Source organism: Mugil cephalus, chromosome 3 (assembly GCF_022458985.1).
Source record: "Mugil cephalus isolate CIBA_MC_2020 chromosome 3, CIBA_Mcephalus_1.1, whole genome shotgun sequence".
Taxonomy (NCBI): Eukaryota; Metazoa; Chordata; class Actinopteri; order Mugiliformes; family Mugilidae; genus Mugil; species Mugil cephalus.
The window spans coordinates 28,089,023-28,143,227 of record NC_061772.1 but is presented as its reverse complement, the minus strand read 5'-3'; the positions used below and the strand labels follow the sequence as shown (position 1 = coordinate 28,143,227).

At 39.6% G+C, this 54,205-nt stretch overlaps 4 protein-coding genes across 5 annotated transcripts; 2 read left to right on the top strand and 2 right to left on the bottom strand.

Annotated features, from left to right (window-relative positions):
* Window positions 1-3,776: 3,776 nt before the first annotated feature.
* aph1b (APH1B gamma secretase subunit) lies at window positions 3,777-11,714 on the bottom strand. The gene is made up of 6 exons (XM_047581320.1): window positions 11,423-11,714; window positions 9,279-9,449; window positions 7,695-7,768; window positions 7,186-7,308; window positions 6,918-7,045; window positions 3,777-5,286 (listed from the first exon to the last, which is right to left on the bottom strand). The coding sequence occupies exons 1-6, from the start codon at window positions 11,533-11,535 to the stop codon at window positions 5,119-5,121; spliced, it is 777 nt and encodes a 258-aa protein (XP_047437276.1). The 5' UTR covers window positions 11,536-11,714; the 3' UTR covers window positions 3,777-5,118.
* Window positions 11,715-12,352: 638 nt separating this feature from the next.
* LOC125005763 (troponin I, fast skeletal muscle-like) lies at window positions 12,353-15,516 on the bottom strand. Its single transcript, XM_047581321.1, is given in 6 exon segments — window positions 12,353-12,554; window positions 12,660-12,841; window positions 13,266-13,359; window positions 14,591-14,719; window positions 15,296-15,332; window positions 15,506-15,516. Coding segments are annotated over 6 exon segments (537 nt in total). The 5' UTR covers window positions 15,514-15,516; the 3' UTR covers window positions 12,353-12,467.
* A 1,817-nt stretch (window positions 15,517-17,333) lies between these two features.
* LOC125005722 (serine/threonine-protein kinase pim-2-like) lies at window positions 17,334-21,488 on the top strand. The gene is made up of 8 exons (XM_047581258.1): window positions 17,334-17,472; window positions 17,585-17,836; window positions 18,381-18,475; window positions 18,633-18,680; window positions 18,753-18,965; window positions 20,068-20,248; window positions 21,095-21,268; window positions 21,361-21,488. Exons 1-8 carry the CDS (start codon window positions 17,436-17,438, stop codon window positions 21,450-21,452), a joined length of 1,092 nt encoding a protein of 363 aa, XP_047437214.1. The 5' UTR covers window positions 17,334-17,435; the 3' UTR covers window positions 21,453-21,488.
* Window positions 21,489-24,335: 2,847 nt separating this feature from the next.
* Window positions 24,336-51,659, top strand: LOC125005854 (Golgi apparatus protein 1-like). Of its 2 annotated transcripts, XM_047581490.1 has the most exons (27): window positions 24,336-24,694; window positions 30,856-30,885; window positions 31,985-32,071; window positions 32,155-32,370; window positions 32,506-32,709; window positions 33,573-33,644; window positions 33,757-33,943; window positions 35,540-35,757; window positions 36,996-37,117; window positions 38,251-38,352; window positions 39,038-39,191; window positions 39,932-39,949; window positions 41,740-41,877; window positions 42,949-43,035; window positions 43,130-43,192; window positions 44,196-44,309; window positions 44,815-44,903; window positions 45,279-45,396; window positions 45,508-45,600; window positions 45,676-45,813; window positions 45,905-46,028; window positions 46,588-46,730; window positions 46,873-46,974; window positions 47,400-47,507; window positions 47,936-48,056; window positions 48,145-48,251; window positions 48,866-51,659. In XM_047581490.1, exons 1-27 carry the CDS (start codon window positions 24,377-24,379, stop codon window positions 49,031-49,033), a joined length of 3,441 nt encoding a protein of 1,146 aa, XP_047437446.1. In that variant the 5' UTR covers window positions 24,336-24,376; the 3' UTR covers window positions 49,034-51,659. The 2 variants fall into 2 exon arrangements, with proteins under 2 accessions (XP_047437446.1, XP_047437447.1); XM_047581491.1 differs by lacking the exon at window positions 39,932-39,949.
* The last annotated feature ends 2,546 nt before the right edge of the window (window positions 51,660-54,205 follow it).

Here is a 54,205-nt window from a genome sequence, read left to right as displayed (position 1 = left end):
CAACTTACAGATAAATGTTCTTGATTAAACGAATGCACACGTATAATATTTCTGTTTCATTGTGTCCTCTTTGTCCACTTGTTATGAGTCTATTAACACTTCAACAGAAGCAGGACCATGCAGCGTCCTGGAGACATGGAGACATGGAGACATGGAGACATGGAGACCTGGAGACTTGGAGACATGGAGACATGGAGACATGGAGACATGAGACCTGGAGACATGGAGACCTAGAGACATGGAGGCCTGGAGACATGGAGACATGGAGACATGGAGGCCTGGAGACATGGAGACATGGAGACATAGAGACCTGGAGACATGGAGAGAGACCTAGAGACGTGGAGACCAGGAAACCTGGAGACCTAGAGACGTGGAGACATGGAGACATGGAGACGTGGAGACGTGGAAACCTAGAGACGTGGAGACATGGAGACGTGGTGACGTGGAGATGTGGAGACCAGGAGACCTGGAGACCTGGAGACATGGAGACGTGGAGACTTGAAGACCTGAAGGCCTGGAGACCTGAAGGTCTGGAGACCTGGAGACATAGAGACCTGGAGACATGGAGAGTTGGAGACGTGGAGACATGGAAAGAGACCTGGAGACCTAGAGACGTGGAGACATGGAGACATGGAGACATGGAGGCATGGAGGCCTGGAGGCCTGGAGACGTGGAGACCTAGAGACATGGAAGGAGACCTGGAGACCTAGAGACCTAGAGACATAGAGACCTGGAGACCTGGAAACATGGAGACCTGGAGACCTGGAGACCTGGAGACCTGGAGACCTGGAGACATGGAAGGAGACCTGGAGACCTAGAGACATAGAGACCTGGAGACCTGGAAACATGGAGACCTGGAGACCTGGAGACATGGAGACATGGAGACATAGAGACCTGGAGACATGAAGAGAGACCTAGAGACGTGGAGACCAGGAAACCTGGAGACGTGGAGACCAGGAAACCTGGAGACCTAGAGACGTGGAGACATGGAGACGTGGAGACGTGGAAACCTAGAGAAATGGAGACGATGTGAACGTGGTGACGTGGAGATGTGGAGAACAGGAGACCTGGAGACCTGGAGACATGAGAACGTGGAACTTTGAAGACCTGAAAGGCCTGGAGACCTGAAGGTCTGAGACCTGGAGACATAGAGACCTGGAGACATGGAGATTGTGAGACGTGAGACATGGAAAGAGACCTGGAGACCTAGAGACGTGGATGACATGGAGACATGGAGGACATGGAGGCTGGAGGCCATGGAGGCCTGAGACTGGAGACCTAGAGACCATGGAAGGAGACCTGGAACCTAGATGACATAGAGACCTGGAGACCTGGAAACATGAGACCTGGAGACCTGAGAACATGAGACATGGAGACATGGAAGGAACCTGGAGACCTAGAGACATAGAGACACGGACATGGAGACATGGAGACATGGAGGCCTGGGCAACATGGAGACCTGGAGACATGGAGAGAGACCTAGAGACGTGGAGACCAGGAAACCTGGAGACATGGAGACGTGGAGACGTGGAAACCTAGAGACGTGGAGACATGGAGACGTGGTGACGTGGAGATGTGGAGACCAGGAGACCTGGAGACGTGGAGACTTGAAGACCTGAAGGCCTGGAGACCTGAAGGTCTGGAGACCTGGAGACATAGAGACCTGGAGACATGGAGAGTTGGAGACGTGGAGACATGGAAAGAGACCTGGAGACCTAGAGACGTGGAGACATGGAGACATGGAGACATGGAGGCATGGAGACATGGAGGCATGGAGGCCTGGAGGCCTGGAGACGTGGAGACCTAGAGACATGGAAGGAGACCTGGAGACCTAGAGACATGGAAGGAGACCTGGAGACCTGGAAACATGGAGACCTGGAGACCTGGAGACGTGGAGACATGGAGACATGGAAGGAGACCTGGAGACCTGCAGACCTGACTCCTGCTCCGTGTGCTGCAGACTCTTCATTAAAGCTCCCATGAAATGACCTATTGTTTGTAATAAGTCGACGTGATTCCAGCGTCACGCTCTCTGACTTCTACTTCAAGACGAACACGACTGGATTAAGCTCCTGCTCGACGTGTCCATTTCATTCCTTCTTCTCAGAACACAGAAACGTGTGTTCTAGAGGAGGGAGCGTTACCAAAAGAAAATCATCACGTGTGATTTTAATTAAAGAAATATAGATATATTGTGATTGCAACTTCAGTGGTTTTATCTGACGGCCACATTTAACAAGCATTCATCACGATATCGGTAACATTTAATAGTGAACAGCTGTTAAAGGAACTGATGATGGAAATATTAGAATGAGGCAGCTCCCTGGTTAAATAAGATGTATTTATTAGTTAATTAACCAAAAAACATGTACAAAAGATGAAAGAACTTGGTCACAAGGAGCCCAGACCACCAGATGATCTGGATTCATACAAGTTTACTCACCAGTTATGATCACGTCCCTCAGGATGGTTTATGTCTCTACCAGGTCCAGAGTCTGCAGCTGTATGTGTTTAACACGCTAACATGCTAACTAACCTTGGCTAATCAGTGATAAGCACAAATCCTGATGGGAATGTTGTTGTTTTATTAGTTTTAGGGCAAAACAATTTTTTTTCACCCACTGATCAATTTTGAGATTTTTTGCCATTTTGCTTCATTAACATGTCTTCTATCAACTAGTCTAAAATAAGCTGTCAAAATGCACATTCATGTGTTCATTTCACTACACTTTGTGTCTGTGTTGTGTCTCTAATTTACTTCTAAATTGGCTTCGTCTCTATCTGGTATATGAGGAACTGTTGTGAAGCTCTTTATCTCCTGCAGAAGTCTGGTCCAAATATGGTCGTATCCTTTGTCTTAACAACAAATAATGAAAGTAGAAAGGCCGATCGGAAGCTTAACTCTCATTGGTTGGTCAATTGTGTTGTCAATTTCTGACAACATGATTGGTTCAAAAGTGTCATGTGACCAGATATTCTGCCAGTCTGTATTTATCTGTGAGGGACATTTAAAAATGCTGTGAAGTTTTCTCTAAGAAGAAAACTACGTCTCAAATTAGCAACAAAAGTCAAAGAAAAGACAGATGGAGAAGAGAAGTCAGACTCATCTCAGATAAAAGTGGAGACGTCTGGTTTGTAGAACATTTCACTTGGCAAAAATAGTTTTGTTTTTTGGGGGGGAGGGAGGCTGTTGACATTATTTTGTGATTTATGGAGAGATAAAAAGAGATATCCAAAATTATCATCAACTATCGCTGATGGAGCCAACAAACTCAGTGATGTCACAGGCCACGTTATGGCAAAATGGCGGTGTCCATGCTAAAAAAAAAATGTAAAAAAATAAAGCGGCCACAGTATTTTCTCCTTTTATACTTATGTATACAAATACAAATGATGTTTACTTGACTGAGTGCTTCATTTCCCCTTAAAAATAACTGGTTTTAAATTAAATTGAGGTCATGGAGAGTAAACGTGTCCTTCAGTTCCCAATTTACTCATAAATAAACGTATAAATAATATTTATACTGTACATTTCACAGACACAAAGACTTCATCGATTTTATGTTTATGTAACTTTAGCATATTTACCCTTAAGCTAAATTTCATTGTAACTTGTGTGCAATGACGATTAAAGTCCTTGTTCTTGTTCAGCTAACGAGCTAACGAGCTAACGAGCCTCCCTCAGGCCGATGCTCGTTAGCTCGTTAGCTCCAGGTCTGATCAGGTGTGTTCATCCTAGCGTCAGTTAATCAGTAATAACCACAAACCGCAGCAGATTCTGATGGGAATGTCGTTGGTTTATTCGTTTTCGTCATGAACTTAATTGCTGTACAACTTGAAACTGGGACCTGACGAAACAAATCAACAACGTTTTTAAACTTCATCACGAGTGGATGTTTGTGATGCAGCAGAATTGTATAAAATTTAAGTTGAAAACAATCAGTTTGAGATGAAATTGGAGAGTAAATGTTCGTTTCCCCAGAGCGCAACAGCTTCAACAATTATTCTGTTAATGTGGTTTTGAAGAATTATTGTTTAAATTTATTGTTTAAAAACCATATTACACTGACATGTATTTCTACTGTTTTGTTCACTGCTCTTTTTATACTGCAGCACAGTTCACCAGCACCACAAACTACAACCACAAACTGAACATCATAGTCATTTTATTGCAGAGCTGGTTGACTTTTAGCGTCCTAATTAACCGAACCTTGAGCCTGAATCATGTTGTGGAATAAAGTACCAGCACAGAGCAGGACTGGCTAACATCCAGCGCGGCCTGTCGTCTATACAAACTGTACAAGAATTAGGTGCAAAAAGGAAAAACATTCATCGCAAGGACACATCTGACGTCTGCACACGGTAAAAACTAAAACACAATAAAGGCAACGAAGGAAAAAAAAAAAAGATCACTGACTATAAAACATGAGCTAATCCGTGAGGAAGCAGAGAGTCTGTATCACCTCCTACAGCTCGTTATGTTTGTGGCGTTTATCAGTGATTTCTCTACAGTCTGGTTTTACTGTGAGTCCTTCTCAGAGGACGATAAAAACCACAAACATAAAAAAGATTGTTTAATTTAACTCACATGTCCAAGATAACTGGGCTGAAATAAATAAACACCAGCTCTCTGCTCTGCTTCTGTGAATCTGGGTCAGACTGAAGATGGTAAATATCGAGCTAATTAAAAAAAAAAAGAAATCATAATTATATACACTGGTATATTAACCATAAATCAACAGAAAAGCTAAAAATGTGGAAAGGAGGAAGGAGTGCTGCCTCTAGAAATACCTTCTGTATGTTTGTTCATGTGCCTTTAAGAGCATCAGGAAAAACACTATGAGCCAAACAGATATGTTGTTGTTGTTTTTGTTTTAACAGAAACATATTTCTGAGCTGAGATGAATCTAAATAATCTCCATCTTTGTCCCTTCAGTATTTATTTTTTTCCTAAGATGGTGGGACAGCAGATTGACACAAGGCAACGCTCCGTCTTCAGTGTGTGAACTCTGGTGGTCTTTGGATAGAGTCCTGCAGCGCTAAGAGGAGGAGGAGGAGGAGGAGGAGGAGGAGGAGGAGGAGGAGCAGGAGGAGGAGGAGGTGAGGGGCCGTGCTGCGTTATCTGGGCCGGTGGTTGGCCAGCAGGAAGTCCTTGTCTTTGCAGGTGAGGCAGAGTTTGAGGTTCCTGAGCGAGCCGCCGGCCGAGTAGAAGGCCCAGACGCCCATGAGGAAGAGGATGACGTAGGTGGGGACCAGACTGGCAACGTACTCCGGGTTCTGGAACGTCTGCAGGACGAGACGAGACGAGACGAGACGAGACGCACAAGTCAACACAAAAACGATGGCGTCCGTGTGGTTTTGATTCTCTCCTGCCTCATTTCATCTCTGACACTCTGACTGATTGTTAGTCTAACGGTGCATTCCTTGAGTTTCCAAGATGGCCGCCTCATGTGTAAACAAGAATTAGAAGCTCCTGTCATATTCTGTTTATTAGTTCTTCTGATTAATTTTTGTTGCATTAAATTAGTCGTACAGACAATATTTTACCACATATATACGTTGAAATGATGTTACAGTTTAATTTAAGTTTTCCATCTGTTATATGGGAACTACAAGCTCACGTTTTTCTGTTCTATTCTACGTCGCGCTAACAACGGCTAAAAACAATAACCTAATAAAACCAAAACAGAGCCCAACACCACGTGGCAAACTGGGATTAAATGTGTATTTTTTTTCTACAATTAAAACTTTTGAATATTTTTTATACATCTCTGTCTCGTGTGGTCTGTCTTTTAGATTTCACCACCCCTGGTGGTCCGTGGTTTAATTACAAGGGGTCCCTGAAAATAAAACTTTTGAAAAAGATCATACGACATTTATAGAAATAGGATTATTTTACTCAAATGTGACCGAGACCTTTATCTACCTAAACTACAGAGGGTAACAGGACTTTTCTCTAATTACATCTGTTTCATAAGAGTGATTTACTGTATTTTATTAAGAGATCTCGCTCATTATTCAAAGTTTCTGCAGGACGCTGTTAATAATGTATCACGATCTTTCATATTATGAGGCCCGTACCCTTTCAGTGGGCATACATACTTATCCATTTCTTAATAATGCTCTTATTGTGAAACATCTGCAGGAAGGTCATTTCCTGAATCCTCTCATTAGAAGTTTTGCTAAACTAGGTTAGCACAACAAAACTTGTGAGACTGTGCAACGAGATTAATCCACATGCAGTGGAGATCCAATATATGACGTAGGAGCACCGTCACACCTCAACTCCATCTCCAGAAGCCGGGTAGTTACTGATGCAACAGTGCACAACTATAAATGCTGAACGTTCACAATGTATGACGTAGATTCTTTGCAGAGGTTTAACTCTTATATTCTGTTTGGGTCAAATGTGCAAATGTGTAAAAAGTCCATTTTCCTGGTTTTTATGGGGACAAGGCTTCATGATATCCTCATGGACACATATTTTAAACACAACAAAAGAATTTTTCATCATTTTAGTAAATTCTGAAAGTCTCTAAAAAAGAATTATGAATCCATGGATCATAGAAAATGTTTTATGTTGCTCCGTAGATCAAATTTGGATCAATTTATACTCTTACTTTTAGATGAAAATGAGTAGTATATTCAAAGATAAAAGGACTATTGAGCCAAAAAAATAACATTTAATACAGTGCTGACGTGATTATGAATGAATAACAAGTTAGATATGAGGGGAAAACAAAACTAGATGATAAACATAGTTTTTTGTCAAATTTTTGCTGGATTAAGTCAATTCTGAATCTTGAGGATTAAACTACACTTTACTTCTCTCATAAACAGAGATTCCTTCTGTGTTTGGTAACCGTGAGCTTCATCTGTGTAGTTGAATTAGAATTAGATGAAGTAGAAACACTCACCAGACAGGACACGACGAGGTGAGAGGTGACGACGGCGGCCACGGCCCACCAGCGCTTCTTCTCGCAGGCGTCAAAGAAGACGACGCCCCAGAACATGTGCAGCAGGATGATGGCCATCGTCATGAAGGCTGGAAGAAAGATTTACCAGTTCACTACGTTTCCCAGAATGCCTCTGGACGAAACGCCAGCGCCAGGAAATCACGAGTAAAACCGCTAAAAAATGAAAGCCTCGGCTGTTTTGGTGATGAAAACCAGAACCCATGGGTACCTGAAGACAGGAAGTAGTGCTGAGAATCTCCGCGGATCCCCACGGTGCCCGGCCCCACAGAGTCAGCCAGGATGTTGACCACGGAGAAGGCGCCGCTCATGAAGCCAAAGCCGAGGCCGGACACTGAAAAGAGACGGGAACAGAAAACTGGAATCAGTACGAGCTCTGTGAGAAAGTGTCGTGATGTCTGAATGAAGAGATGAAGTAGGGACCCCAAAAACCGTTGGCAAAGACAGAGCTGACTCGTATTATGTAGAAGTGGGTGGAAAAAATAGGTTCTTGAATAGAAAATTCTGATTCAATCGATTTTCTGTCCGGCTTCAGACAGAAAAAAATCTATGAAATTAGTCCATTAGTGAGGAGGATACAAAGCATGAAAGGAGCTACAACTCTGTGATAAAAAGCAGCTAAAAAACAGGTGCTAGTATCAAAGAGAATGAAGAGATAAGTGGTTATTAAGGATCCTGATTTAATCCTGGGTGAACAGTAGTAGTGCGGACTAACTGTACCGTAGGCGAGCTGCCGTATGGAGATGGGCATGGTTTCCTCCTGACTGAGCGCGAGGAGGCCTTCATTGGCTTTCCTGCACAAAAACACAACAAAACAAAACAAAAACACACACACACGGGACAGTTTTAGTTCTTTTAGTTCACCGTGTGCTGGAAACAAGAACATCAACAGGAAATATATGTGTCATTCAGTGGAAGACGATCCGAGCGGCAACAAAAGATGAAAACTGGGACAGACACAGCTTCACAGATCATAACGTCTGATATTCATTACAAGAAGAAGGTCGACAGTGAAACCAGTGAAAGTACCTGTGACCTGTGATTTTAGACATTAAAAAAGTAAAATAGTTATTTTATGAGTCGTTCCTGTAATAATCCACTTACTAAATCCTTACAAATTCCTAAAAAGGTCCTAAAAAATCCTTTTTATTTCCAGATAACACAAATAAACTGTAAAGTTATTGTAAATCTGTGCACCTTCTGATTAGCCGTAATAGAGGGCTCCAATTAAACTATTTAGGTGGAATAACAACAGATAATGACAGAGGCTGATTGACCTGAGCACCATTATTAAATTTATCTGATTAACTCCCATTGTTGTTATTGTGCAGAGTGAAAAACGCCCATGTTCTGAGATCTGCTCTGAGAAAATATCTACTCACACGAGTATTATAATGAAAACAACGTGAGACTCAGCAGTAAAACACACTTAAATAACTAAAGCTGTAACTAAATAACCCAAAGGAATGCTTTGAAAATGGTAATAAAAGGTATGACAACAGCGGCGTGGTCTTATAACCTCCTGAGACCATACGTCCTCATATGGGGACATGAACTTTTCTGCTTCATTTATCCTCATAACTAGACACTAGTTTGTGTAAAAATGTGACACCGAGCATTTCGGCGAATTCATTCTGCAGCCGATCACGTAAGAAAAGTACAAAAATGTGCAAAACCTCATCAGATTTTACAGTTGAAACTTGTTTATTTACAATATGACAAACAAACTTAACAAATTCTATCAATAGTGACGAGATATAACTTCGTTAATTAGCAAATACCCGTTTGAGGAAATTGGAAATTCATTATTTGCATTTCTATCTTTGCACAGCCATGTTCAGTTTTATATTTTGTTACATACTGGTGACTTTATAATAATATACAGTGAAATAATAATCCCTGTGTCCACATATGAGGACATGATTTATTTATTTTTTTTTGTTGTTGCAAAAAACACTTCCTGATCAAAGATGATGCTTAGTTCTTTTAATTAAAAATGCATCCAAGCTTAAGTTCAGGTCTCAGGAGGTTAAAGAAGCATCAGTACAGATACACGCTGTCAGTTTAAACATCAAGGCTTGTAAACTATGTTGTATTTATGTCAAAATCAGACATTATTAAAGGTGAAAACACAACATGATAAGATAATTATTAGTGGATTTATACCCTGAAAAGTAAAACTTTAGCGGCCTCTAGTGGACGGTGACGCTCAGTAACATTAGCAATGATTGTATCTTATATTCCACATGGAAACTTCCCACTGACATTGGGTTAAGCTGCCAAAAGCGTGAGTCAGAGTCTTACTTCAGGAGCTTGTAGTAAGCGAAGCGGAAGGTTTCCTGCAGCAGGACGCACAGCACCACGCCGAAGATGAGCAGACCTTTCTGCTGCGCCTCGCTCTCCTTGTTACTGATCTGCACCGAGATGAACCACACCAGGGAGGACAGCAGCAGAGACACCAGCCAGAAAAACGCCCTGAGAGGATTTAAAAAACGCAAATGAACTACAGCCAATAACCAGCTGGAACATATGGTCTGTGCATGAGAGGAAATAATTCAGGAAATAATCAGCTGACGGCTAAGAAGTAAGTAAGAGTCACAAATCATCACACAGATCTGGCCTCGTCCGCATTGTGCCGATCAGCTGAGGTGAATATGTAAAATGAGACGATCCTTCCATGAGTCCTTTGAATTTCATTGTTTTGTTCCCTTTTAACAGGAAGAAACCGTGAGCAATAGCAGCTCTTATACAGGACCAGAAAACATTTCGTTCCAGAGTCAAGTCAACAATCGGCTGAAAAAGTCCTTCAAAGTCACAAATTACAACTCTGAAGTAGGCAACATCCACAGGTTTTGGAAAGTATGTCTTAAAAAAATGACATAAATGTTTATTTCACAATCTCTGGTGTTGTTTGAAGACATGTCACTGCTTGTAGTTCTGACATAAGCAGATGCCAGATCTGAGGAAAGTAAGACAAGAGTTCATTTGTTTTTATAGTGTAATTATTGACCCATCTATTGGCAAAGTCTAGGAGCCCCATGGTTGGTGTTCAGTTCACCAATCAGAAAACCAACAAAGAGTCAATTGTCATGCAGCGCTGCAACTAATGATGATTTAGGTTTTGTGTAGCCTGCAGATTATCTGCTTTTAATCAAGGATTGCCTCTGTCTATAAAATGGATAAATATAAACAGCTTTGTTAATAACAGTAGTCTAAAAGTCAGACTAAAAATAAATAAAATTTCAGTTCTAAGAAGACGAGTGGGAAGTTGAGATTTAAATAGGAAACTCTGTGGGTAAAATCCTTCAAGAAAATTGCTCAACTTGTTTCTGTAAGAACCTGGTTCAACCTCAACTTCCCTAAGAACTGAAGAAGCTACTCGGACGAGCGGTGAAACATCTTCTCAAAAACTCTAAAAGTCCAGTGGCCTTTTTGGAAATAAACCTTCACACACAACTGAGATTCTGGTCTTTTTTGTTTATTGATAATTCATTCAATAAACCAACGCTGCCCTTTTCTTTAGGGCTTCACTCCACAGTGAATCACTGACTTCTTTAGATGCCATTAATCACGGCGTATAAAAGCAGCCGGCCAGTCAGAAAAGATACACATCAAACCCACCATTATCCCACTGTAAATGTTGTTATTGTTGTATATACAGCCTATATATTTGTTTATGGTGAGTAAGTATATGTTTACGATTGTATTTCATTTCTTTTTATGCAACAAAGATACTTAGCCATAAAGTATTATCTGATTCTGATAATACAACACATGCAGCTAATTAACTGAATGTTTTTTGCCTTTAAAATTACTTTTGAAAGTCCACGTTATGTATCGGTTGCCTTTTCTGATCCGGTTTCAAGTGACTGAGGAACTAAATCCGTGCAGCCCGTTAAGCTATTCGTGCAGACATGACTTGTTCCATTATCGGACACAACAATAACTCAGGGGCTGCTATTGTTAACGTATTTTTCTCTTACGTCGGTTGTGTAACATGATGCCTCCAGAATAAAGTTTTCATCATAAGCATGAGGGAAAACAACTGCAAACAAATCTACTGGGAATTTAAGTTTCCCACCCATCAGTAAGTTAGCAAAGCTAAGCGCTAGCTTGGACTTAAACCAACCGAGCAGGATGTGTCAAGTTGGCCTATATGTGTTTTAAGTTGGTGCATACACCAGAGTTTAAACACCAAATACTCTGCAGCTGAGGGAAAATAAAGAAAAATACACCAGAGCAGGAAGACGTCCAAAAATGGAAGCTAATAGTAGCTTTGCTAACTAGCTAATGAGTCGCTAATAAGGCTAGCTAGCAAGAGAGCTAGCTGTGGTAAATATATAGTGTTTTATCGGATTGAACTCAAAACTACCGGCAATATACCCAAGTTATCATAAATATGAGTCACTTGTCAGCTGATATGACGAATAATAGCTTTATTTTCTCACCCTGCGATGAGGAAAATGACCCTGAGCGGCTCCCTGGCGATGGTAAACAGGAAGAGAGCGATGGCCGGGCCGAAAGCGATGAAGGTGCAGCCGAAAAACACCGCCGCCGTCATTGTGTCTCTTCACTGGGGGAGGAAACCTGTGTCCCGAAGCGGCTCGATACGACGATACGACCCGATAAAAGCTGATACACAGATGTTTTTATTTAAAGTTCCACTAACTGCAGCCTCCTGCTCTGTTGTTCCTGCTCAGGCTCATTCACTTCCACCCATATGGGTCACGTGACGTCACATGACCTCACGTCACCAGACAATAAAAAAAAACTTTATTGCAAAATTAAATAGTTACAATAACGGAAATAAACTTGACCTATATTGTAAAACTTTTTAAAATAGATCATTATAAAAAAATATTACATAGTAAAATAGTGTTTAAATATGTTTACTTTCACGTGCGGAAGCAGAAGCTAAAAGTAGCTCAGCCCTTAGCTACTTAGCTAATAGCTAATAATAATAATAGTCCACTTGGTTATTCATTACTATTTTTGGCAATTGTGTTCCTCTATACCACACTGGTAAAAACTAGGACTGCAAATAGAAATCATTACATAAACAGGCACAAACTTTAATTTAATTTATGCACATAAATATAAAAATGTAATGCTAAATATTTTATAAAACATTTAGATTTACATTCAATGGGGGATGATGGAAGAACAGTAGAATAAGAACTGATTAGAGAATTGTTTTCAAAAGAATTTCAAATCCCATTGTTTTTTAATATCCAAATCCTTCTAAAAATTCAACACAGATTATTAAATATCCATTGACTTTGAGGTAATTTTATCTTTTTAAAGCCTGTTTCTATTTTACAATTAGTTTCCGTCTCTATATTTGTAGTTAATTATATCTCAAATGATATGCCACCAAACACACGAAAACACTATTTATTCTCTTTATCATTTGTACAGATGTAAAACAACGTGGACTCATATAACAGACAGAAACTAATGACGCTGATCAACATCAGAACAACCCGCTGACGTTTAAGATTCTGTCTCGAACATCTTCTTCCTGCCGTCCATCCCGGCCTTGTCTTCGATGTTCTTCCTCCAGTCGCCTGTTTGCTTCTCCTGAGAGAAACAGCAGCAGCAGATTTGTTCAGTTAAAATAAAAACCTCCACGTTTATATTATTGTCGCGCTCTAAACGTCCTGCAGCTTCTAATATAACACCCACCTCCTCTTTCACCTCCTTCTTGACCTGCTTCAGGTTGGCTCTCAGGTCCATGGACACCTTGTGCTTGGAGCCCAGCAGCGCGGCCAACATGGCGTCGGCCGACATCCGCACCTTCTTCAGGGCCGGTTTCTTAAACTTCCCCTTCAGGTCCTGAACCTTCGTCTTCAGTAGTCATAACGTTACTCTTGGACAAGATAACACTAGTTACTAAACTCTGTGTACAGTGTCAATTCAAAATCAAAAACAAATAAATTTCCTGTCTTACTTTGTCTCACATTATATTATAACATTGAGCTGACATTTTCTCTGAAGCTGCAACTCATACACTGTTTAGTAATTTATAAAATTAGAGCACATAATAGAAAAATTGGACAATCAATAAAATAACTTAAAAGTTAAAGAAAGCAGGGAAACAAAATAAATAAATAATGAGAATTAAAATAAAAGATACAAATCAAAGAAAGCAGGGATGGATTATGAATTTGCAATGCACAGTCAGTCCAATAAAAGATGTATTGTTTGTTTCTTGAGTGAATTGACCCTGGTGCAGTTTCTGATGTGAGGTGATGAGGAGTAAAACCCGGGAGAAGAATCGGGACAGAGGACGAACCTCCTTGTTGGACTTTGCCACTTTCGCCTCCATGTCGTATCGCTCCTCGTCCACCAAGTCAATCTGCTTGTGCAGTTTCCGACACAACTCCTGTTAATGAAAAAGAAGGAAAAAATGAGAGTTCAAAATCCATTCTCTGAATATTCTGTGGTGCAAAAGCCAGATTTTCTATCTCCAACTCTGTATTTGAATGTAACGTGTGCTCTAAATTCTTAAAATAGTTGATAATTGTCTGTATGTTGCACATTTCATTTTATTTTATTGTTCATTTTAACTCATATGTCTTCAAAGAAAAAACTTTAAAATTCTTTTTTTTTTTCACCTTACATTGATTTGCTTATTGGGTCATTTTACTTTATGTATTTTTTCAAATATTTTTTTTTTTAAAAAATAACATTTTTTTTTTTTTTTTTTTTTTTTTTTAATGTGCTGTAGTTTTCATGTGCAGTTGAGATGAAATGCCTTCCCTGTTGTTCATAATATTTGTGGTGTAACATCATACTAATCCTTCTTGGCAGTGACAGCTGGACAGTAAGAGGACAAGAATGCAGAGTCTTATCTGAACTAAATTTAGAAGCAGAGAAAACAGTGAAAAGTGTCTCTGGTGGATTTTACTGGACTACGGCTCCTAATAAAAAGAACAACGGCATTTGTCGTAAATTTATATATATATATAATATCATTTGTTGCCTCCTGAGACCCTGCGTCCTCATATGGGGACATTAAAGTTTTAGGTTTAATTGCAGCTTATTCTGCTTCATTTAAACCCAGAGTCTTTATATTTAGTCTGCCAAGGTTAAAACTTATGTATTTATGCTTCTTAATGTTTCTAGTTTGATATGATGTTCACATTTAACAAATCAGCAATTTTTGCTTGTACTTGTTTGAGGACATTGGGTCTGTTCAGGTATTAAAATAAACAGTTTTATATTCTGTCAAACACATTGGTGACTTTGTTATAATATAAATAATTAAATAATCCCAGTGTCCACATTTAGCTTTTAAATGTCTTAGGTCCTACTGGTCCCAAATACTGCAGAGAAATTTAAAAACGCATAGAAAATAAAAGCTCAGCTCTCAGGAGATTAAACACTGGATTTCTATTCTCCAGTTTATTCTTATTAATATTAACAATTAATGACGTGTTCAGACGTTAGAGACGTTAAAAACTTTCCTAATCAGCCATGTTTGTGTAAACTGTGCAGTGAACAAATCCTCCATGTGTAGACGATGTAGATGGTGCAGATGGTGCAGATGGTGTAGATGGTGCAGATGGAGGGTGTAGATGGTGTAGATGGTGTAGATGGTTTAGATGGTTTACCTGGAGCTCCTGCATGCAGCCCGGGATGGAGAGCGCGGGGCAGTTCTCGTTCATGAACTCCATCTTCTCCCTCTCGGCCTCCTGCGCCTCCTCCTCCAGCATCGCCAGCCCGATCTGCAGCAGGAGGCTCTGAGGGGAAGAGGAGGGATTCTAATGTCAGACCAAGGCGTTGGATACCTGTTGCCTCACTGGGTTATTGGACATCGGTATAAGAGTCTTGATCCATAGCTCCTTGGTCTTCTTTCTGGAAGCTGCCTGATCTTAATAAACAGCCAACAACTTGATATATAAAAATAAAACCATCTAGTTTTGTAAATATTAAGACGATAAACTGACCAGAATAAAAAAAAAAGCTGAAGTAGGTCACGAACTGACTAGATGATTACGCGCTTTGTTAAATATTCTAGTGTCAAGATCAAGACCAGTGAATGAATGAATGAATGAATGAATGAATGAATGTATCTGCTGTGATGCTTTAGATATATATATATATATTTATTTATTTATTTTTAAATTAACAGTCTGGACAGGGAGAGAAGAGTGAGTTATTATGGAAACTCTAAATAACATGAAAAAGATGAATTAAACAAAAAAATAAAAAATAAATAAATAAATCTAAGATTCTCCATGTTATTCTTATTTAATAAAATTAGCTGCTTTTGTGAAAGGTGCATTTATGGTGGAAATAGTTCAGTTTAACTCTACCTTGAGATGATTCCTCCGACTCAGCGACATCTTTTTTCTTTACAGAGAAACAAACAAAGAGGAGAATGTGATTATTAAAGTATATATATATATATTTATATATATATATATATATATATATATATATATATATATATATATATATATATAATAATATATATATACATATATTTGTAAGTTCACAAAGTTGCTGCTAGAGTCAGGACTTACTCTGCCATCCTGGCTGCCTGCTGCCGTCAGACGAGGAGGGAGGTGAATGGAGAAGCCTCCTCTCTCCGGTCTCTTTATAGATGTTGGTGCAGTTGTCTTCAGGAGCTTTGGTTCAAACGGAGGCAGCAGGGTCGACGGTGACAGCTGCAGCCGGGAACAAGCACTTCAGGAATTTACTTCTGGAAGCATCTTTGGACAATGTGGAACCACGGAGAGGCCTCTGCACCGTTTTAGTTCAGTTTTTAGTTTTACAGGGTAAAAGAAAATCAACTTCTATATATTTCAATTCCTAGGTATCAACAAACCCATTAAAACAGGAGCTTGGAGGTTTAAGAGTAAAAATAAAAAACTTAAAATACATAATTTATTGACATTTTATGTTTATGTGTTGATGAGCACTGGGTTTATTTTAACCATGTGTAATCCTACTGCACTAGTTCACCAAATGCGTGTTAATCCGCAGCTGAAAATAGTTCCTGGCGCATTCAAAACCAACGTCCTCCTGTCAGAGTTTCTCCAGATGTTTTAGGAAATCATCAAATGATTTCTTTTGTTCTTGTTTGTTAGGAATTAATTGTATTAACTTATTGATGAATACACTTGTTTTGGTTAAGAACTTGTTTGAGTCATTTCAATAAATCCAAAATAATCTAAAGAGGGAACAATTTAGTATTGCACTAATACTGTTTGTTTGAAATGTTTAAGTTGTTGTCCAGCCACCACACAGAAGAAAACTGTATCACCTCTAATGTCGTCCTGTGAAGTCAATAAAAGCTGCTTTTTTTCTGTTTCCTCTGAGTCAGCTCAGCTGTAGAGGAACAGCTGACTGCTCCCTTCATCTGTCTGTGTCTGAGTGAATGGGACCTCAGCAGAGATTAGATGAGATTAGTATATATACACTACCAGTTAAAAGTTATAGAACAGCATCAGTCTCCTCTGGTATAGTTGGTCCAAGCTTCATCCTACATCAAGATAATGACCCAAAACTTTAGTCCAAGCTCTACCAGAACTACCTCAGCATAAAAACTAGATGGAAAGCTTGAAAACATGGAGAGGACCATGGCCCAGTCTCTAGACTTAACCATGACTGTTCATGATGACTGCAGAAGTGAAGCAAACTCCTCAAACAGAAAAATTCTGGAGACTCTGTGAAATTTGATTTCCATTTTAGAAAGAAAGAACAAAGATGGTTACTGTGATGAGTCCAATGTTTAGAATAGATTTTGATCGAATCTGATTGAATCTTTTTTTTTTCTTTTTTAAGAAATTGAAGGGAATTCATAAATAATCCTACATATTTATGAATCTGTTTTTTATTTGTTTATCATGTGACACGATGCTTTGGTTGCCTAATTTCTATTTGTGTGGTTTGTTTAATACAGTGTCACCAGAACCAACGGCATCGTTCCAGCCATGACACAAACATGTGTAAATAAAATAAATAAATAAAGTGACTTTTATGTCATAATCAGCAGCTCATATAATCAACCTCACTATATTTTAATAATTACTTAATTACTAATGCTAGCATAGCAAGCAGAATAGCAACACTAAAGTCATTTCCTGATTATTTGTTTAAATTTTTGTTCATTTTGAAAGTAAAATTAATTTTTTTTTGTATAAACTAGGCCTAATGATGCCAGTGCTCTGGAGAGTTGCATTCACACTCATTTACAACGAGCAGGTCTTTGGACCATGGGAGGAAGCCGGAGAACATGTAAAGGCCCCAATCAGTCCATGGATTCATTGGAACACTCATTTACTTGCTCATTAACATATTTTGGAACTCTCCATTGTGATGTCACTAGGAACATTCCATGTTCCACACCTTCACATCTACACCCTGAGATACTCACGCTGGCTTTACACTCACACATTTCAACATTTCAGCGTTTAATACGCCACGAACAAAAACACCAAACGGGGGAATATGACTCGGAACTCTCCCGCCATGAAAAGAGGTCGAGGTAACTGAGAAATCCAGGCATAATCCGTCTAACTCTTAACAAGAATCTAAATATTAAAAGTTTAGTTTGCACCTTCAGACCTTTTCCCCATCTCATTTGTTCTCATTTGTAGATTCCAGTACAGAACAACAAAGTGCCACCTCCTCAAACGATCTCAAGGGAGCTAAAGGGAAGGCCGTCGGAAAGAAAAGGACGAGGGTGGCCGAGCTCGCCGAACCCCGCACCAGCTCAGAGGACGGCGGCGGCCTGAGAGGACAGAATAGGAAAATCCAAGAGGACGGGGAGGGTCCTCTGAAGAAGACAAAAAAGAGGAAACATCTCGTCCTCGAGGAGTCAATATCTACTTCAGCAGATCCTGTTGCAGGTGGGATGATTGGGTCAGGTTAAGGGCAAGACTTTTGTTATCACCCGAAACAACATTGACAGAGCAATATCTGTTTCTAAAACCAGCTGCATTTGTCCAACACAATCCAGAAAGTTTATTGTGGATTCTTTGGTGGAAGCTAGTTCAAGCAAAACTAGACATCAAGGTCTGTGGATTGTCCAACAGGGACGAAGTCAGGTCAATTCACCTTCGTCATATATCGGTAGACAATGGAGAGTCAGAGAGAGATATTCGAAATTCAGAACAAATAAAACCTAAACTATCTGCAATTGTAGTAGCAGGACTCTCACACCCTGTGAGTCTCAAGAACCCCAAACATTTAAAGAAACTAGCTTTGGTTTCTCTTCTTGCTAATGTCTTCCTTTGAATCAAAATTAACTAAATCCAAGACGGAGAGGATGGCACAAATGTCCGAAGAGGTCAGTGGGAAGCTGATAATCTTCAGGTTTAAAGTGTCAACTGAATATTTATCACACCACGTCCCTCACAGTTGCAGCAAAACCAAGTATTTGTGTCTTTTCAGCTGAATTTGAGGCCAAATACGAGCAGCAGGAACCGCTTGGCAAAGGAGGGTGTGGATGTGTGTTTGCAGGCTTTCGCAGAGCAGATAATCTTCCTGTAAGTCGCACATATCCCACAAACAAAGATGTGGGAAATAAGGTTGTTTACATGCCTTTCAAGACCTTTGAAAATACACTATTTTGATTTGATGCAGATATCCGATAAGGTGGCCTATGTGATGTTTACTAACCATATATCTGTTTGTGTCTCCCAGGTTGCTATCAAACACATTGCAAAGGATAAAGTTTACTGCAAGCAAGTGGTGAGTGTTGACACCTGCTGACACCTGCCACGTAGCACGTTTGCCGTCTCACATCCTCCAATTTGGTTTCAGGACAAGAACGGGAGGCAGCTCTCCTCTGAAGTTGCCGTCATGTTGAAGCTTGCAGCTGGAAGGAGAAGCTCCGTGCCGGCGGTCGTGTCCATGCTGGACTGGTACGACCTGGACGATGAGCTGATCCTGGTGCTGGAGAGACCGGTTCCCTCCCATGACCTGTTCAGACACATCGAGGTCAACGGAGGCTCGCTGCAGGAGGAGGAGGCCAAGGTAGGATCCTTGCAGGCTTCGGGAAGGAAGTGATACCACAATAAATCCACATTAGCACCGGAGAACTGGCTTTGGGACCAACCTCCAGAAGTTGGTTCATCATGGAAGTTAATTAAGGTCTTTAACAAAATACTGCATTTGCTAATTTGTTCCAAGAAAAACTGGCCTGTGGATTATTCAACTGGGAGCCCTAACCCTAACCTTAACTCTAACTCTAACCCTAAGTCAATTCAATTCACCTCCATCGTTTTGGTGTGGAGATTAAACTGAGAGGGATTCATTTGAGTGAAAATGTGCAGCTATTATTCTTCATGATATGAGACCTTCAGATAAACTATTGCATGAAATGAACTATTGCAATTATTGAAGAAAATCCTTGTTAGGAATCCTGCTGTGTATTTGTCTTCTGATGGTTTTTATAAAACACAATGAAAACACAAGGTGAAGAGAAGAACTGAAGGGTTTGAGGTTTCAAAAGTTCAGGCTTGTAGAAAAGTAAAAAGCTTTTGTTTATTATTATACAAAGATTTATTGGGCAACTTAAGCCTTACTTTCTTCGACAAAGCACCACGTTTGTCAGTTTGTTCCAACATAAATCGACAGCAAAGCCTGTGGATTATCTAACAGGGACAAAGTCAATTTAATTCTCCTCCCTCGTTTTCTTGTGGAGATTAAAGTCTCAGAGAGAGATATTTAAAAGCCTGAACAAATAAAACCCAAACTGTCTGTAATGGTTGAGTATAATGCTGCATTGTAAGAGTCAGAGGAACCCAAAGAAACAAAGTTTGGATGCATTCATTTGAAAAGACTGGAGAAAAAGTGTCAAAAAGCCAAGAATGTCTTTAGATTGACCCATTTTTAATTTTTTTATTTCAGTAACTTTCTATGTTAGTTTATGATTAGCCTTGTTGATGTCAGTCAAATGGATTTTACCTGGATCCAAAACGCTCATGTTTCCAGTGGAAACATGAGTCAGAACCAAAAACCGAAGCCTTTCGGGTTTTAACAGTTGGGTTTTTAGGTCTGTAGATTAATCAGGTGGCTCAATCACACAAAATAAAAGCAAAAAAGACAAATCAAACTTCGGCCTGTCTCATCCCAGGTCATACTCAGACAACTGGTGATCGCCGCCAAAGATCTTCAGGGAAAATGCATCTTTCACCGGGACATAAAGATCGAGAACATTCTGATCGAGACCGGTTCAGACGTCCCACAAGTTCGCATTATCGACTTCGGACTGAGCTGCTTCACGAAGCAGAGGTCTTTTTACCGCACGTTCTACGGTAAGATGTTTGTATGAAGACTCCTAAAAATACTTCAAATCTGAGGTCAGTGGGACAAAAGTAGGAGCTTCCCAGTTCTGTTGCATCCCTCCATTAAATGTCACAATTATTTCCACTGATTCGTTTGTAATCTGGAAATCTGAGAAGAAACAAGAAGCTGAACCATCTGCAAAATTATAGGATTTTATGTTGTTGAGCTTCAGCCATTTGTTAATTATATATTTAAATGTCTAATTTAGCTCTTGGGAAACCAGGTGGACATGAGTGATTTGACTAAACACTCTAATCTACCAGAATACCATCTGTTGTCAGGTTTTTGGGGCAGTGTACACCAGTCAAAAACTTTAAAACAGCATCAGTTTCCTCTGGTATAGTTGGTCAGAGCTTCATCCTACAGCAAGATAATGACCAGAAACTTTAGTGCAAGCTCTACCAGAACTACCTCAGGATAAAAACAAGATGGAAAGCTTGAGACCATGGAGTGGACCATGGCCCAGTCTCTAGACTTTAACCCCATGGAGCTGGTTTGTGATGAACTGGACAAAAGAGTGAAAGCAAACTGGGAAGAACTCTCTGAAAAATATTTGATGTGTGTTCACAAACACAAACCTCTTTGTCTGATGTTAGATCAGACAAAGAGGATTACTGTGATGAGTCCAAAGTTTAGAACATATTTTGGGTTATATATTGATCCCATCAGTTGTTTGGTCCATGTTTTCATTTCAGAGTAAAAGGAGACGTTACACTGAATTAAACTATTCTAAATCTTTTGACCGGTGCTGTATATGTACATAATGAGGGGCTACGAACACATGTTCTTATTATATCTGTGTTTCTTTTTTTCAGGTACATCTGAACACACCCCTCCAGAGTGGTTCAGTCGCAGCAGCTACACCGCCGGGCCCACCACCGTCTGGCAGCTGGGTGTGGTGATGTTTGAAATGCTCCACAGAAACCAGCCGTTTGAGACCAGGACGTTCTTGAAAAAGAAAACGAGAATCAGGAAGAACCTCTCAGAAGGTAAGAAAGACTCACCTGTTTGTGGACTGATCAGATGGATGGGTCATGGGGTCGCCTTCATCCTCCTTCATCCTCCTTCTTCCTTCCTCCAGATTGTCAGGACGTCTTGACGATGTGTTTGAGCAAAGACCCCAACCAGCGACCGACTCTGGACCAGCTCCTGCGTCACCCGTGGCTCATATAAACTAGTTCCCTCTCTATGACAGAAACATTTATTGCAGAAAAAAAAAGAATAAAAAAAAAAGAAAATACAGCACATGAATGAAACGTACTGACTCGTCTTGATTTGACCATGAGGTTCAAAGGTTTTATTTTCTGAGTGACTCAGCTACAGTGTGATATTTGAAGGTGTATAAAGCAGGTTTCAACACATTTCACCTCCTTCAAAACCAACCAAAGCTCTGAATGAGTGTTTTAGGATGGCTGTAGCGGTCACCTCTTTATTCTTCTTCCTGTCTCCAGATTGTCAGGACGACTTGAGGATGTGTTTGGGACAACAAGTGACAAACGTCAGACTCTGGACCAGCTCCTACGTCACCCATGGCTGAGATAAACCAGCTCCACACACACTTCCTGGACCATCCAAACCTGCTGCCTTACAGCAACTAACACCTGTCTCTCTTTCTTTGACAGACACAACTAAAGGACGTCTGATTTAACGAGACTTCTCCAATGGGACGTTTTTCATCCTCCAGCTTCTGTAAACCTTGGGCTGGGTGGAAGGAGGTGGCAGAATGCCCAGTGAGGTACCAGTATATGAATTAATCCTGTCCCAGCTGTCCCCCAACTTGAGTTTGTTTTGCTCAAAACGTCAGAAGTGGAATTTGAAAAAAAAAGCCCAATTACTCAGAAAATAGACGGACGAAGCTTTCAAACTGAAAATGTTTTCTATGAGGTGTAAAAAGTTGTAGAAGGGCTTCTCAACATTTCATCTGGATTATGTCACATGGATTACGGCACATTTAGTAGACGTTGATCTGTGACACTTTACATTATTTTATATATATCACAACAAATTAAAACAAACTTAGGACCACATAAAGCCTTTGTACAGATTCACAAGAAGAATTTCTGTCAACTTGCAAATGCATCTTGGAAATCTTTGTTTTTTAAACCGACAATAGCTTCTAAATAAAAGTTGTAAGTGACACTGAGCTCAGGGTGAGTGTATGTGCGGCTGGTGGTGAACCACAAAAAGCCTCTCAGCAGCTGTCAGCTCTAAACTTGGAGGATTTATTGCTCTGTAGTTCCCATCGCATTCAGCTGCTCACACTCCCGGGCAGAGAAGAGGAAATATGTGCACACACACAGAAACCTAGAAAGCATCTGCTTTCCTGGTGTATTCAAACAAATATTAGAATAACTGATTGTCTTGATAGACGTTACTGCATTTAGATAAAGTAGGAAAATGGAAATAAATATGTACAGAATTTGTTGTATTTAGGTGCTCGTTTGTTTTTAAATGTAAACTTTGTGCCCTTTTCCCTCTGTTGCATTTTCTAATTCATTTTGTTTACCTGAAATAGCTTGCCTAGCATTTGTGCTTAGATTTGTCTTCATTTATATAAAGTATAGACGTATTATCTTTCTTCTCTAGTTTTTCATCAGTTTTACAAATAAATCCTAAAAGGTCGCATTTGAAATTAATATGTGAGACTAAATTACACTTACTCACCAGTTTATTAGGTACAATAGTAAAACAAAATGCTTTTTAATATAACAGTCCTGTTCAGTTTATGTTGAAAAAACACAAGAAACCTAGTTGGTAATTCAGCTGGTCGCAAATTCAACACATGAGGAGTTAGTTCAGTCTTTAATAGACCAGATCTACACCTGGTAGTTTGCTCCATCTACAGGAGAGGAAGGGGGAAAACATATGAACCCCAACTCTAACCCTACATTATACAAGATAATGTAGTCCAGAATGTATGCATGTATGCATGTATGTATGTATGTATGTATGTATGTATGTATGTATGTATGTAGTATTCATTATTCACTTAAGTTACAGACCTTTTTTCCACAACAAAAATGTATGCATGACACCAGGCTACTTAAAAAAAAAGAAGAAAAAATTAATATATTCTTCCACCGATATAATTTATAATTTGTGCTGTTCTCATTGTGACCATAGACTGTAAAATATAGTGGACGCCACGACAGCTCCTTTAAAGTGAAGCCAAAGCATTTGGAGCTCCCCCTGGTGGCTGTTGGGGATCAGAAATAAAGAAATAAAGAAACTACCTTACTGTTTGACACAATGCTTGTTTCCTCTTGCACTTTATTATTATTACTATAATTAAATGTATTATTAAAATGACTGTTTGTCTTTGTTATCCTGTTCTTCGTATAGAATAAATATTATGTAAATATTCTTCAAATAAAATAAAAAGTAACAAGATGGCGCCACTTGTATCATCACAATTCTCATCCTCGATTTTTTTCTACATTTAATACATCTACTATTGTTGTCATGTTTTGTTCTGTATATAATAAAGGTCAAATGTCTTATAAATGTATAATAATAAAAGGGTGCCGTAGTAAAGCTTTTATTTTTATTTTTTATTGTTGTTTTGTTTTTAAAGAAAGTGAAATAAAAGATGGTGCTGCTTGCACCACCAAAGTTCTAGCATCAGTTTGGGAGGAAATGGAGACTCGTAGTCTATTTTTATTCTACATTCTAGTTGTCATGTTTTGTTCTGGCTGTGTTACAGTATATTACAGTTTAAAATGCCTTATAATGTATACTATTAAAAGGGAAGCTTTTATTTGTTTCTGTTTTGTGTTTAAAGAAGTGAAATAAAAACAAACAAGATGGCGCCGCTTGTATCACCAAAATTATAGCATCAGTTTGACTAATGGGAGGAAGTGGAGACTCGTTTTTTCTCTACAGTTGTAACGTTTTGTTCTGGTTGTGTTACAATAATAAAGTTCAAAATGCCTTGTAAATATATAATACACGTGCAACTGTGCCGCAATAAAGTTATTTTCATATATATATAAAAAACAAAAAAGCAAGTGACCGGAAGTGGTGTCGGTTAAACTCTTATTGTGAACCCGCTGACCAGAAGTGATGCAGTGTCTCATTAGCTTGACAGTGGAGTGAAGATGGCGACGTACAGTCGCTCTCGGCTGCTGTTGCCGCTGCTGCTCTTATCCTCCGTGTATCTCTGCGGCTTCGGCTCCGTCCTCGGCTTGAAGGCGGCCAGCGGACCGGGCGAGCCGCAGAACCCGCCCCACCTGCGGGCCGTGGATCCGCCGGCCAAGGATGCACCTGCCGCCGCTGGGGCCTCTCAGCCTCGAAGGGCGACGGGTTGGAAGCTGTCGGAGGAGGAGGCCTGCCGGGAGGACCTGACTCGCCTCTGTCCCAAACACACCTGGACCAACAACCTGGCCGTGCTGGAGTGCCTGCAGGACCGCAGAGAGGTGAGCGAGACCCCCCCCCCCAGGCTGAGCATGCACGGTTGCGCTGGGGAGGGTGATGGGTATCCGCTGGGTGTGTCGCCCCGGTGGGCTACACCTCCATCATCAGCAGCCACTAAAACACATTTAATTAAATGCAACAAAAAAAAACAAAAAAAAAACATACATTTCCTTTTTAATGTTACCCTGTTGCAGTAGAAAGAATCCACCTATTATCACACAGCGTTAATATTATTATTATGAAAGGAGTCAATGTTTCTGTGAGTTGATTAATGCAATTTTTCAGGCGTTTAAAGGCAAGAAAATAGCCTTAGAATGACTTAAAAAGGTAAATCAGAGTCTCCCTTTGGACAGTAACATCTTTACGTTTTCATTTCTACCTGTTTTAATGTCCAAAGCTAATTTCTTCCACTTGTCTGGGTCCAAACATTGGCTTATTATGAGAAAATATGGTGCATACATAAATTACCCCACCACCACCATTGTCTTGTGTAGGACCCTGAGATTCCTGTTTAATAATCCATTTATTGCTTTGGATTGTACAAATTCACCAGCGAAGAGGTTCTGACTAAAGTATAAAGGTAAATGTCGGTAAAATCATGCAGGAAGGATTTATTCATTTTAAAGAGTTACAGAGTTTATATTTAAAAAAATAAGTATAAATGGAGGAATATTACCTAGATAATTGCACTAAACTACTTTAATTTAAATATGTTTACAAGGGTTTTTAATGTAGAAAATCATTTAGAGCCGAAAGTCTTTATGATTATTGCTGCTAGTCTTTGCTTTAAGTCACTACAAACTATGTTTCAGACTGTTGGCAGAGAAACATGGCCCCAAAAAACATTTTCTTTTAACATTTTATGAGATAAATTTTTAATTAGATATTGTTTGTTTTTCACACGTCTGATCCTGCTGATGCAACAGTTGCGGTGTTATTTCATTTAAAGGAATTGTTTGATGTGGTTTGATTTTGGTCTCAGTGAATTCATTATTTACCTGGTTGGAGGTGAACGTGTTGCACATGGGTGTGTAGTCATCCGGACGTCAGGTGACCTGTTAAAGTTGAACCACAGACTCTGACCTGCTCCAGTTTTATCACCGAAATCCACACACTCATTCAGAGTTGTCTCTGCTTTTTTGACACCTCTGATTATCAATTAGCATTAGAGCGTTTATTAAGTGGCTGTCGCCTTGTTTACATGGACACTAGTGTTCTGCTAATAATCACAAAAATTGGTTTTGAAGAAAAATGAAGTAATACAACAGGAGCAAAGAAGGAAGTCAGATGATTGCCAGACTCATTTCTTGTCCTTGACCTTTTTTACTTTTTAACATGATGACAATTCATCTCTGACCTCAAACGAGTCCTACTTCCATTTTCTGCGGTATTTATACTCTTACATTTCATATTGTTACGCCACAGAAACAAAAAATCTATTGATATTCTAGGAAAGTCTGGCATTAAAACGGATAATTAAGCTGGAAAGAAGGAGCCGAGTTTCCTTTGTCCGACGTTTTATTTTTTACTGTGATGACAAATAATTTATTGCTTAATTTACAGAAAAATCAGCAGCACGTATCAGCCAAGGCTGATGTAAAAAAAAAAAAATCCATATCGGATTATCTCTAGTCCTGGTGTAGGCACTGGGAGGAGGATGGGGCGGATGGATAGGTCAAAAGTATAAAAAATGTATTCAGAATGCAGCAAAAGATAAAATACTTACAAAAACAGTAAATAACGGCTAGAATACAGAGGGTTCGTATTATATACATCTTTGTATGCTGCTAATAAAAGCAGAATAATTGTCTTTATGTGAAACGTCAACAAAAAAGCTTTGACGGGAGCAAAGGAGGAAGTTAGATGATGTCGTGATTAGAGGTTGACCGATATATCGTAACATTTTTATCATGTAAATGTAAATGGAAAGAATCAGTATCGACTCTAAATATCAACTCAGAAAAATCAGTAGCATGTATCTGCCATTGACCAAGGCTGACGTACAAGAAAAATAATCGGTATCGGCCCTAAAAACCCCATATCGGCTGATCTCCAGTCATGATGTTGGGACTGGGAGGAGGATGGGGCGGATGGATGGGTCAAAAAAAACCAAAACAAAACTATTCACAGTGAAAGAAAAGTGAGAATTGCTCACATAAAAAGGTGACTACAGCTACGACTGCAGTGTGTTCGTATTATTTATTTACACGTTCGCGTGCAGCTTCTCGAAGCTAAATACTCGTCTCAGAGTAAAACGTTGTCAGTGTAATAAAAAGAAAGGAGTCAGTGAAAAACCGCTCCGTCCCTGAGAGTTTTCCCTGGTGTTGTTGTTTTGCCACGCTGACTTCATCATCCGTCCTTCTCCACCGGGCTGACGTCAAACACACACACACACACACACACACACACACACACACACACCGGCCATGAACAATGTCCCCCCCCTTCCCCCTTCCCCCCCATTAGAGAGATAATTACATCGCTTCGACTCTACAACAGCTGTGGCCTCCTGACGAGGTAAAGGCTCTTATAAATCTGCCTCCTCTCCGTAAAAAAGACTCACAAAGAGCCGAGCAGGGGCGGCTGAATTACTTGAGAATTTATTTATTTATTTATTTATTTATTTATTTGTGGACGTCTGAATCCCTAAAACCCGAGCGACAGCTGAGAGACGTCTGAGGGAAAGCAGCAGCACCCCGGTTATAAAGGGAGCAGGCGTTTCGTCTTCCAGCTGTGGCCTCGGAGTCAGTTTGACACTCGGCGGCGGAGGGTTGACGGCGTGCGAGGACGGAGACGTGTAGCCCCGGAGAAGCTGCATCACTTTCTGTTTTTGTCATTTCATTTTTTTTTTTTTTTTTATATATATCACAAAAAAAGAGCAGATTGCTAAATCCCATTATAGAGAACCGTCTAACGGCCTATTTATTCCATTAAGGTCATTAAAGTGTAGTGAATTAGCTTAATTTAAGAAATGACGTGTATAAAAGTGTATAAAAATATCACCCTGTAAATTTCTAAACATGTTTGGAGAAAGAGATGAACTCAAAGGAACTAACACTGATATAAAAAGTGAATGCGTCTCCATAAAGGGGGTGAATCTATGAAACATACGTTTCCTCCACATCTTCCTCCTTCTCCTCCTCTTCTTCTTCATGTTTCCTCCTAACTTATCTTCTTCTTCTTCTTTCTCCTCTACCTCATCCTTCATCAGCTCCATCTTCTTCCTCTTCTTGTATCTGTCTTGTTCTTTTCTTCTTCCTATCAATCATCATTCAGAGTTGGAGTCATCATCTTCTTCTCTTCTCTTCCCATCTTCTCTGTCAGCTTTCAGTCCTGATGGTGGTCAGAGTCTCCTCCTCCTTCTTCTTCTACTCCTTCTTCTTCTTTCTCCTCCACCTCATCCTCCATCAGCTCCATCTTCTTCCTCTTCTTGTATCTGTCTTGTTCTTTTTTTTCTTCTCTTCCTCCTCCTCCTATCAATCATCATTCAGAGTTGGAGTCATCATCTTCTTCTCTTCCCATTTTCTCCGTATGCTTTCAGTCCTGATGGTGCTGTCAGAGTTGGAGTCTCCTCCTCCTTCTTCTTTTTCTTTTCTTTTATTCCCACCTTTTATTCTTTCACCTCCTCCTCCTCCTCCTCCTCCTCCAGTCAGCTTTAACCTCTAACTCATCATGTTGTGTATCTCCCTCATGTGTGGTCTCATATTTCTAATGAGAGGATGCAGGTAATGCAGGTACAAGGAGATGCCATTCGACACGATCCACGCCGCTGTTGCTATGCAACCAGTCAAACGTCCGAAAACACCTCGGACGCTGTTTTTGCCAACTTGCACATAGGCCTAATGCTAATTCTGTAGATTTTGCTGATTACATTGTTTATTTTTTAATTTTCTTTCATTTTGACCTCATTTGTTTTATCTTTCTTGTGTTTTTTGTGTTGTTTACTTTTATGTGCAACAAAGTTACGGTGACAAATTTCCCTCATGGATTATTAAAGTCCGACTAAGTCTGTGTGTATGTGTGTGTGTATGTATAAATATATATATATATATATATATATATATATACACACACACAGTTAAGGCAGCATTAGTTGCTAATAGCACGGTCTGGCTCTTCCATCCAACAAGTTGCTACAGTGTCTATAAAAAGTATAAACCCCATGAATGTTTTCTTCTCTTATTGATTTTAGTTTTTATTGATCTTTTTATCTTTTTTTTATTTTCAACAAAAAAACAACAACACAAAAGTAGAAGTGAAAGCTGATTTCTACTAAATAATGTCAATTAATTAAAAATACATAATGTAATATGATCTGCACATAATAAAACATTACATTTAACTATGTGAATGGCTTTTATCCTCAGATTAAAAGGAGGGAATGTACATTTGGTTTTGAAAGCAGCGTATTAGCCCAGAGATTTGTCGCTCCGTCCCTTTAAACCAGACACAATTATCCTCTTTTACCACTTCAGTTTGATCTCGTTGATTAATTGGGTCTCATTCCAGAAGCCTTTGATGTGAACAGAACAGTTTAATTAACAGCTCGTAGTTTTACTAATTGTTCATTTTCATCTTGGATTCCACTGAGTGTCTGAATCCTAATTACACTCGTTCCTCTGTCTCTGAAACATTTGGTGGAAATGAGAACTGAAAGTCAGAAGACGACTTTTTTTTTTTTCCTTTTATTCCGTCTCTGTTCCCGTGGGCGGAGGAGTGTTATTACGAAGCGCTTTCATGTATTTATGCTGCAGAGTGATGCTGCCCTGTTTCCTCTGATTGTCGAGGATGTTGTGGGGGAGTCTGTGAACAGCTTCTGGGGCTTTGTTCAAATTAAACTGCTGCTGTTTGGAGAGAAACTTTACTTTGGTCAGAGCTTTGGTGTTGGTGCAGTGTTCTTCATACGCTGCTGAATCGCAGCTGTTGGATCTTATTCTTTTGAAGCGAACTAAAGGGGGAATCTAGACTCTAGCTGTGTTTCCATTACAGTTTTTTTTTCTTTTCAAAATAAAAGCGATATTTCTAAAATTTTGATAAAGTACAATTGAGCTTTGCACATGTTTCCACTGAAAGAACAAACAAACAAACAAAAATATAGAAATACAAAGTAAATGAATCAAAAATAAATTCAGTATACAACTTAAGAAGATTTCATCATTTTAAGGAACTTCTATTCTCCAGTTTCTTTAAAGAATTAAATATTTTTTACATCATTTCTAAGAGCAATTAAATTTGGAGAAACTTTTTAAAAAATCTACATGTATCTGAATAAAATAGTTTCCATTGAAAGGTGTTTTGTGAATGAGCTGTATTCTCCTAAATTCTCGTCACTTTGAGGACGATGGATTTAAAATGAACTGGTCATGTGACCTCCTGCGTCACATTCGGTGATGGAGAATTATAAAAAAAAGTGTTTCCATTGTACTTTTGTGATAGAATTTTATATTGATACGTCTGAAAAAAACCCTCATGAGAGCGTAAAAATGTTTTAGCTTTAGATATCTGAGACGTTTTTTCTAAATGTAGGTGTTTCCATTTCGTTTTTATTGCAACATTTAGGTTTTGCACATTTCTAGGATTTCTAGGACAGAAATATTTAGGATTTTTTTTGTTTTTGTAATAAGTTTTTATTTATCTTTAGTACAAGCATATGCGTATATGCCCTCCCCCCCATCTCAATAACTATCCTTGAAATAAACAGAGAAAAATTAATAAATAGAAAATAAATCAATGAAATTAAGAGAAATAACACTGTAAAACACACATGCACATAAGTAAATATAAATACATTTATGGGCCTATTTTATCTCATCTATAATCTAAGCAATGAAGTTTACAAATTGGAAATTTAAATTATTTATATAATTTTATTAAATATTTCTATAATTTTAACTTTCTCAGAGTGACATTGCTTTGGCTTAAATATTGACAGGGACCCATCATCACCATCACCAGATGTTGTTATGAGGCATATTTCAACTGGCCCAGCAGATATTTTCCAGAACATGAACAGTTCACAATGGACAGACTCTAAACCAAAAATAGAACCTAAAATAAAACACATATTTGTTTGTATTTCTTGTTGGAGGATTAAACAGATTAAATGCAGCATGTTTGAATTTAACCCAATGATTCTTCTTTCTTTCTGTCTTTTTTTGTGCAGGAAACCGATATTGCCCCTGACTGCAACCATGTGAGTATTTCTTTCACCCTTCTCTCACACCCACATTATCCTTTTTTTTTTTTTTTTTTTTTTTTTTTTTGCTGTGAGAGCCTCTTAAAGCTCGTCTCAATGTCTCAATGTCTTCTGGGCGATAAACCTTTATTGTTAAGAGTTCAGGGCGTCGAACAGCTGACATCTTTACGAAACGCAGAGAGGCTAATCGACCGCTTGGACTATCTTTATTACAGCGCTGGAAAACACCAGCTGCAATTAACACGTCCCACACACACACACACACACACACACACACACACACACACACACACACACACACACACACACACACACACACACACAGACTCTTGTCTTTTTCTGGGCGGCCCGACTGTCACTAGTTGTTATCTGAGGCGGCTGCAGCTGGAGCTTCTCTGACAGGAAAACAATGGATGCAAGTAACGTTCTCCTGCTGCTTAACATCGTCCCTCCGTGAAAGTGGGGGACTCGTCATAGAGACAACTTCTTCTTTCTGTGTGACTGGTTGAGAAACTCAACCAAGGTCTATATTTTACATTTAATGTAAAATCTCTTATCTTAAAAAATGCATTTTCAAATTATGAGCTGCAAGAGTGTTCAATTAGAAAATGAAAAGTGCTACAGTTGTTATTTCAAAGTGTCTAATAACTTTGTATGTATATATTTTACAGTACAGGTGCCAATTTAAGTCATTACCTCATGAATGACCATAGCAGTAAATATACAGTAATAGAGGCAGAAAATGGTTGATAATGAAAATTAAAGCAGCAGATGTCAAGATGTTCTGACACAGACAGAGACAGTTCCCAGTACAGGTCGAACTCTAAAAAAATGTGAAATCTGTGTCTCACGTCCAGGGAAATCTGATCGCAAGTCCAGGTTTGAACACAACCAGGATCTTTCTCCGCTCCCTCAGACTTTCTTTTAAATATTTAACTTCCTTTTACTGGGGTTTGATGATGTTTCAGGACAGGTTTTCGTGAAGGCCTCACTTTTTCGTTATTTCTGGTGATTTTAAATTCCACCTCGTCAAATTTTAGGAAATTGTAAAGCAACTGGAAGTCTGAATTCTTACCGTTTCCCTTTCTCCCGTCAGCTCCTGTGGAACTACAAACTGAACCTGACAACAGATCCGAAGTTCGAGTCTGTGGCCATGGAGGTCTGCAAGAGCACCATCGCTGAGGTTAGTGCGCCGGACCTTCGTCTTTCCTGCAGAGCGGCGCTCGTAGGGTTTTTTTGTGCTCACCATTCATTCTCTACCTGCAGATAAAGGAGTGCAACGAAGAGGAGCGGGGGCGGGGCTACCTGGTGTCCTGCCTGGTGGATCACCGCGGCAACGTCAGCGAGTACCAGTGCAACCAGTACATCACCAAGATGACCAGCATCGTCTTCAGCGACTACCGGCTGATCTGCGGCTTCATGGACAAATGCAAGGAGGACATCAACAACCTGCACTGCGGCAGCATCAATGTGGGACACAAGGTGGGACACATGTGTGTTTGTTTTAGTCTGACTTATGCTACATTTAGGGGACACGCACTAGACGTGGGACCCGTTCAGTTGGGACACTGGTACCTGTGAGCACCTGATTCTCAGTTGTCATTAATCTCGTCCCAGGACGTCCACTCCCAGGGCGAAGTCATCGCCTGCCTGGAGAAGGCGTTGGTGAGCGAGGCGGAGCACCAGGACCGAGCTCGTCCAATCAAAGAGGAGTGTCAGAAAGCCATCCTGCGGGTGGCGGAGCTGTCGTCGGACGACTTTCACCTCGACCGCCACCTTTACTTCTCCTGCCGGGACGACCGAGAGAGGTTCTGTCAGAACGTAAGCGAGGCTCTACCGCCATCTGCAGGAATTTACACATTCAACAAACTTATAAGTGATTTAGTGGCATGTCAGTTTCCATCAGTGAGCAGGTTAGCATCGGCACGATCATGAAAACGGAGTGGAAATTGACTTTTATTAAACCGCACTTTTCCTAAAATCTCATTTTCAAGATTACTTTTTCAGAGCGCTGTTTATTGTTATTATTACCAGAAAATAGCAACATATTAAATCATTTGAAATAGTTGTCTGAGTAACCGTGAAGTTATTTTAAACATTTCAAGCGTGGCACCAATTAATTTGCTCGATTTGTCGATGGGCAAACATTCACCAACATTTCAAATGCTAGTTGCTCAAACTGTTTAAGCTAATTATTCAGCAGGTTTCAAATGTAGTGACCAACACATAAATGTGTCAAATGCACAATTTTTGCTGCAGCTGTTAGAGACAACAGAAGCTAATATTTGCTAATTATTAAGGAGGTGCTGAATAACTGCTTGTTTTCAAATTGTTCAGGCCAACAACACAACCATGTCACAAGTGCCTTTGTGCAACAATAAGGCAAATAAGCACAATTGTTGGCCAACCAGCCGAATGGATCTTAACAATAACTTCTGCAGATGATGCTAACATGTTAGCATTGTGTTAGAAAAGCTAAAACCGAGGACTAATGCGTCAAACTTCTGCAAGGACGTAATAGTGAAGAAAAATGAAAAGTAAAGTAAAGACAGTTGAACAAGTCACTACTGTCTGGTTATTTTCTTTCAAAGCAAAAAAAGCTAAGCTACTAAACTACTTCTTGTAACATTGGAGAACCAGTTATATAATTCTCTCTCTCTCTGTTTTATTCTTCTTCTCCACAGACTCAGGCTGGAGAAGGAAAAGTCTACAAGTGTCTGTTCAATCACAAGTTTGAAGAGGCCATGTCGGAAAAGGTACAAAGAGCCGAACATCTCACCACTCGAGCGTTAAAAGCTACGGTTCTCACTGGCTCTTGAAACCTGACCTCTTCTGAGTGTCCATTTCTTATTTTCTTCCAACCCACAGTGTCGTGACGCTCTCACCACCCGCCAGAAGCTGATCTCACAGGACTACAGGGTCAGTTACTCTCTGGCTAAAGCCTGCAAGCTGGACCTGAGGAAGCAGCGCTGCAGCCTGGACACGAACCTGCCGCGAGCCCGCGAGGCCAGACTGTCCTACCTGCTGCTGTGCCTGGAGGCCGCCGTGCACCGGGGCGAGTATTCACCAGCTAAGGGCTGCAAATCCTTTAATGCAACACGGTCAGAGAAGTTTCAAAACACGTCAGTGGCCCCTTGAAACTGTTGGAGTGCCATTAATTTCCTCCGATCGCCAGAGCATCCAAATCACATGACCAATTTAAGACGATGTGGCAACAAGAACAGTGAAAGTGCTAACTTCAAAGTATGCACCAGTTTTTAAATTGTGTTCACAGGCCAAGTAAAACGAGACTAATTATAAATAATTTACAGCACAATTGTTCCTGAATATTGCCGTCATGTTGGTGGGCGTTTGGTGAACTAGAGAAATATTAAAAAGCTAAATTGGAGATCGAGACGTGCTTGAAAGCAAAAAAAAAAAACTAAAACAAAAAAGTAAAAACATTACAGCCCCTTTTCTATTGGTGGAAAAATGCATCCCAATCAACCAATCAGGAAGTGAGGTGTCAATAGTTGCTAAGGAAGAGGGAGAAGTTGTAATAGTGAGGCTGTATTCAGTCTATGAACAGACTGCAGCCGTTTGGGACTTGTAGGTATTATTACTTATTGTTACACCTGATAGTTTTGTAAATGTGTGATGCTTTTCCTGCATTTTATGGAAATAGCTACAAATTGTTGTTTGCTAAATTTGTTCGTAAGCTTTTTAAATTTACACTTTAGATTTGCATTCTAAGTTATAAAAATGGTTTGTTAAACATGTTTGTGGTTTTCACAGTGAAAAACTTTTTCCTACTGGAATTTTACGGTTTAAGTCTGGTTTTAGGTCAAATGTGTTAAAACAGTTTGTCAGAATGAAAAAAAAATAATTAGTAACAGGATAAATATAAGATAAAACCTCAGTACTCTTTCTTTCCCAACTCCCAGTCTTTTACAAGTAAACAAACTATTGGGATGAAACGTCTTAAAGAAACTCTACATTTCAGCTTTGTTTTTGGGATTCACCAAAACCAATACCAATACAAACCATCTCCCATAAACATGTTTTTCTGATTTAAATTGATCTTAATTAGAAAGATTCGATATCACTTAATGAAATACTCAAATACACACAATCTTCATGTGTTATTTTATTAACAGCTGTTAGAAAGGGAGACTTGCACAGTAAATATTTAGTTGTGTTTTCTAAACTGATGTTTTTACTGCATAGGACAATAAAACATCTTGAATGTTGAGATCATGCAACTTGAGTCCACGTGTGAGGGAGATCCAGAACATGATGGAAGCTCCAACTCTGAAAGATGAAGATTTAAAAAGTATGACGACAGAGAAGAGCTGCACGAAAGCAAAGAAGGAACGAGATAATATGAAACTTTATGGAAAATAAATGTCTCTAAATGAATTGATATCAAATTGAATCCGCAAATCAATCATGATACTTGACAAAGCATTAAACTAAGTGTGATAAACCGAAACAACTGCTAAGAAGCGTTTATTGAATCCATGATGCATAAACAGCTTTACAGCATCATTAATCAAAACTTTACATGTGGATAAAGTCAGATGATGAGAAATCCTCACAGGATTTTCCATCTTTTGGCCAGGAGTCACTGAAAAGCTTCGCTGTGTCTGTAACGTTGGCCTTGTTCCTGCAGGTCGTCCCGTCAGTGGCGAGTGTCAGGGGGAGATGCTGGACTACAGGCGGATGCTGATGGAGGATTTCTCCCTGAGTCCGGAGATCGTGCTTCACTGCCGGACGGAGATCGAGGCCCACTGCTCCGGTCTCCACCGCAAAGGCCGCACGCTGCACTGCCTGATGAGAATCGGCCGCGGCGACAGAAGCGCCGCCGTCGACAGCGTCTGTCAGAGCGCGGTAAGATTTGACTCCATTCATTTTCATTTTTAACATGTTAGTGAATAAAAATAAATTTAAAGACAGACGATAAATAAAACGAAGGTCCACGTGCTTTGTTAAAGTTGATCTCCATGTTCAAAAAAGAGACAATAGTTACTGTTACTATCGTCTTTGTAGACGTCATTAGCCCCATTGTCACCATCACTGTGATTATTACAGATCTATTTCTATTACCGTGCGTCACTCAGGGAGGTATTTACTTCTTCCTTCTCCTTTTTGAACATGGAGACCTGAGGGCTGCACAGAGCGTTGATATTATTAAAGGACAAGCTCAAGAACTTACCTTTGTAGTTTGGCCTTTAATTGAATCTCAACTATCTTGTTTTTTTTTAAAATCTCTTTTACTGTCTTGGTCGTTAGTGTGTTATAGTTTTTATTACCTTAAGTTTGATTATTTTTCTCATTTTATGCTCTTAGGTTTAGGTACTATTTTCAGTTGTATTAATTCTGCATAATGAATTTTTAAATTTTTATCTTTTTGTATAAAATGCTTCACAATTAAAGTCTGATTGATTGATTGATTGATTGGTGGAAATCAACTTGTAAATGTGGAACCTTTTTTTGGATCGTTTGATTTATTAATTTTTAAAACGGGCCAGTTTGTATTAACAAATGTTTACAAGTAAATATGAGAGATTACAGCCACGCGGCTGATTTCCATCTCGAGTCCCATTGGCAGGTGAAAAATAAAACAATTTCAGTAAATTAACAAAAACGTACAAATACAAAAAAGAAAAACAAGCATGCAGCATACAACAACATGCTACCAAACATTAATTAATTAAAATTTGCACATATTCCTTCGTTGCTATTGCACCTAACATCTCTTAATCACTATTTAAATTATACACGTCCCTTTAACAATATTACACATGACTGTATTGTTGTCTGTCTTTTAATTTAATTTCATTTTTTTTTCTACAGTTTCTTCATGTTTAAAAACAGATTTTTATCCTGAGACTAAAATGAAACTGGACATGCTCCTATTTTGCAGATATTTTAATGTTATTTGATTCTGTAAGAAAATAAAGTTGTTTTATTTATTTATTTTGTTGTTGTATAAATCACACTATGTTAAAGCTATAGAATTCAGTTGACTTGTACCAGAACCTTCTTGAACGTAAGATTTAGAGCAGGAGCTGTTATATTAAAAATGTTTTCACAGATTAAACTGTTTTTTTCTGAATGTTGCGCAGCTGCAAACTCTGATCCAGTCTGCCGACCCCGGAGCCGACTACCGGATCGACCGAGCGCTCAACGAGGCCTGCGAGTCCGTCATCCAGACGGCCTGCAAACACATCCGCAACGGAGACCCGATGTGAGCCGAGTGCACAGACACACAAACCTCCAGCATCCAGCATAGAAAATATTTATTTCTTTACATACGAGGCTCTCAAAGACGTTCAGGCTGACTGTGTGGGTTCAAGAGTATCAAAACGAAGAAGACCCCCCTTCTTGAGACAATTTGTATTGTTGCTGACGCTACATCAGCCACAACATTATGACCACTGACAGGAGAAGTAAATAACATTTAAACCATCTTGTGATAATTCAGTGTTCTGGTGGGAAACTTTTGTACTTGACATGTATTCATGAGGATGTTACTTAGACGTGTAGCACCCACCTAGACCAGACCAGACCAGACCAGACCCCCCACCCCCACCCCCCTATAGCAATGACACTCTTTCATGGCAGCAGCCAGTAGCCAGCAGCCATTAATGAAATAACCTCGGTGTCCACATTTCTGATGACCTCACCTCATCCTCCAGAACCGCAGCAGTCATCAAAACAGCACAACAGCGGCTCCACTCACTTTGCAGGGAAACCGGCCAAACACACACATCTCATCTCATTCTGCAGTTTCACCTCCTGGTTTGACAGTTGCAGTGAAAAGGGGGGGAAAAAATATCAGCTGAAGAGAACGGTGAAGAGAACTGGAGCTCCACTTCTCTGCTGGTTGGATTTATTCAAGCAGAGCTGCATCCATAAAGACTCCCATCATCCAGATACACAGACTCAACTGTTTCACAACATATTCTCTCTTATCCTCTTCACCAAATAGTGGGAGGAAGGTCCCACAGATAGATTGTGAAACCAGACTTCAGTGAGTCTTTTTGTCATTTTTGATAAAAAGAATTTCTGTAACCACGCACTTTCCTCAGGGAGACGATACGCAAGCATCATCTGTAGAAGATCCAAAAAGAATGAATAACCTCTTTCCCCAGGCTGTAAGGATGATCAATGGACTGCCCCCCTCCCTCCCTAAATTAACATCCTCATTCAGAGCCTGTTCTAACAGTTAAACCAGGGAAGAGAAACAATATTTCGTTATTCTCTGCGTACAAAAAATGACAATAAAAATACACTTGAAATTCACTGTTTTTGAGACCTACACTCCATTAGGAAGGTGGTCATAATGTTATGGCTGATCGGTGTATCTGTCTGTTGTAGGATCCTGTCATGTCTGATGGAACATCTGTACACAGAGAAGATGGTGGAGGACTGTGAACATCGGCTGCTGGAGCTGCAGTATTTTATATCCAGAGACTGGAAGTGAGTCTGTTCAATTCAGATGTGAAGAAATTCTTCTCTTTGTCTTTTACATTTTAGATGTTTCAGAAAACACCGGTTAGTTTGTTTTGTGTAGGTCCGCGACCCCTACAGGGTCCGTGGAGGTGGGGCTCGAAATCTTTGGTTGATTAGACATTTTTATATATATATTTTTATTTCTCATCATTTTTAAATTTCTTTAAATACATATTAACATGAATCCAATATCATAAACAGCACTAGTTTAATATAGAACACATATAGTAGGTAGGGGGTCCCTACACCAGTTCGAAGAACGTTGAAGACTCCAGATTCAGGATGTTAACTTGAAAATTTCTCATCATTGTGGCTGATTTTCCAAACTTTTTGCAGGATTTCTGCCGAGTCTTAAAAACTCTAAAATGTGATAATCCCCCCCCCTCATTAGTGGAGTCCACCCCAGGCATGAATGACAATAATAAATTTAGTTATTTTGAAAGTAATTCTGGATATTCCTTATTTTTCATACTTGGTGGAAATCTCAAATTTAACCCATAATAGTCTCTAAAAGTTAAATTTCCCTCATTCAAACTACAGAAACCCTGTTTTAGGAATTAGGATTTAGAAAGTGAAAGAGATGTTAAAAAAGATGAAGAAGCTGCTTGTTGAACTCCTTCGTCCCCGTCCTTGTCCTCGTCCCCGTCCCCAGACTGGACCCCGTCCTGTATAAGAAGTGTCAGGGCGACGCCGCCCGGCTCTGTCACACCCACGGCTGGAACGAGACCAGCGAGCTGATGCCGCCGGGCGCCGTCTTCTCCTGCCTCTATCGCCACGCCTACCGCACCGAGGAGCAGGGACGACGGGTACGATCACACACCTGACACGTTTAAGGACTTTAATTGTCACTGCACACAAGCCAGAACGAAAATTTGTATCAACACAGATATAATAAGGAAAAAAATGGGCACAACACCATACCCTGTATCTATATGTATATGTACATTTACAATTTATTTATTTTATTTTGATTTATTTATGCACTCGTATCAAATCCTATCAAATTTGTACATAAAAGATGGTATCATTGGTTTATTTTGCAACAAAATAAACATGATTATTATATTCGTTCCACAACAGATATTTATATGCAGACTCTCAAAGGCCAAAACGTTGCACAAACTGTCATTTGTTTTGCTTTGTTACTTTTGCACTGAAGTTGTGACTCTTGTAAATCTTCTTGATCCTAAAACGAAGCCGTTCTTCTTTTCTTTTGCTGACATTTAAGTGTGATCATGAAGTAAATACATCAAAGAATAAATCATGCTGTTTTTTTTTTTTTTTTTAAGAAAGGCATTTTGAACAGAAACTTGAAGTTGCTTCCAAACTTTTGACCTGTAGTTTATATATAGAGATAGATAATAAAATATCTGTGTCATCTACAGTATAAATATACTGCAGTATTTCAGATGGCATTTGAAACAGGAGGCAGCTGTTTCATAGCCTTGAGCTTTGACGGCTTCTTCTTCTTTATGGGGTTGGGGTTGTATTTGTTGACGTGTTCTCCATCTCTCAGGTGTAACGCTGATGTTTTTAAATTTAACAGGAAAATTCAGGCGAGGAGGTAAGAGGCTGTTGTGTTTGACCTAAATCAATCTGTACTGATCTTGGTGCTGGGTTAAACTGAAGCCAGTAATAATTGTGGGAGAAATTAAAGTTAAATTTCAACTGATTACACAACGAGACTAAAACTAATGTAAAAACATCTAAAATTACGCTTTTAATGTTGTTGGAAATTATCATTAACATATTAACAGTGGCTTAAACATGCTAATAGCTTTAACATTTAAAGGGTGCTCATTCAAATACTTGGGAATTCAACCCTGGAGCGTTATTGTTGAGTGTAAGAAGACTTTTATACTTTTTTCATGGAGAAAATCAAGATTAAAGAATCGTTCTACCCTGATTGGACCTGAGAATGTTTCCTTGATCTTCTCTGATTGGCTGAATGAAAACAACGCGCTTCTAAACCTCACTGAGAGAAGCATGTGCTCAAGTTACCAAATATGGTTCCTCGCCCCATAAAGGGTTAACCTACGTGCTAACATACCAATGTTTATTCACCGTACTTGCTCCGTTACGACCGTCGTGTAACGCAAAATGTTTGAACGTTAGCAAGCTAACAAACAAGTAAAATACAATGACAGTAGTGAGTTGGATTAATTTAGAATATATTAACTACTCATCTCTACCATTAGTAAAAAAACAAGACAAACAAAAAAACACAATCAAACGTGTTGCAACTTGAAGGGAGCAAAGCGTTAGCCTGTTAGCATGCTAACAGTTTAGCTAATGACCAGGTAACAGATAAAGTAACTGTGAAAACCACATTGACATGCTAACATTTGCTACCTACCACTAAAAACGATTTAGTTTTGATGCTATTTTGTTTTTTAAATAGTGAAAATGTCAGACAAATGATGCTCTTCAGCAGGTAAAATATTCATAGACAACCCATGGAGGTTATCAAACAACGATTAGCTTCCGTCAAGAAGCTGTCAAGACATTTTGCTTGCTGACATTATAATAAACTTAAAATAAATCCGTGTGATGATTTAAATAATAACTCAGATGTAAGTATAAATGTATAAATGTAAAAAATAGATCCTAAAACTAAACTGAAGCCATTGGAAGGACGTCAGCACTCACTTGCATCTCTGTTCTAAAAGAAAATAAATATCTGGTAGTTTAAATGTTGGTTGGAAGAAAAGCATCTTCCAGATGAACATATTTAAAACGTGATGAAGTGTAGCTGGACCTCCGTTGATTTTCCATGTAATCAATGTCTCTTCACGACAAATAACTGGTATGAAGCTCCACTAATGGCCTGTTTTTGGTAATTACACCCATCCATGAGGAGGCCGCTGACAGCCTGATTTGATCCGATTATACGGTATAACACAAATCTCTCTTTTCATTTAGTCTATGTAATAACGTCTTGTATAATTTATGCATCCTTTAAGCAGTAGCTCCAGATCGGCTCGCATCTTAATCTCAGCTTTTTGTCTTGGAAATTAGTGTTCTCAGAAATGTTTTGCAACAAGAGAAGTTAAATTTTATCTTGATAATGTTTTGTCCAGATGCATGGAATCTTTGCAACATATTTAAAGATCTGGGCGTGTTAGCATGTAAGCAACCCCCCTCTGTGCTGATTGCATATCATACCAACAGCTATAGTAATAAAATACGAGCAGCCACAATGGAAAAAAGAACCAAAAACACTGATTGTAATAATAATAATGAGGTAGCAATGAGTCAGAAATCATTTTTGGCTTGTTAGGACTCATATGGGGGCCAACATGAATCAACAGGACAGATGTGTCTAAGGTTGTTTTAATGTCTGTGTGTTTGTAGTTATCTCGGGACTGTAAAGTGGAGGTTCAGAGGATTCTCCACCAGAGGGCGCTGGACGTGAAGTTGGACCCGGAGCTGCAGAAACGCTGCATGACCGACCTCGGCAAGTGGTGCAGCGAGAAGACGGACACTGGACAGGTGAGAGAATTAAGTTACTACACTAGACTATTAAATTATACACTTTTAATTTCATACACATGTAGGATTTCAAACGCTTTTTTAAAGATGTTTAATGTTGTGAATACGTCCTGGACACTGGAGACTCTGTAACTACTTCATACTCATTACATTAGCATTCTGCACAACTTGCACATAAGCGTCAAATAACTTAAATGAAACTTGTCCGAAAAATTAACACTTAAACAAAAATCAGTATTATACAAACTACCTTTAAAAAAACAAACAAAAAAAAAAACGTATTTGATGTGTTATTTTACAGTTTTTCGAATTGATTGTTTTGGATCGGTGAGGTTAACTAAGTAGGTTTGGAGATACATTTGTACGACTCAACCGAATTTCGCCAAAGGTTTCTGTTGCAATTGTTGAAATTTAAGCAGGAAATTTAAACAATAATTAACCTGAACGGCATAAAAGATGCATGGTGCGTTCCATTTTTACTTAAATTTGAATGTCTGAGTTTCTGAGTTTGAATTTTTTGTATTTTTTCTACATAAACATTTAAAACTTTTGAATATTTTCATAAATTTCTGCCTCGTGTGGTCTTGTTGATTTCATCACTGTGAATAAGTCTAGTAAAAATCTCACGAGTTGGTTTAAATTATGTGCTCCATTTAAAATTTGTGTAGCTTTAAATTTAATGTTATAGCAATAATATTACTTAATATCAATCATTTTTAAAAAACTTTAATTTGTACTCAAAAAAATGTAAATATTGAACACACCAAGTTTCCACCGAGTTGTATTCGGACAAGGCAAGAGCTTTAATGGACGTGGTCATATAGTTTTCAGACCTTTGTAACTGGAACGACGATAACTCAGGTGTGACGTCATTCCCAGTGATGACTTCTGAGGTAAAATGGAACGCACCGAGAATGTTTTTACAGAGTGAGCAAGACTGACGAGCTTACAAGTTAACAGCAGGGGGAGCTCAACATCAACATTAAGATGAGCTGTCATGACGTCCACTTTTCATACAGTCTATGGTGTGAAAGAGTCCTTAAATGGCAGCTGTTACCTTCTTGTGTCCAGGAGCTGGAGTGTCTGCAGGATCATCTGGAGGACCTGGTGTCCAGCTGCAGGGAGGTCGTCAGCAACCTGACAGAGCTGGAGTCAGAGGTCAGATACTCTTGATTATTAATTAATACGCAAATACTATTGTCTTTGTCTCACCTGCATAATCTGAACGTGGTGTTTGTGTCTGGTTGGTTAGGACATTCAGATAGACGCTCTGCTCATCAGAGCCTGTGAACCCGTCATCCAGGCCCACTGCCACGTGAGCACTCTTTTTATTTTTCTATGTTGGGGGGGAGGTGGTGGATGTTATATATCAGGAACATACAGAAACAAAGGTTGCTGACAATCTGTTTAAGGCACATTGAAGGTTTCTAATTGAGAAGTCATGTTCTCAAAATACTCAACGTTCAACATCAGCCTGCAACCCAACCAAAGCTAACCGGTGAGCAAGCTAACAAGCAGGTAGCAGAAATTAAAACAGAAAAATTAGCCCTAAATGCTAAATGCTAACTAGCATAGTTTAGCAGTTACTGCTGCCTCTGACTGTAGTCATACTTTGTATGATTTTATTTGATTAAATGCCTTTAAATGTTAAATATCAAGGCTTACAAATATATAAAGGGGCTGTCAAAGTTAATTAAGTTGTTTTGTTGAAACTCTTTAAGGTGTTTAATCAATATGTTAAGTGCATATGTATATATGTATATATATATATATATATATATTCCCTTCTTGAGTCTGTTTGCTCATGCAAAATGAAATGTGATTAATATAGATTAATCGATTAATCGCGATTAATCAAACTTAATCCACAGCAACCCTGTGATTAACCTGATTAAAATTTTTAATCGTTTGACAGCACTAATAAAAACACATTTTAAACTGAAATAAATTAATTTTAATTTGATGCAGACATAAGAAAAGAGTGTAGTTTTGGATTTGGCTGATTAGCTCTGTGAAAATCATATAGCTTTAATTAGGATGTGAGAAAACATGACTCACAAAATGGGATTTAAATGTACTTCTTTGGAAATATAATGGTAAACTCATTATCCACTGGCTGGGTAATTGGTAATATTTTGCCTGAAGGTTGAATAATTTTTATTTTATTGACAGAATATTTTTCTTTTGGTGTCACGTACAAGAGAAAACTAATTATTTTTTTCCCCCAAACATTGATATTGTGAAATTGCATGTCATGTAAATAGTGCTCTAATGAATCACTGTTATGGATTTGTGTTGTGGTGTTTGTGTGTGTGCAGGATGTAGCCGATAACCAGATCGATACGGGTGATCTGATGGAGTGCTTGGTTCAGAATAAACACCAGAAGGAGATGAACGACAAGTGCACGGTCGGCGTTACACACTTCCAGCTGGTCAGTTATCAGGACGTCGGCTCCTGTTTCTCTTTAATTACCCTTTCATGGCTAATTTAAAAATTTATAAGATTAATGTATTTATTTTTGTTTTAATTAACTACTTTAAACTAAAGTTAATAGCTTAAACAATAAGAGGCACTTCTCCCTTTAAATATATTTAAATAATTTAGATGTTCTGACCAGGTCATCGAGCAATTACAGTCCATTCAAAGTCTCTGACATGTCATCTGTCCACTTGTCCAATTTTTCCTTCCTCTAACATCAACTTTAAGGACAAAATGTTCAACTCGCTGCCTTATATAACCCAAACATTAAGAGGAGCAATGACAACCAGATTATCAGTGATGTTTCCTGGACGTTGTGACCTGGTGAAATGATTTGTAGAGTTTCCTGAAGACGTTTCATCCAAGTAGCTTCTCCAGTTCTGAAGGACTAGTGGAGCGTAAATAAACTCTGACTGAATGACTGATATCAGTAAATTATCCTTGCGCTCGCCTTCCAGGTCCAAATGAAGGATTTCCGGTTCTCCTACAAGTTCAAGATGGCCTGCAAGGAGGACGTCCTGCGCTTGTGTCCAAACATCAAGAAAAAGTGAGTTTTTGGTGACTGTGTTGTGAATTTCTTCACATGTACCAGACATACAAAGGCAGTGACATAAACATTTCTTACTTTCTCACTGTGAAGAGGTACAGACAGACATTATCCCGACACTAGAGTAAACGATAAGTAAAAAGTGCACAAATAAAAATGCAATAAAATTAAGTGTTTCCAGTGTATATGTGGACATAACAGCAGCATCTTTATCTGTGTGAGGTAGAGAATGTGCAAAAGACAGTCAGTAATACCAGCAGAGAGTTTTTATACATATATACACATATGTGAATGGTGGAATAAAAACCGTGGAATTGATTGTCGGATCGATTTAAGCGGACGTTGTTCACGCCGTCCGTCTCCGTCCCTCTGCAGGGTGGACGTCGTGATCTGTCTCAGCACCACGGTGAGGAACGATACGCTGCAGGAGGCCAGGGAGCAGCGGGTTTCCCTCAAGTGTCGCAAACAGCTGCGGGTGGAGGAGCTGGAGATGGTAAAACACAAAACGCACGACTCCCCACAGCCGTACTGCCACTATCAGACTTTGTTTATTCAGGAAAGTGAAACAACTTTTTTTTCTGTCTCTCTTCTCCTTTGGTCTCAGTCTGAAGATATTCGGTTGGAACCAGAGTTGTATGATCCCTGCAAGTCCGACATCAGTCGCCTGTGTCCCAACGTGGCCTTCGGTAACGCTCAGGTAAAAGCACAAGTCCGACTACGTCAGAAAGTTGAGTTAATCAGGCCTCGATGAGTGAACCCCTCTCGTCCTCAGATGATCGAGTGTCTGAAGGAGCAGAAGAAGCAGCTGAGTCAGCACTGCCACCAGAGGATCTTCAGGCTGCAGGAAGTGGAGATGAGCGACCCCGAGCTCGACTACCAGCTGATGAGAGTTTGCAAGCAGATGATCAAGGTGAACATCGCTCGCTCTCTGGAGCTGTGACAAACTGAAGCTCTTTACTTTTTAAGTGACGAACGCTGTCCCGTCCCGTCCCGTCCCACAGCGCTTCTGTACCGAAGCGGACGCCAGGAACGTCCTCCAGTGTCTGAAGCAGAACAAGAACAGCGAGCTGATGGATCCCAAGTGTAAACAGATGATCACCAAGAGGCAGATCACACAGAACACAGGTACACAAACCACACACACACACAGAGCTTCACAACAAGTGTCCAGCTCTATGTACGAGAGTTTACACGTAGGTTTAACATCTGCTCTGGATGCAAATAAACACCAACACATCTTTTTCAGCGTTTCCTAAATGGGGATATGATACATATTTTGGAGCAAACTGTAAAGCACAGACATGAAGTTATTTATTTATTCATCTCTGAAGTTTGCTATTTTATTTTTTAAGACAAGCACCAATGTAGTGATGCTGTTGTACTGATTAGAACAATTTAAAGAAAGATCAGAGCTTGCATTAACCGGTTTTATTGTAGCTTATTCTGCTTCATTTAAACCCGTTGTCCTCCTCAGTCAAAACTCCTTCAAATATTTTTATTTCTGCAGTAACTTAATTTGTTCATTCTTGTATAAATATTAAAAATAAGAGGAGGATGATGATATCAGTTGCGTAGGCGGTCCTCCAAATATGGATCAAATGTCAAATGGGTCGTCACTGTGTCGTCAGTATATTAACATGTGTCCTGTAACCAGATCGCTCTCCTCTTCTTCTCCCTCCTCCAGACTACCGGCTGAACCCGGTGCTGAGGAAAGCTTGCCGAGCCGACATCCCGAAGTTCTGCCAGTCCATCCTGAACAAGGCGAGCGAGGACAGCGAGCTGGAGGGTCAGGTCATCGCCTGCCTCAAACTCAAATACGCCGACCAGGTTAGACCACGACAATGTACCGAAACTGCCCCGTTAGGTGCAGGTAGTGTGGGTGGTGAAAGTACACATGCAGCGTTTCTACGTACTAAAAGTCAAAGGTTCTGTGTTAAATTGCCTGTTTTCTGGCTGGGGTTTGGTGCAGAGGTTGTCTCCAGACTGTGAAGACCAGATCAGAGTGATTCTCCAGGAGTCGGCGCTCGACTACAGACTGGACCCACAACTGCAGATGCACTGTTCAGATGAGGTACATTTAAAACTGCTCAAGTACACAAACAGCCACAACATTATGACCACTTCCAGGAGAAGAAAATAACCTTTAAACCGTCTTGTGACAATTCAGTGTTCTGCTGGGAAACTTTTGGACCTGGGATTCATTCATGTCGATGTTACTTAGACATGTAGCACTCACCTAGACCAGACCAGACACCCCCACCCCATAGCAATGACACTCCCTGATGGCAGCAGTCATCCCCAGCAGGATTCATCAACAAAAACACTTTAGGAGCAACTCAAAAACACAAGAAGAACAGGAAGGTGGTCATAATGTTATGCCTGATGTGTGTATCTATAGAGGGTTCACATGTTGTTCAACACACAGCCAGACTACCTGTTACAGAAGAGAGAAGACTCGGTGTAGAAAATGTTAAATGATGTTACTGTATTTTCCAGATCTCCAGATTGTGTGCGGAGGAGGCGGCAGCTCAGGAGCAGACGGGTCAGGTGGAAGAGTGTCTGAAAGTCAACTTGTTGAAAATCAAACAGGAGGCCTGTAAAAAGGTACATTTCTGTTTAGGATCATTTAATCAGACGGATACAATGTTCCTGTGGAGCTTAAATGAACATGCACATCCCACATCATCTTCTACATTTCTGCATGAAAATGCCTCAAAACATCAAAGAGAATCCAATCAAGCTACAGAGCTACAGGGAAATGAGCCAATATTACATATCTGTAATATTACAGGTACCAATATGGTTTAAACCGGACATTTTTTGCAGTGTTACTTTGTATGTATTGCACTTACATCAAGTATCTGTCTTATTAGGATCAAACTCACTTGTTTTTCCAGGGTGACGTACGTTCTCATTACCAGTTATATCACATTAATTATAACCTAACGTTGATGGTCTGTGTTTGAGCTTTAGAACAAGTTGAGAAATAGTTTATTTGACTTAAACCTGGTGTGTGATCTCTGTGTCTGCAGGAAGTCCTGAACATGCTGAAGGAGAGTAAGGCGGACATCTTCGTGGACCCCGTCCTCCACACGGCCTGCGCTCTCGACCTCAAGCATCACTGCGCCGCCATCACACCGGGCAGAGGACGACGTGGGTGTTTTCACATTAATTAACTGATATCCATCCTCATGTAGAAGCATCATCATGTTCTAATGTGTCAGTCCCTCTCGTCCTGCAGAGATGTCGTGTCTGATGGAGGCGTTGCAGGACAAGAGGGTTCGTCTGCAGCCTGAGTGCAAGAAAAGGCTTCAAGACCGTATCGACATGTGGAGCTATGCTGCAAAGGTAAAGATGAGGACGAGTCGACTGGATTCAGTCCAGTGCATCTTTCTGTCTAAGTTAATGGAGTTAATGTGGAGATGGGAGCTCCTACTTTGGGTTCTCTACTCCAGAAAATGTTCTGCTCATCCAACGTTGGTATAAACTCCCTGAAACTCTCTGGAAGATTTGTCTCCTTGACGCCGTCTCCAGGAAACTTTGCTCTTCTTTTAAACAGTGTTTGTTGTTAGTGCAGCCATGTTTTTTTTTGTTTGTTTAGTTTTTGTGTAGGTGGTCGTTTTGAATGATGATCTGCTGCTACTGCTTCTTGGTCTTCTTCACCTTGGTCGTCGTCTTCTTGTTGATTGTCTTCTTCTTGGCCGTCTCCTTGTTCATAGTCATCGTCTGCTTCTTCTTGGTCGTCTTCTTCTTCCTGATCGTATTCATCCTGTTGTCCGTCTTCTGTCTTCTGCTTTCTCTTGGTTGTCTTCTTTTTGGTCTTCTCTCTCTTCTTCGTCTTCTTCTTCCTGCAGCCATGATCCATTGAAACAGACGTTGTGACTCTTTTCTTTGAGCAGTGGATGATGTGTCTTTCACCTTGTAGAAACCCTGTGTCATATCTTTCCGTCTCCGTCCTGCAGGTGGCGCCGGCGGAGGGCTTCTCAGACCTGGCCGTCCAGGTGATGACGTCCCCCTCCAAGAACTACATCCTGCTGATGATCGCACTGAGCGTGTGCGTCCTCTTCCTGGTGGGGCTGCTGTGCGGTCGCATCACCAAGCGAGTGACCAGAGAGCTGAAGGACCGGTAGAGGACGAGGACGAGCCCCCGACGCTTCAGAAAGGACTGACTCCTCGCTCCCTCCCCCTCCTCCTCCCCCCTCCTCCCCCTGGATCTGTAACCAGCCGACCTGCACAGTGCCAACACCACATCTGGATCCCCTCCTCCTCCTCCTCCATCTAAATCCTGCGTCTCCAAACTGGGGGAGCACTTATCAAAGAGTTTTTCCTCGCTCGTATTTTCCCCCCCTTTCTCCCCTCCCCTCCCCTCCCCGCTACCCCCCCCCCACCCCCACAAACGAATCTGCTTCTGCTGCCGATGTTGTTTGGGGTCGGATGCGAGGTCGTCCAGCATCTTTTAAGTTTCTAAATAAGCGCTGTTCATGATGTGACTGAGGGCTGCTGCTTCTGAGGGTAGGATGCTTTCGGCCCCGACGCTTTTCTTTTTCTTTTCTTTTCTTTCGGTGATATATAACAGAGACCGGAGCACGAAGAGCAACAGGTTTTCTTTTTACTTTTTTTTTGTTTTTTTGTGACTGCAGTGGCCTGAAATGCACACGTGGAATCTTATGAGGCAAAACTTTGTTGCTGTTGAATTATGAGCGTTTGGTCCCGTCCTCTCCACATACTCTGTGTCTGCATCGGGACCAGCTCCACTTCACTTGCTACAGACTGAGAACGAAGGTCAAGCTGGTCTCATCGTGGTCATCAACAGGAATGTCGTGTGCATATTTTTTGGTTTTTTTAATTTAAACGCTGATTTGTTTGCACTTTTATTCTTTTTTTTTTTTTACGTTCATGCCTTATTTATTGCTGATTAATAATCTGATCCTGATATTCGGACGTTGTTTGACGGTAAAAACAGAGCAGCTCGTGGAGATGAGGTTGACCAGTATCGTTCACATCCTTTGCTTCGTTAGCTGAAGGATTTCATGTAAAAACATGTAGGTTTTAGATTCACAGGAAGTTCCTTTTAAAGCTAAGCTAAGCTAAGCTAAGCTAACTGCCGTCCGGATCCACCTGCCCAGAACCAAACAGACAAATAAGTGACAGAAAATATCACAGAAAGTAACTTGGAGTTGCCGGAACCAATAATGGATGTTTAACTTTGCACTTAAATTAATCGCATCTGCAGAGTCTCATTTATTATTTTGTAAAAAATAAATAAATAAATAATTATTTTGCATCTTAGTTTTACTGTAAATTCATTTCTGTGAATGGTTAAGAACACACAGTATTTATTTCATTTATTAATAATGAATTAAAGCTCATCCTCTAATTAAATGGTCGCTAAAGGTTTCGGTGCAGATTAAAACACGACATTAGTGAAATTTTATCCTGTTTTTGCGCTAAGCTAAGCTAAGCTAAGCTAGTAACTGTCTGGTTCCATCTGCCCAAAACCAAACATATAAATAAGAGGCCAAACCGATTCACCCAGAGTAACTTCACAGCCTGATGCAACAAATGTCCCATTTTGAAATTCAGAACTGATTATTCCTTTTAATGTGACTTTAACTGTAGCTAAAACGGTACAAACATTATTTAACACTTTTAATTTTGCACATTTGCAGAGCCTCATTTATTAATTTGTTAAAAAATACATAATTATTATTTTTCTGCCTTTTTTTGTTATGAATTAATTCCTGTGAATGATTAAGAACAATAAAAGTGAATCAAAGCTTGTTCTCTTAAAACAAATATCCTGAATGCATTTAGAAAATCTAGAAGCGATGTTCCCTCAGTGGTTAATGGACGTTTATGTGACTTAAACTGTGGCTACGGAGGCACAAACATACTTAACATTTTTTTAATTTTGCACTCACATCTGCAGAGCCTCATTTCTTAATTTGTAAAAATATATATTTATATTTTGCATCTTTTTTTCATTGTGAATTAATTTCTGTGAATGATTAAGACGACTCAGTATTTAGTTCTCATCTGATAAACGTTAATTAAAGCCTCTAACTAACTGGCGATGTAAACCAGCTGCTACTTTAGCTAAAGGTTTTATCCTGTTGATGCCCGCTTTTGTTCTAAGCTAAGCTAAGCTAGGCTAAGCTAAGCTAATCGGTGTCTGGTTCCACCTGCCCAGAACCAAACAAACAAACTGCTGAGAGCAGCTTTAAGTAGCTCAGTGGAGTCTTTTTATTGCAGCCGGCTGGAATATTCTGATCCGGATGTTTAAACTCAACATCTGACGATCATTGTGCAGGGTTTTAGTCGATGGTTTTGCAGGGAAATTGCACGTGATTTTATCTGTTTATCAAACACCATTTAACATTTTTAATTTTTTGCACTTTACGTGATCACATCTCCAGATCCTCAGCAGCTTTTTGTTGTAAATTATTTCTGCTCCTCCTCCTCCTCTAAACAGAGAAACGAATCGTACCAGTGTTCAAAAATACTCCAGAGCTAACAGTTCGCTGCTGTTTCTGTTTCTGATCCATCGTTCAGTTTCTGACAGAGATGAATAAAGACAGCCTTGGGTTTTGTGAGTCTCTCCGTGTACGAACTTTATCGATGTGCAGTTGCGTTCTTTTTAGAATATGCCCATGTAATATGAAGATGTAACAGATCTATCATTGTGACATTTGATTTTGCTGTACAGATGAAATTTGTCAATTTAATAAAAAAAACAAATGTCTGCAGTTTTTCCTATTTTCGCTTCGACCTCAGTCTCCTTTCAGAAATAAAAAGTTAATAATGAAGAACTGAGCCTAAAAGCCAACGCTGGTTGGTTCCTGGAGATCTACAGTCACACGTTTATTCTTAAAGTCACGAGTCTCAGCTAATTCTGATCATTTCTCGTCTCACTGAACTCAAGCTCTCTAGAAAGTAACAAACATACTATTAAAATATTCATTAACGCAGCTAGTTTGAGATCTTTTGTACTCGCTCACATAAATCAAATTGCACATATGCTGCTTAAACACCATTTTTGTGCAAGTACAATTTAATGTATAAAATAATGTCTAAATGGAACAAATAGATTCAGACTAACCATTTGTTAAAACTGTATTTTTGGATATTATATTTTGCATAAAACCAACTCCACCCATAATTCCTTGCACTCTGTGGGACTCCACGGGGGTCCACGACCCCTAGGGGATCCGCAGAGGTACTGCAGGGGGTCACCAAAATCTTTGGTTGATTAGACATTTTAAATATATATATATTAAATTTAAGTTTCTATAAATACACATTAACACAAACTTGACCTGTCAATCTAAGCTTCCCTACACAACAGGCCCCACCCCTCTCACTGCTGAGCCAATCACAAGGCCATGATATAATAATAATAATTGAACCTATGTATTGTTTTAATAACTAAATATTGAATGCAAAATTATAATAACAATAAAGTATATTTATAAATAGCACTAGGCAGAGTTTAACACATGTACACATGGGGGTCCCTACTTAATCTCTCCATCAGTTTGGGGGTTATTGGCCTGAAAAATGTTGTAGACATAGTAGAAGTTAAAGTGCCAAAGTAACACTACAGTGCAGCTTGAAATGTTTATGCACCAGAATTTTCTAAATTTCTGCACAAATTACTCAAAACTAAATACTGAATAAATAAAAACACATGTTCACTTGTGGGATTTGGTTCTCTGCATCTTCTGAAAATACTTAAAGCTGCACCGCACGTACCCGTTTAACAGTAATAACAGCTGTAAGCTAGTTTTAATGAATTACCCCAGCAGATAAATAAAATGCATCGACTCAAGAGGAAGTTGCCTCCAGGCCTGAATCTACTTTTGTCCACCAGAGGGCAGAGAATCCTTCTAGTCAAAAGCCACCTCATCATGACAGAGCATCACCTGACAGATACACGATCCCCCCCGAGTAGGTTTGCGTCACTATTCATGTCACTTTATCAGTCAAACCCTTCTCTGCCGCCTGGTTGAGCTTCTCATAATCAGACCATTCAGTAACTCTGACTCTCTTCTGGCCACATCATGTCTCATCATTGGGACTAAAATGTTAAACATAAAGCACATAACGGCTCAAACTTTACACAAACCACGGCCTAAACCTGTGGATATTCTCGTCTCATCCTCAGTGAAGTGTGAGTTCACTGAGGCCTCGTTGAAGCTTTAACCAAGTCCCAAAGTCTAAAACTGGTCCAAAACAAACATCACTTTGACCCCAGCTCTGACAAATCTTAACTTCAGGTTTTACTGCAACACTGGCTGAAGGTTTAGTCCCATTTATTTTAGATCATTTACAGTAAAGTGTCTCAAAACAATTAAATCCTTAAAAAATTCGCTTTTTTAAAATTAATTTTCATTATGTTGAATGAGTAACTAAAACCGATCGGATGCATCAGACTTTTTCACGTACATTAGAAAATAGTTTAAAACACAGGTTTTCAACAGGGGGTCCGCGACCCCTTAGGGGGTCCATGGAGCTACTGCAGGGGGGTCACAAAATCTTTGGTTGATTAGACTTTTTTTTTTTTTTTTTTTTTTTTTTACATATATTTCTTTTAATTTTCCCCCACAAATTTAAGTTTCTATAAATGCACATTAACATGAATCCAACACATTTTAGTAAAGGGACGAATGGAGGCAGCGATACAGGAGCCGTCTGACTGTCTCCACACTAGATCTGTCAATCTAAGCCTCCTGTACACAGTAGGCCCCGCCCCTATCGCTGCTGAGCCAATCACGAGGCTGCATATTACACACCGACTCCCTGCAATAGGCCAAGAACCTGTTGTTTACAGCAGCTGCACAGCCTCCCTACGTTGAATAACTTAATATTGAATGTAAAACTATAATATATTTATTAATATCACTAGTTTAATATAGAACACATATAGTAGGTAGGGGGCCCCTCCTTGGCCTGAAAAACGTTGAAGACCCCAGATTTAAAAGAATGTAAAATTATTTATTAGCTTTAGTATCATTTCCCACAGTTTTGGCAGCTCAGGTGAGATAAATCCTTTTTATAGCAGGTCCACTCGGTTTTAGCATTTAACTTTTAACTGTATCTGTTAACTCTACAGAAGAGCAAACATTATTAGCTACAACTAACCACTTAGACATTTTGTTTCAACTCCATGATGTAGCTGTTATTCACCACGTGGAGCCCCACAAATGGTCCGACAATTATCATCAAAATTAACCAGAAATCAACTCACCTACTCACCTTTTGTGGCTGCGAAGTCTGGAGTCCTGTAAAGATCCGTTCAGGCT

Bases quoted from the DNA above. Each gene is read 5' to 3' on its own strand.
- aph1b (XM_047581320.1), bottom strand. From the start codon at position 11,535: ATGACGGCGGCGGTGTTTTTCGGCTGCACCTTCATCGCTTTCGGCCCG. The intron at 7,309-7,694 runs GTACAGTTAGTC...GTCTCTTTTCAG, and splicing joins CATACGGCAGCTCGCCTACG to TGTCCGGCCTCGGCTTTGGC. The intron at 7,046-7,185 runs GTACCCATGGGT...TCTTTCTTCCAG, and splicing joins GCACTACTTCCTGTCTTCAG to CCTTCATGACGATGGCCATC.
- LOC125005722 (XM_047581258.1), top strand. From the start codon at position 17,436: ATGACTCGGAACTCTCCCGCCATGAAAAGAGGTCGAG. The intron at 18,681-18,752 runs GTGAGTGTTGAC...ATTTGGTTTCAG, and splicing joins AAGTTTACTGCAAGCAAGTG to GACAAGAACGGGAGGCAGCT. The intron at 21,269-21,360 runs GTAAGAAAGACT...TCCTTCCTCCAG, and splicing joins CAGGAAGAACCTCTCAGAAG to ATTGTCAGGACGTCTTGACG.
- LOC125005854 (XM_047581490.1), top strand. From the start codon at position 24,377: ATGGCGACGTACAGTCGCTCTCGGCTGCTGTTGCCGCTGCTGCTCTTA. The intron at 32,072-32,154 runs GTTAGTGCGCCG...CTCTACCTGCAG, and splicing joins GCAAGAGCACCATCGCTGAG to ATAAAGGAGTGCAACGAAGA. The intron at 41,878-42,948 runs GTGAGAGAATTA...TCTTGTGTCCAG, and splicing joins AGAAGACGGACACTGGACAG to GAGCTGGAGTGTCTGCAGGA.